At 38.3% G+C, this 72,089-nt stretch overlaps 3 protein-coding genes and 1 long non-coding RNA gene across 4 annotated transcripts; 3 read left to right on the forward strand and 1 right to left on the reverse strand.

Moving 5' to 3' along the window:
- The first annotated feature begins 15,879 nt into the window (after positions 1–15,879).
- LOC104121660 (protein EXORDIUM-like 2) lies at positions 15,880–17,881 on the forward strand. Its single transcript, XM_009633703.4, has 2 exons — positions 15,880–16,512; positions 17,295–17,881. The coding sequence occupies exons 1-2, from the start codon at positions 16,013–16,015 to the stop codon at positions 17,737–17,739; spliced, it is 945 nt and encodes a 314-aa protein (XP_009631998.1). The 5' UTR covers positions 15,880–16,012; the 3' UTR covers positions 17,740–17,881.
- Positions 17,882–20,869: 2,988 nt separating this feature from the next.
- LOC138902995 (uncharacterized) lies at positions 20,870–21,376 on the forward strand. The gene is made up of 2 exons (XM_070190904.1): positions 20,870–21,046; positions 21,149–21,376. Exons 1-2 carry the CDS (start codon positions 20,870–20,872, stop codon positions 21,374–21,376), a joined length of 405 nt encoding a protein of 134 aa, XP_070047005.1.
- Positions 21,377–22,020: 644 nt separating this feature from the next.
- Positions 22,021–28,038, reverse strand: LOC108943057 (uncharacterized). The gene is made up of 4 exons (XR_001966960.3): positions 28,005–28,038; positions 27,509–27,576; positions 25,977–26,306; positions 22,021–22,208 (listed from the first exon to the last, which is right to left on the reverse strand). It is a non-coding gene; the product is annotated as an uncharacterized lncRNA (long non-coding RNA).
- A 15,489-nt stretch (positions 28,039–43,527) lies between these two features.
- LOC138902996 (uncharacterized) lies at positions 43,528–43,990 on the forward strand. Its single transcript, XM_070190905.1, has 3 exons — positions 43,528–43,589; positions 43,675–43,746; positions 43,813–43,990. Exons 1-3 carry the CDS (start codon positions 43,528–43,530, stop codon positions 43,988–43,990), a joined length of 312 nt encoding a protein of 103 aa, XP_070047006.1.
- Positions 43,991–72,089: the final 28,099 nt, after the last annotated feature.

Genomic DNA, 72,089 nt, shown 5'->3' on the forward strand with positions numbered 1-72,089 from the left:
ACATAAATGACATATTAAAATTTTCAGAATCGGATTTCGACCCCGATATCAAAAAGTCAACCCCCCGATAAAACTTTCCAAAAATTCGACTTTCGCCATTTCAGGCCTAACTCCACTATGGACCTCCAAATAATTTTACGGATATGCTCCTAAGTCCAAAATCACCATACGGAGCTATTGAAATCATCAAAATTAAATTTTGAGGTCGTTTACATATAAGTCAATATCTGGTCAACTTTTTCAACTTAAGTTTTCAATTATGAGACTAAGTATCTCATTTTACTCTGAAATCCTCTCGGGCCCGAACCAACTAGAACGGTAAGTTATAAAGCAACTGTAAAGCATAACGTGAGTAATAAATGGGGGAATGGTGTTATAATACTCAAAATAATTGGCCAGGTCGTTATAATAGGGCGTTGTTTTTATCTTACCGGAGGTATGTTGGGATCCAAACTCAGCTTATACACGGCTAATTCCATCGGGATACATGCCATAACCTCGTGCGACCATGCAAAAAATCGGCATTAAATTTAAGGAATGCAATAAAACTAGACCTGAGCTCTGGGTGCAGTCTTGTCCCCAAATGGAATTTTCTTTCTAGGAATTCTTCAAACAATGCGACTTGCTCCAGTTCTTCCGTCGTGGACTTCGTTGCGTCCTTCTCTTCTAGAACTTGAAAATATCTCGGCACCTGATAATGTTTTGACGACTCTAATCCCGGGCTAACTTCTTCTAACTCGGGAGTAGGTATCGGTTCCTGTAATTTTTATGTCGTGTGCTCCTTCCCTTTTCTACTGGAAACCGAAATTGCATTCATCTCCCTTGCTGTCGGTTGATCACCTCTTATCTTCTTGATTCCTTTGGGCGTTAGAAACTCCAGCAATTGGTGATATGTTGAGGGTACAACTTTCATCTCGTGTAACCATGGCCTTCCCAGGATGATATTGTATCCCATGTCACCATCTACTACTTCGAAGAGGGTTGTTTTTATTACTCCTTCAGCATTCGTGAGTAGCAAAATCTCCCCCCAGGTCATCATGCTCGCAAGGTTGAATCCAACGAGGAGCTTTGTTGCCGGAATAATGCTCCCAGTGAGTTTAGCTTGATCCAATACTCTCCATTATATGATATTAGCCAAACTTCCTGGATCCACTAAAACACGTTTAATCTTAAAATTCAACACATTTAAAGAAATTACTAGTGCATCATTGTATGGTAACAGCAATCCATCTACGTCCTCCTCCGTGAAAGTAATATCATCTTCCTGGAGTCTTATACTATGAGTTATTGATACTTTCGTCTTCTTCGCTGCCGAAAGGGTGACCCAGTTAATCTCATTCCCTCCAAAGATCATATTGATCGTTTGGCGCGGGGAGTTCTTCTCCTGCTTTCGAAGGTTCCATGTTGTCTCTGTTACGACCATAATTGTTCTTAACTCGGTCACTCAAGAATTCTATGAGGTGATCATTCTTCAATAGTGTTGCCACCTCTTCCCAGAGGTGTCGGCAGTCCCCTGTTCAGTGGCCGTTCATCCCATGGTATTCACACCATAAGTTGGGATCCCTCTGGTTAGAATCGAATCTCATAGGTCTCGGGAATCATGCCTCTTTAATGTTTCTCATTGTTGACACCAGCTCCATTATACTAACGTTGAAGTTATATTCCGATAACTTGGGGTAAGAAGGATCCCGAGACCCTGACGTCTCTTTATCCTGAAGTGATATATTGTTTCGACCATGATCGGTCCCTCTGTCAACGGTGAACTAGTTTGCTGCCATGAAGTTTCTGCCACGACCTTTGGTCCGCTCGTAAGGCAAAAGTCGGCCCCTCAAAGTTTGTCTATCCACGTCGTAGTCATCCTTTAATTCTTTTCTACTCTTCTTCTGTCCTTTGACCGATGATTAGAATCGACCTGGTCATCTTTGATACTTATCTCTGACTCATACTGGTTGTGGACATCTGCCCAAGTTGTTGCTTGAAACTCAAGCAGGCTCTCCTTCAGCCTCCGGGAAGCATCTGAGCTTCTCGGATTCAATCATTTGGTGAATGCTTTAGCTGCCCATTTATTTGGGATAGCCGGGAGCAACATTCTTTCTTTCTGGAATTGGGTAACGAACTCTCGTAATAATTCGGATTCTCCCTATGCGATCCTGAATATGTCGGCCTTCCGGGCTTGTACTTTTTTGGCCCCGGCATAAGCCTTGATGAAATAATCCAGGAGCATCTGAAAGGAATCTATAAAATCCTCGGGTAATAATGAATACCACGTTAGAGTTTCCCTCGTGAGAGTTTCTCCAAATTTCTTTAGCAACACAGATTCAATTTTGTGAGGAGCTAAATCATTTCCTTTTACCACCATTGTGTAGGAGGTAATATGCTCATATGGGTCCGAAGTCCCGTCATACTTTGGCACTTCAGGCATTTTGAACCACTTTGGGATTAGTTCTGGTGCCACGCTCGGCTTATACGGCAATTGAGTATACTTCTTCGAGTCCGGGCCTTTCAATATTGGTGGCGCGCCCGGGATATGATCCATGCGGGCGTTTACTTCCCTCATAAATTGTAGAAGTTCATTCTTGAGCGGGTCGTTCTCGTTATTGAGACCGGATCCTCTCCACGCTACCCCGTCGGAGCCAACTTCACCCCTGGGAGTGTTGTTGTCGGCTCTCTACGTTGTTTGGTTTGTAGGAAAATCGGGAAGAATTGGATCTCGTCTTTTGCATTATTCGAAGCCTACGATAGCGCCTGCTTTAGCTCTATCATAACCTTATCCTGCGGCGTGAGATGGCCTAGAATGATCGCTTGTTGCTCTTGCAGGACCCTCACCGCATCCATGACATGCTCCTCATTAGCATCATCGGGAGTTGTTTCACGTACCTGTTGAGGGTTCTGCCTGTCATGCAACGGCGTGGCGTCATTTCCCTCATTGCGGGTGTCACTGATTGAATCCTCGAAATGAGGTCAATCCCCTCGAATTCCAGGGTTGTGTGTTGTTAACATGGGGTTATCTTCCATTTTTTGTTATTTTTTCTAAGACAAAATAATCATATCACATTAGTAAAAAAGGCAAGGATCAATTTAATTGCACGTCTGTCTAGGCCTCACGGTGGGCGCCAAACTGTTTACCCATAAATGGTATAGTTGAATTTATACGTGATTTCTAGACAAGTGAACTAATTTGATCCTGAAATCATGCAATAATTGAAAAAATATACAATACTTAACCTTAAAAATGTAGATGAAACAACAGAGATGACAGTTCCGGGAACAAAATTTTCGGGCACATCAATGATGATATCAAAAAGAAGAAAAGTAAGATTGTATTAAGCTTTGTATAGAATATCGTGTAAGTTTAGCCAGAAAATCTGTATCCTTTACAATGATAACTGGGCTCATTATTTATAGCTGTGTCTAGGGAAGGAGTTCCTAGGATCGTGCCCTCCTTTAATGTCAATTATGAGGGTCATTGATGAAGATGTAAGGGTGAACATAAATAGCAAATTCTCTGTAACAGGCCGTCGCTTTTAATGCTGCAAAATATTTCTTATTAAATGCTACCGGGCGCAGAGCATCTAATACATCTTTATGAACATTATCACTTCATGTAACAAGCGGAATGGACACATGTCTTTCCTTTAGATGACCACGTGTCATATCATATTTCACCCTATACATCATCATAAGTTAATTACACATAAATTTTATAATAAGTATTTATCTATAGTCTGTTAACACGGTAATTAATCAACTTGTTATCACAATTAAACTGTAGTAATAGTGTAAAAGATATCTTTTACTGTTAGCGCATATATTCAGTTAAAGGTGTGTGAATATGTGGGTGATGAACTCTTAATAGGTCGATGTATACAATGATGGACGCACCCATACTTCCTTTATTAGTTTCTTGTGTTTTTTTTTGTTTTTGCGGGGGTGGGGCGTGGGGGGGTGGGGGGGCACACTTACTTAAATTCATTTTGACCACTTTATTAATTACAATACATATAAAATATAGAAGTGTAGACGTAGACAGTATCAAAATGGGCATGCATCGAGAAGGCAGGACCCCTTCCCCTAGTCGAGTGGGTGGGGGTGTTTAGCTTCTTGTTTGACATCTTCTAAGGTTTATGACTACTAGGGTTGATTAGGATGGTGACTTCATTAGTGGGGTTATTCACTAATTGTAGATTAATGAATGCACGCACCGAAAGTGGTTAACATGACCACCTACTTCTCTTTGCTTCAACCATCATTAATGGGTTTCTCTTCAAATTGAAGAGTAACAAACTAAAAAGAACGTAAATCACTACCACATAATGCAAAGAAACTCTAGTGCATGTCGTGGAATGTCCATAGTTTCATTATTTTTTAGTAGTCTGTGAAAGAAAATGTTACCTTTTTATATTTAAAAATAATTTAATTTTAATTTTAATAATATATTAGTGTCACATGAATCTTATAGTATATTTAAGATCACATAATTATAAAATAAAATAAAAATTGCTTTTTGTGTCTAATCAAATTGCGATACATAAATAATATACCTGCTAGAGCAAGTGAATGTGATGAACAAGTATATATTATGCGGCATAAAGTAAACTTTATAATTAGAAAGAATATTGGTGTTCTACTATGGTGTTCCTGTAGTCATGAAAGTGCAGCAGAGAACCTGTTCCATTTGCAAGTTCTGTCTAATTCATGCTTGACCTTACTTAGATCCTCCTTTAGGATTCTTACCTGCTCCTCCCTTTTATACAACTCATCTTTTATTTTTTCTATATTTTCTTTTAGAGTGAGTTGTGTGTGATCAACTGTCTTTTTACCTGTTCCTAATTTCAGTTTTAGATTTTCAGATTTAAGCTCTAGGACAGTTGAGTCAAGTGCATGAACCTGGTTTACATAGTATTTTCACTTACAATTTCACTAACCCTAAGTTCTAGGTTTTTACGCTTAGCCTTCAAAATCACACATTCTTTAGACAACTGTTCCTTTTCACTGTTTACATCCTCGGATTCATCAATTAGTTCTAGGAGTAACTCAAACAACCTTTCTCTAGACAACAATTTAATTTTGTCTTTGAGATGAATTATACTTACCTCAGTTTCTTCATCAGATTCCCCGATGGCCATAAGTACTTGTTCATCCTCATCATCGTCTGAGCTTTCATCTGAGCTTTCTCCCCAAGCAGTGACCATAGCCTTGGTTGATCCTTTATTGTTGCTTTTCTTGGGTTGAACCTGTTCCTTCTTCCTCTTCCTTCGTTCAGCTATTTTCTTCTTCCATTTAATTTCCCATAAAGGACAGTTCTTAATGTGGCGATTAGTCTTTTCACACTTGTAGCATCCATCATTGGTTTGCTTCTCGGGAGCTTTTGACTTGCTATAGTTTTTACTTCTTGAAGAGCATTTTCCTCTCCTCAGGTACTTCTTGAAGTCCTTTGTGCTCATAGCCATTTCATCTTCTAGATCAGAACCTTCAGTGATTTTGAGTGCGAAGCTCCTTTCCTTCTTAGGTATATCCATTTTCATGGTTTGTCTCCTAAGTTCATAGGCAGTGAGATTTTCAATTAATTCATCCAATGGGAGAGTGGCAATATTTTTTATTCCTGAATGGTAGTGATTTTTCTCTCCCAAGAGATAGGTGAAACCCTAGTCAGTATCTTCTCGACTCTATCTTCTTCAGGAATAATCCTTCTAAGAGACTTTAGTTTATTTGTCAGTGTAGTGAACCTTGTATACATCTCTTGAATTGATTCTCCTTCCTTAATAGCAAAGTTCTCATATTGAGAATACAGTAGAGTTCCTCTGGATCACTTTACCTGAGGTATTCCTTCATGAGCCACTTGCAATGTGTCCCAAATTTGTTTAGCAATAGTACAGCTTTGGATTCTGTTATAGGACCAAGTCCACAAACAAGTCATTTCTTGGCTTTAGCATTCTTCTCCCATTTCTTCAAGTCCTCAGCAGTGCAATCTGCTCTTGTCTTTGGTACCTCTACTCCTTCAGCATTTATCTTCGAGGTAGCCAGTGGACCATCGGTGACAATGTCCTATAGCTCATAGTCTTCTCCTATAATATGATCTCTCATCCTGTTTTTCCACCAAGAATAGTACTGGACGTTAAGGAGTGATGGCCTAGCAGTGGATTGCCCTTCCCAGTTTTCAGGTGGTGCACTCATGTTGATCTTCTCCTAAGGTGTAAGCCTTTTCAAGGAGAACCCGCTCTGATACCAATTGATGTTTCATACTTCAATGCCACACAATAGGGGGGTGATTTGTGTGGTGTTCAATTTTCGCGTGCACTAATTATAGAAAGACCTGGTTCTCCTATGTGTTCCTTATACTACTGTTGAAATAGTAAAAGCGAAAAGTAAAGAACACAAGTATTTTTACGTGGAAAACACTCAGCTCAAAAGGTAAAAAAAACCATGACCTACTACTCAGTAGGATTTTTCCCAACACATCACTAAATCACTGAGCCAAAATAGCATTTACAAAACTCTTTGTAAATCTAAGGATTACCTCTAATCCCATTGTAGAAATCAACCTCTAACTATTGCGATAACTTCAAGTTAACTCTAACTTGAATACTCAGAGTACCTAATACAATTGCCTCTAGATAAAGCTGAAAGGTACAATTTGAAAAGCCCTACTACAATTGAACTAGAATAAAAGACAGACACTTGGAACAGATTCTTCTATCTGGTTCATGTAGCTTCTGGTTCGCACACTTGAATCTCACAATAATTGTTTGTAAAATGTCTTGCTATTTTGCTCTCAACTCACGTTTAACTTCAGCGTTTGTGCATCCCTGTAGAATGAGAACATCTTGCAATATATAGAGTTAGTAGAATGGGAAATAACTATAGTTCTAATGCTACTCTTACTTGGTGGAAGAGTTCTAGTTATCTTCAACTTCTAACTCCTCCCTTATCTTGGATAAAGTTCTCTTCGAGTAAGGAGTCTTTCTCCTTATCATTTATGCAACCTTTTCGATTAGGAGATATTAGATATAACAACTTAAGCTTATCTCCTTCACGTGCATCCCTTATGCTCGAGTCTGCCCGTGTCTGTGCACACTGTTTATGGACCTAGTTCATGCTCGAGTTCCTTTATCAATCATCAAAACAAACTTTACTTGAGCCAACAACGTGTAAACCACTCAGCCTAGAACCGGGGAAGTGGAGAGATTATTAACGGGGGGAGCCAGGTCCCTCAAAGGTTCAAGTTCAATGTATTAATAGTGTAAAAAGTATTAATATGATCTAATCATCATAAGTTAATTACACATAAATTTTATAATAAGTATTTATCAATAACCTGATAACACGGTAATTAATCAACTTGTTATCTGTCACGACCCGAAATTCTCACCTTCGGGCCGTAATGGTGCCTAACATGTCACTTGCTAGGCAAGCCAACGTTAGAATATAATTTGTCATTTTAACAAAATTTTAAATTAATTAATAACAAAGAAACAAATGCGAAAATAAAGTCTAAAATAAAGTAAATAATCCATAATAATCGCGATGTCTACATACCATCCTAGAACTGGAGTCACAAGTGCACAAGCTTCTAGAATAATACAAATAAGGGTCTAAATAAAATAAAGATGTCTAAAAGAAAGCACACAGCTAAAATAAAGTAGACGGGGAATTCAGAACTGCGGACGCTGTGCAGTTATACCTCAAGTCTCCTCTAGGTAGCTGGAATCCGAGCAAGTCTATAGTAAGCCGCTAGTACCAACTCCGAAATCTGCACAAGAAGTGCAGAGTGTAGTATGCGTGCAACCGACCCCATGTACTTTGTAAGTGTCGAGTCTAACCTCGACGAAGTAGTGACGAGGCTAAGGCAGGTCGCTTACATTAACCTATACACATTAATAATAATAATAATAATAATAATAATAATAATAATAATAATAATAATAATAATAATAATAATAATAATAATAATAATAATAATAATAACAACAGGAATAGTAGTTAGACCGATAAATAATATCAAAAATTGAAGTCAATTCAGCAGTCATAATCCCTCAATTTATTTCTATTGCGGCATGCAACCTGCTCCAACAATATAAACTTAGAATAAACTCCGTTGCGGCGTGCAACCCGATCCAACAATATAACCTTTCAATTAAATTTTGTTGCGGCGTGCAACCTGCTCCAACACTATAAACTTTAAATAAATCTGTTGCGGCGTGAAACCCGATCCCCCAATATATTTATTTTTATTTCCGTTGCGGCGTGCAACCCGATCCCCCAATATTTTTAATAACTCTTAAATATAAATTAAAAAAAATACTTCAATAAATACCACGTTCAATGAGAAACTATTAATCATCAAGTCATACAATAATTATAATTTATGTATGAAACAAATAATGACAAGTAGCAATTAATTGTGAAAATAAGAGAGAAAATAGACAGTTTGATATTTAATATGCTAAATGTCAAGTAGCAATTAAGACACATAAATCAAATAAACATGCAACAATTATTGCAGGAATTTAAGAATTAATATTTGAAAAGGACTATAAGAGAAACAATGATTATAACAATTAATTCGTGTCTTAAAACAATTTAAGATATCAAATAATTAAGCAAACAATTAATTTGGCAAAGTATAAGCACTTGCCACCTTGCCTATACATCGTTACACATGAAATTCACGTAGCAAATAATTCAAGGGTTCTATTCCCTCAAGTCAAGGTTAACCATGACACTTACCTCGATTTGCAACCAACTCAAGATTCTAATAAACCTTTGCCTCGCGAATTATTGTCCAAAATCCTCAAATCTAGTCATAAACAATTCAATATACTCAATACAAATCGTAAAAAATGATTCCATATGAATTTACTAATTTTTTGAATTTAAATCCAAAATTTATTTCAAAACTCAACAGTGGGACACACATCTCGAATCCCAAAACAACGACACAAAATCCGAACACCCGTTCCGATACGAGTTCAACCATACAAAAATTATCGAATTCCGACATCGGATTGGCTTTCAAATCTTCATTTTACATTTTTGGATGATTTTATAAAAATCTGATTTTTCTTCCATAAATTCACGGATTCATGATGTAAATGAATATGGAATCATGAAACATAATCAACATAGGATAAGGAACACTTACCCCAATGTTTTCCCTTAAAACTCGCCCAAAAATCGTCTTATCCGAGCTCAAAATCGAAAATGGTAGAAAATGGGTCGAAATCCCATTTACAGAACTTAAGTTCTGTTTGTCCAGGTTTTTACTTTATGCGATCGCAGAAATTCCTTCGCGATCACGTAGCACGCCTTTGCCCAGCTCCATTTTACTCTTCGCGATCACGGATGATTCTTTGCGATCGCGAAGCATATTTTGGCTGCCCGTATTTTTAACTATACGTGATTGTGTAAATGGCCATGCTATCGCGGAGAATATTTTTTCAGCCTTACGTGATCACATACTGCCTTGTGTGATCGCGTAGCATAATTGGCGTGCCCAGCTTATGCCTTCATTCCTTCTACGTGGACGCGATCAACTCTACGTGTTTGCGATGCACTAGGAGCTAACCTTCCGCGATCGTGTGCCTATCTTCGCGAACACGAAGGGTAAAAATCACGGCTCACAATTTTCTCTTCGTGATCGCGGGAATGGCTTCGCGATCGCGAAGCACCATGCACCAGATGACAGTTGAAGCTCAAAACCCAGATTTTTCCAAAGTTCAAAAGGTCCGTAGGCTATCCGAAACTCACCCGAGCCCTCGGGGCTCTAAACCATATGTGTACACCAATCGAAAAACTTAATACAAACTTGCTCGCATAATCAAAACACCAAAATAACACTTAAAATTACGAATCAGATACCAAATAAAATGAAGGTTTTAAGAAAACTTTAGAATTTCTATTTTAACAACCGGACGTCCGAATCACGTCAAACCAGCTCCGTTTCTTACCAAATTTAATAGAGAAGTCATAAATATAGTAATGGAGCTATACCGAATTCCGGAACCAAAATACGGACCTAGTATCAATAAAGTCAAACATTAGTCAAATCTCTTAAGTCATTAAACCTTTAAACTTAAAAATTTCGACAACATGCGATAACTCGAGCTAGAGACCTCCGAATTCGATTCCGGGCATACGCTAAAGTCCCAAATCACGATACGGACCTACCGGAACTATCAAAATACTGATCATGGTCTGTTTGTTTAAAATATTAACCAAAGTCAACCCAATTGAGTTTTAAAGCTTTATTTCACATTTTAATCGATTTTTCACATAAAACCTTTTCGGAAAAATTTACGAACTGCGTACGCAATTTGAGGAATAATGAATAGTGCTATTTGAGGTCTCAAAACACAGAAATAATTTATTAAATTTAAATATGACCTTTTGGGTCATCACATTCTCCACCTCTAAAACAAACGTTCGCCCTCGAACGGAATTAGAAAAGTACCTGAGCTGGTGAAAAGGTGTGGATTTTTACTCTGCATGCCTGACTCGGACTCCTAGGTAGCTGTCTTAATTGATTGACCTCTCCATTGCACCCGAACTGAAGGATAACTCTTAGACCTCAACTGTCGGACCTGTCTGGCTAGAATAGCTACCGGCTCATCTTCGTAAGTGAAATCCTTGTCCAATTGGACTGAGCTGAAATATAACACACGGGATGGATGACCATGATATTTCTGAAGCATAGACACATGGAACACCGGATGAATCGCTGATAAACTAGGTAGTAATGCAAGCATGTAGGCTACTTTACCCACCCTTTCAAGAATTTCGAAGGGTCCTATATACCTAGGGCTCAACTTGCCCTTCTTTCCGAACCTCATTACACCCTTCATAGGTGAAACCAGGAGAAATACTCTTTCTCTAACCATGAATGCAATAACACTAACCTTAAGGTTGGCATAACTCCTTTGCCTAGACTGAGCTGTGAGAAGTCGATCCTGAATAATATTGACCTTCTCCAAGGCATCCTGAACTAAATCGGTACCCAACAACCGAGCCTCTCCCGGTTCAAACCAGCCAACAGGCGAACGACACCGCCTCCCGTATAATGCTTCATATGGAGCCATATAAATGCTCGACTGATAGCTGTTATTATAGGCAAACTCCGCAAGTGGCAAGAATTAATCCTAAGAACCTCCAAAGTCTATAACACAAGAGCGAAGCATATCTTCCAATATCTAAATAGTGCGTTCTAACTGTCCATCTGTATGTAGATGAAATATTGTACTCAACTCAACTAGCATGCCTAATTCACATTGTACATCCCTCCAGAAGTGTGAGGTAAATTGTGTACCTCGATCTAATACAATAGACACGGGCACATCGTGAAGGCAGACAATCTCACTAATGTAAATTTCAGCTAACTGCTCTGAAGAATAGGTAACTGTCACTGGAATGAAATGTGCCAACTTCGTCAACTTGTCCACAATAACCCATACTGCATCGAATTTCCTTTGAGTCTGTGGGAGTCCAACAATAAATCCATAGTGATACACTCCCACTTCCACTCAGAAATTTCTAACTTCTGAAGCAAACCATCAGGTCTCTGATGCGCGTACTTGACTTGCTGACAATTTAGATACCGAGCTACATATGTAACTATATCCTTCTTCATTCTCCTCCGCCAATAATGTTGTCGTAAATCTTGATACATTTTGGCGGCATCTGGATGAATAGAATACCTAGAACTGTGTGCCTCATTAAGAATTAATTCACGAAGCCCATCCACATTAGGCACACAAATACGACCTTGCATCCGGAGAACTCCATCTTCCCCCACAGCAACCTGTTTGGCATTACCGTGCCGCACCGTGTCCTTAAGGACAAGCAAATCAGAATCATCATACTATGGCTCTCTGATGCGCTCATATAAAGAAGACCGAATGGCTGTGCAGGCTAGAACCCGACTGGATTCTGAAACATCTAACCTCACGAACTGATTGGCCAAAGTATGAACATATGCAGCTAATGGTCTCTCACCAACCGGAATATACGCAAGACTGCCCATACTCACAGCCTTTCTACTCAAAGCATCGGCCACCACATTGGCCTTTCCGGGATGATACAAAATGGTGATACATAATCTTTTAACAACTCCAACCATCTTCTCTGCCTCAAATTTAGATCTTTTTTCCTGAACAGATATTGTAGGCTACGATGATTAGTGAATACCTCACACGAGACACCATAAAGGTAATGCCGCCAAATCTTCAGCGCATGAACAATGGCTGCCAATTCTAACTCATGAACAGGATAATTCTTCTCGTGAACTTTCAACTGCCGCGACGCATATGCAATCACTATGTCATCTTTGATCAATACTTCACCAAGTCCAACGTGAGATGCATCACAATATATCGTATATGATCCTGAACCTGTGGGTAATACCAACACTGGCGTCGTAGTCAAGGCAGTCTTGAGATTCTTAAAGCTCAACTCACACTCGTCTGACCATCCGAATGGAACACCTTTCTGGGTCAGTCTGGTCAATGGGATTGCCATAGATGAAAACCCTTCCACGAACCGGCGATAATAACCTGCCAAACCCAGGAAACTCCATATCTCCGTAACTGAAGTAGGTCTAGGCCAATTCTGAACTGCCTCAATCTTCTTAGGATCCACTTTTATGCCTTCAGCCGATACTACATGCCCCAAAAAGGCAACCGAGTCTAACCAAAATTCACATTTTGAAAATTTGGAATATAACTGATTATTTTTCAAAGCCTGAAGCACACTCCAACGATGCTGTTCATGCTCCTCTCAACTGCTGGAGTAAATCAAGATATCATCAATGAATACAACTACAAAAAAATCAAAATAGGGCTCGATTCATCAAATCCATAAATATTGTTGGGGCATTTGTCAGCCTAAATGACATCACTAGGAATTCGTAATGCGCATACCGAGTCCGAAAAGCTATCCTAAGGACATCAGATACCCTAATCTTAAACTGATGGTAACCAGACCTCAAGTCGATCTTTGAAAATACCTTGGCACCCTGAAGCTGATCGAATAAGTCATCAATTCTTGGCAACAGATATTTGATTTTGATAGTGGCCTTATTCAACTGCCGATAGTCTATACACATCCGCATAGAACCATCTTTCTTCTTTATAAATAATACTGGTACACCCCAGGGCGAGACACTAGGTGTAATGAATCCCTGATCAAGCAAGTCTTGTAATTGCTCCTTCAATTCTTTCAACTCCGGCGGGGCCATATGGTATGGTGCGATAGAAATGGGTTGAGTGCCCGGAGCTAAATCAATACAGAAGTCAAAATCTCTGTCGGGTGGCATCCCCGGTAGGTCTGCAGAGAATACATCTGAAAATTCACGGACAACTGGAACTGAATCCATAGAAGGAACATTCGCACTAGAATCGCGAATATGAGCCAAATAAGCTAGACAGCCCTTCTCGACCATACGGCGAGCCTTCACATAAGATATAACCCTGCTGGTGGAATGACCAGGAGTTCCTTTCCACTCTAACCAAGGTAACTCCGGTATGGCTAGGGTCACCGCCTTGGCATGACAATCCAATATAGAATGATAAGGTGACAACCAATCCATAAACAAGATGACATCAAAATCTACCATATCAAGAAGTAGAAGATCCACACTAGTCTCAATACTACCAATAGTAACCACACACGAATGATAGATATGATCGACCACGATAGAATCTCCTACCGGTATGGACACACACATAGAAGCACTCAGAGAATCACGAGGCACTACCAGATATGAAGCAAAATAGGTGGACACATAAGAATAGGTAGATCCTGGATCAAATAGAACTTAAGCATCTCTATGGCAAACTAGAACAATACCTGTAATCGTGACATCGGATGACTCGGCCTCAGACGTAGCTGGAAAAGCATAAAATCGAGGCTGGGCCCCACCACTCTGAATTGCGTCCCTAGGACGGCCTCTAACTGGCTGGCCCCCACCTCTCTAACTGGCTGGCCTCACCTCTCTAACGGCCTGACCTCCGCCTCTAATTGTCTGACCTCCACCTCTAGCTGCATGACCCCTACCTCTAACTGGCTGAGTAGGCGGTGAATCAACTGGTGCCGGTATGATGGCACGAGAATTCTACCGAGATCTGTTATCCGATAACCTACATTTTAATCGATTTTTCACATTAAACCTTTCCGAAAAAATTGACGGACGGCGCATGCAAGTCGAGGAATGATGAATAGTACTATTTGAGGTCTCAGAACACATAAATAATTTATTAAATTTAAAAATAACCTTTTGGGTTATCACATTATCACTAATTAAACTGTATTAATAGTGTAAAAGATCTTTTTTACTATATATATAAACTGTAGTAATAGTGTAAAAGATATCTTTTACTGTTAGCGCATATATTCAGTTAAAGGTGTGTGAATATGTGGGTGATGAACTCTTAATAGGTCGATGTATACAATGATGGACGCACCCATACTTCCTTTATTAGTTTCTTGTGTTTTTTTTTGTTTTTGCGGGGGTGGGGCGTGGGGGGGCATGCTTACTTAAATTCATTTTGACCACTTTATTAATTACAATACATATAAAATATAGAAGTGTGGACGTAGACAGTATCAAAGTTGGGATGCATCGAGCAGGCAGGACCCCTTCCCCTTGTCGAGTGGGTGGGGGTGTTTAGCTTCTTGTTTGACATCTGCTAAGGTTTATGACTACTAGGGTTGATTAGGATGGTGACTTCACTAATGGGGCTACTCACTAATTGTAGATTAATGAATGCACGCACCGATGGAAAGTGATTAACATGACCACCTACTTGTCTTTGCTTCAACCATCATTAATGGGTTTCTCTTCAAATTGAAGTGTAACAAACTAAAAAGAACGTAAATCACTACCACATAATGCAAAGAAACTCTAGTGCATGTCGTGGAATGTACATAGTTTCATTATTTTTTATTAGTCTGTTCTTAAAAAATAATTTACCTTTTTATATTTGGAGATCACAGTGTACTAAAAAAATTTATCTTTTTATATGAGGCGCGGATATCTCGCTCTCTTTAAGGAGATTCAAGTCACTCCAGTAAAATCTTCACTGGTCCAACTTTAATCTTTTTTGACTTGTCTCCCACCGGATACAACAATCCGATCACAGTGTATGAGTCATACAAATTCTGGACAAGTTGTTGAGTCCAAAGTTTCATCACTTGAAACATCTTACTTCAACAAAGTAAAACTCTCTTTTATTTTCTTTCACAAATTTAATCTTACTTTTTCATGCATTCGATAATATTTTTCACACACTACATTATAAAAGAAATACTCTATTTTAGGTGTAGAAATTCTTGTTAGATTAAATTGGAAGAAAATAAAATAACAAGTTACGAGACATCAGGAGGAATACGGGTTAATGGATGAATTAGTGTGTAATATGTGGTAGATTATGGGAGAATAGTTACAAAAGAATTAGGATCATTTTCTACGTCATGAAATAGTGGGTTAGTAAGAGTTATAACCACTTGTCAAACATGGGTTAATGGAGATTAATAAGAGATCTTGGCATAATATAATTTTAATATTAAAATGCCACGTAACAAAATACACCAACAAACGTCAAGAATAGAATAGGAAGTTTAGGTGACGCACGCAATCATATCCGACTTTGATGAGATGAAGATTGACATATTAAAACGGAAAGAAGAAAAATACAAAAGGAGTAAACTAAAGCAGAAATGTTGTCTTTTTCCCACAAAACACCTTCCCTGGTTATCCAATTCCCCTAATTAACTTCAATATCTTTTATAGGATAAAGTCCACAGTTCTAAGATAAAAGAGGAAGCTAATATTTAGTTCAATTTACTTGTCATTCCTACAAATGTCAAACAAACCTCGCAACATGTACATCACCAACAAATAAATAACTGAAACCCTGCTTTATTATCTCTCATAGTTTAATATTAATTTCTTGGCAGCTTCATTGCTGTTCTTCAAACAGTCACCTGCTTCATATATAGAGAGAGACCTCAAAAAATTTTCATGTTCACCATTTATCAAATGGCATATTTCAACAAGATCACAATTTCTGTCTTACTATTTTCACTCTTTCTTGTTCTTCCTATTCCTTGTTTAGCCAATTCAAGAATACTTGCTCTAGTTGAGCAACCCCCACTTGTTCTAAAATACCATAATGGTGCTCTATTAAAGGGACATGTCACCATTAACCTTATTTGGTATGGAAAATTCTCCTCTAATCAGCGCGCCATAATCATAGATTTTATCCAATCTCTCAGCCCCAACCACACCCGCCGTCAACCTCACCATTCCGCCGGTTCGTGGTGGCGCACCACGGAGGAGTATAAGGGAGGTCCATCTGTCATTTCTCTAGGCAAACAAATTTTTGATCAGAAGTACTCACAGGGAAAATTGTTGAAAGATCCTCAACTTGAAAGTTTGGCTTCTAAGGCAACTCAATCCAACTCTATTGCCGTTGTTTTAACAGCAGCCGACGTAGCAGTTGAGGATTTCTGCTTGAACAGGTACGATGATTATATTGACGGGCTAGCTAGTAACTTCAAGTGCATGATATATATGTTGGATAATTTTGTTAACTAAATTCTAAATCCCTCTTTATATATTAGAATTACATGAATTATCCTAGGAAGTTCTATTTTACGTTACACTATTTTTTTTATTAGCCTGCTTAAAAAGGAATAATGTATATCTTTATATTTGAAGATAATTTTATATCTTCGAACTTTCTATTTTAACAGTAATGGCTTGTGTTTATAGCCACAAAAATCTCGTGACATATTTAAAATCACAAGTCCGTGCCCAGTTAAACTACTTTACATAAATTGAAATTGTGAGAGTAATGTTTTTTATGGTAAATAAATTTTATTACCTAGCTGAAAGAATTACAGCATAATGTTGAGAGTGGAGTTACCCGAGGAACCAAGAAGTTAACTGTAGTTAGTATTAGTAGAGTTAATTATTTGTTAGAAGTTAGTCAAGTAGTTAAGTCTAGTAGTATATAGATAGATGTACACGTGACTTGTAAAGATATAGCGTTCAATATACCCTAAGTTTTTCTCTCTCAAAATGATAGTCGCCCCATTCTGCTGATCTACATCTGCTTTTCTCATCTTCAATATTGTGGATTCTATAGCTTAGATTCATACTTTTGACACATAAAACTTGGTTCTGGAGAATAGTCCAGGAACAACAGGCTCCTCTATGCTTCTAAACTATGCTCACCATTAGACAGTTTACGTACAGGATAGAAATTCAAACATTTAAGCTTCTGAATATTTCTGTGCAGGTGCGGCATGCACGAATGGACTCGAGGGAAGAAGGGAAGCAAGTATGCATACGCTTGGGTGGGTAACTCAGCAAGCCAATGTCCGGGTCAATGTGCATGGCCATTTTATAAGCCGATCGTCGGACCACAAACGCCGCCGTTGGTTGCTCCAAATGGCGACGTTGGAGTGGACGGCATGGTGATCAACCTAGCAACAGTATTAGCGGGTACTGTAACAAACCCGTTTGATGGCGGGTATTACCAAGGCCCAGCTAACGCACCCTTAGAAGCTGTGTCTGCTTGCACCGGGATATTCGGGTCGGGTGCTTTCCCCGGGTTCCCGGGTAACACTTTGGTTGATAAAACAACTGGTTCTAGCTACAATGCGGACGGAGTAAATGGTAGAAAATATTTGCTTCCGGCGATGTGGAATCCAAAGACCTCAACTTGCAAAACACTAGTGTGAATATTGATGAAAAAAAAATATATATTTTGATATGAAATTTCAAATTTTTGTTTGTTCGTTCGATTGAATTTGCGTGTATAGCCTGTATTCATGAAAGAACAGACCCTAAAGAGAAATAAAATGGATTCTATAAAATTCTTTATTGCGTGTATGTTGATTTAATAATAAAGTTGAAATTCTCCTTCTGAAAAATAATAAAGTTGATTTAAAGATCTCCTATGTTTTTCTATAACGTATTGTACACTACATACTGTCAAATTTTGTTACAATAATATGGTTGGCAAGATGATCTTTTCATATTCAAAGTACCAAACTCTTGACCGTCATGATTGGTTTCTGAAACACAATTAACTTAGACAAACTTGAAAAAAGTTATTGAATCCGTTATTACTATGATGCGAAACTGCTTGCCAACGCCCAACGGTAGCAAACGTATAGCCCATTTGTCCAAAAAAAATATATATATATATTTTGAGAAGTATTTTTTGTCAAAAGTATTTTTGGTGAGAAACAAGTTATTTGGCTAATTAATTTGAAAAGTATTTCTGAGCAATAATTAGTATTTGACCATTCTTTTAAAAACTGCTCATAAGTATATTTTTCTCAAAAGTGCTTTTCAAAAAGTACTTTTTTCTCTTTCCAAAAGTTTGGCCTAACACTTCAATTTTGAAAAATATATCTTTTTTTAAAAAAAAGTACTTCTAAGATAGGAAAAGCTTGGCCAAACATACTATTAGTTTCTCAACTGAGACTTTTCCCTCTTCCGTGTCTCTTTAATTTACTCTTTCTTTTTCACTTCTGTTTCTAATAGAAATTATCTTTGAATATTTTTTAAAAAAATAATTAATTCTAAACTTGTCATTTTACCTCCGTATGACTAAGAAAATGTAATTATAACATATTGAACATCATAATTGCTGTTGCTCTCGTAATCACACGTCAATGAAATTTTAATTAATTATACTCATAAAAAATAGCTTCCTGGAGCTTTATCTGTCTTGTCTTTCTTTCTTGAAACCCTTGCCTAGTCAAACGTTGATAGATTATTTATATACATTTATCTACTTTTAGATGGATAGAATTGATTGATATTTTTACTTCATATTTAATACATTTGTAATAATAGGCAGTATTATTGTTGGGGCTAGATACCTTAATAAGTTATGCGTCTTTTGTTTTGATGATTTGATAAATTTCATGAGAAAACTAGAAAAAAAATAATTAATTCTAAACTTGTCATTTTACCTCCGTATGACTAAGAAAATGTAATTATAACATATTGAACATCATAATTGCTGTTGCTCTCGTAATCACACGTCAATGAAATTTTAATTAATTATACTCATAAAAAATAGCTTCCTGGAGCTTTATCTGTCTTGTCTTTCTTTCTTGAAACCCTTGCCTAGTCAAACGTTGATAGATTATTTATATACATTTATCTACTTTTAGATGGATAGAATTGATTGATATTTTTACTTCATATTTAATACATTTGTAATAATAGGCAGTATTATTGTTGGGGCTAGATACCTTAATAAGTTATGCGTCTTTTGTTTTGATGATTTGATAAATTTCATGAGAAAACTAAAAAAAAAATATTTAATTCTAAACTTGTCATTTTACCTCCGTATGACTAAGAAAATGTAATTATAACATATTGAACATCATAATTGCTGTTGCTCTCGTAATCACACGTCAATGAAATTTTAATTAATTATACTCATAAAAAATAGCTTCCTGGAGCTTTATCTGTCTTGTCTTTCTTTCTTGAAACCCTTGCCTAGTCAAACGTTGATAGATTATTTATATACATTTATCTACTTTTAGATGGATAGAATTGATTGATATTTTTACTTCATATTTAATACATTTGTAATAATAGGCAGTATTATTGTTGGGGCTAGATACCTTAATAAGTTATGCGTCTTTTGTTTTGATGATTTGATAAATTTCATGAGAAAACTAGAAAAAAAATCTGATACAATTAGTTCATTTGCATTGAGAGTAACTAGTCAGATGTCTGGTTCAATTCTCAATGAAATCAGATAAAGGAACAACCGAGGTAATAGGTAGAGATCAGTTCCCCTTGTCGCCGGGCATCAACTCTACAACTGTAAAAGTCGATGAATTGTACCGTCTGGTAAGTTGTTGCACTGTACCGTCTGGCAGCAGTACAGCAACACAACTGTAACTTGCTAAGACCAAACTAAATGATATTTTATTGCATCATCCTTGATGACATCACACACATATATTATCAACATGAGGCAAGGGATTTCATCTCTCTAACACTTGAAAATCAAAAGAAAATATTCACTCAAGTGCTAGCCACCATCTCTCTCAAGAACAAAGTTGTTGCAACCTCAAGGACCAGGACCAGATCCAAAGATTAAAGATATCTTAAGTCCTTAGGTTTGTTAAGTCTTTGTTATTTTGTTCTTCATTTGTATTCCTACACTACTTTCAAGAAGTGTCTTTGTAGGACATATTTAAACCACTGTTTGGTTTAGTTTCTTGACTAGAATTAATCAAGATTTGTTGCTTTTGTAATATTATTATTGCAAAGGGCTTACAATAGAGTTATTGTAAGGGGTGAGGGATTAAGAGTATAATTCCTAGATTGACTAGAGTTAGTCAATATTTGTTGCTTTGTAATAGAGTTATTACAAAGGGCTTACAATAGCGTTATTGTAAGGAGTAAAGGATTAAGAGTTTAATTCCTAGATTGCAATAGGTTGTAATCTGAAGTTTGCTCGGTTTAGTGGAATTGAAATCCTACTAGGGTAGGTCATGGTTTTTAATCCCTTGAGCAAGGAGTTTTTCACGTAAATATCGCGTATTCTTTATTTACTGTCGATTTACTGTGGGAACTAATAGAGAAGTTGGCTCCCTATACTATTTAGTTTTACGGTCTGTTGCTTACCGTGGGAACTGATAGAGAACCAGGTTCTCTATACAGTTTGGTGGACTCCTACTTTCTATCAATTGGTATCTGAGCAAGTTCTTTCTAAAAAGTTAACACCTAGAAATTATCTTTATCATGGTTGCTCCACCAAACTTCGAGGAAGGACAATCAACCTATTGACCCCCAAGATTCAACGGCCAATATTATGGTTGGTGAAAAATAAAAATGCATGACTTCATCATGGATGAGGTCTCAGAGTTGTGGGATGTAATATGTGATGGACCTTTTGTTCCTATGACAACTATTGGTGAGGGAACAATTACAGTCCCAAAAACAAGAAAAGAGTACAACGATACTGAAAGAAAGGCTATTGAGAAGAATTTCAGGGCAAAGAAGATTCTTGTTTGTGGCATCTGACCAGATGAATACAACCGCAACTCATCTTGTCAGTTTGCTAAGGAGATCTGGGAAGCTCTTTAAACTGCCCATGAGGGAACTACTCAGGTTAAGCAGTCCAAAATTAATATGCTTACTACTGAGTATGAGCTTTTCAAGATGAAGAAGGATGAGTCTATTCAAGATATGCACACACATTTCACCTCCATTATCAATAAGCTTCACTCCCTTGGAGAAGTCATCCCAAGAAACAAGTTGGTCCAGAAAATACTCAGTGTTCTACCAGGTTCCTGGAAAAGAAAGGTTAATGCTATCACTGAAGCCAAAGACCTATAGAAGCTGACTATTGACGAGCTTATTGGAAATCTCAAAACTTATGAGATGAAAAGAAAGGAAGGATCTTGAAAGAAGAGAACCCAAGAAGGAGAAGAACCTGGTTCTCAAGGTTGCCAACAATGACTCAAGTAGTGATGGATCTGACATGGAGTATCTCACTCGAAGTTCCAAAAGATGATTCGAAAAAATGGTGGGATTCCAAAGAAAGAAAATTCCAACAGAAATTTCAAAGGAAATGCACTACAAGAATATGGAGTTATTACGACGGTTATTTTAACATATAATGGTGGTTTACAACCATCGTAATACACACTAATGGTGGGTTTTGAAAACGCCACAATCTCGTCCGCCAAAATTATATTATGGAGGTTCTGGCAAAACCGTCATAATTACGTTTGAAAACTGCCGTATTTTAATCTGGTTAATGCGGCTTGTTGGTTTGATTATTGTGGCAATTTTAAACCGCCGTGGTTGCAAAAAAGAATTGCTACTATAATGCCAGTATCCTTTCACAATTTATTTGTTCACATTTACAATCCTATTTATTGAATGTCATGCTTTGAAACTTCCATAACACTTCATAATCTTTTTAACCAGATATATAAGATTAAATAAGAAAAATATTTATTATATAAATAACACAATTATACCAAAATCACATCATCAAAATATTAATGCTTTAAAGTGTATTTCAATAGTAATATCCAAAAGATTCATAGTTGATCCTATAAAATAATCACTAATTCACACTTGGACGATCATCATTGTTACTTTCATCTAAAGATATTCTTAGTTCAGCTGTTGATGGTGCACCACTTCCTAAATTCGGTGCCTGAAAAAAGAGAAAAAATACAGTGAATAAGCAAATAACTAAAATTTTAACTAGCGAGCTGAAGTAGTGAGAACTCCCTAAGTGTTGAAAGAGTTCTGCAGCTATACATGTGAAAAACGACTTAGGACTTAAAATCCTTCTAGTCTTGCATTTTTTTATTACACTCAATATGCTTATCAGAACAATTTCAATCTTCCCAAATACATGTCATGACCCAATTCTATTTTAGGCAGTGATGGCGCTCAGCATCGTTGCTAGGCAAGCCAACCTAAATATTTCTAGGGATTTTAATTTTTAATAAATTTTTCCAAGTAATTAACCTTCCTTAATTTAAAAGATTGGATGGATAACAAAATTAAAATAATTAAAACAAAAGAAACTAAATGCAATCATAACCGTAGAAATAAAATCAAAACCACAAATCTAGTAGTGTGTGCCAAGACCTAGTGTCATAAGTGTAAGGACTACTAGTAGGATATACAAAAGAGTACAACACAATTGTCTGAAATAAAATAGACAGAAAATAAGGCAAAAGGAAGACTTCGGCTGCTGCAGAACGAGCTCGGAAGACAGCTCACCGCAAGTCTCGTAGTGTAAGATCAAGTGTGCGCGCCGGGCTGATATCCAGATATATCTGCCTCAGATCCTGCATATTTAAGTGCAGAAGTGTAGTGTGAGTACATAAACAACGTGCACCCAGTAAGTATCTAGTCTAACCTCGAAGAAGTAGTGACGAGGGGGTCGACTTTGACACTCACTACGGGTCAATAATATAACAATGTAAAGTTCTAATTTAAACATGAATTATACAATGATAATAGAAGTCAAAGCAGGAAATAAGAAAAACAATCCTTTCGTTCAAGTAAGAACCAAGTCATCTCTTTTATCTAAACCTTTCACTTTTCAACTCTGTGAATCAATATTAAATATAAAAGGGGATTTCAGTATCTTTGCGCACCAATTATGTCGAGGACGTACGGCCCGATCCAAATATACATAATAATATAATGTGCACTGCTGAGGGTTGAACGGCCCGAACCATATAATATATCAATAAATCCTGCCGAGGCGAACGTCCCGCTCCCATGAGAGTAATGAAAATTTATCCAGCTTGCGGAATATATTTGCGAAGCGGTTGAACGTAGATTTTCTCAATTTATCAAAGTATTTCTCACTTCCTTTTAAAAATAAGAAATTCAACTTGGAACCTTTAAAATATTGAAACCCTCAACTTACGCTTTAATCCAACAACTAGTAAGCATAAACAAGTAACGGTATCAATAAAGTATGGTGTAAGTCTAAATCTACCCGGGCATAAGCATGAATAGTAGCTACGCATGGATTCTCGTCACATCGCGTATACGTAGCCCCCACAAGTAGAAATACATATTGGTTTATGTGAACCTATGGGGTTAATTCCCTCTTACAAGGTTTTGTAAGGTTAGAAAACAGACTTACCTCGTCTCAATCCTACTTCCTGGTTCAAGAACGCGCTCACACCCTCAAGTCGGTGTCGAATCAATCCAAAACTAATCAAATAGTATATAACTAATTAATACATGTTCAAAAGTTCGTATTCCAGCTATTAAAGAGGTTACCCAACCTTAAATGTAAGATTCTAAAAATTCACCCCCGGGCCCACGTGCTCGGATTCCAGAAATATTTTGAAGAAAGTTGTTACCCATAACCACATGATCTCAAATATATAATTTTTACTAAATTTCATAATCAATTTCGTGGTTAAATCTCATTTTTATCAAAAATCTAGGTTTTTGCCTAAACCCCAAGAGTTTCACTAATTTACATGTTATAATCCACTCATAATCTATGTATTTAACTCATATTTGATAGGAAATACTTACCTCAATTAGTTGATAAAAATTCCCTCTCTAACCAGCTCCAAAATTGCCCCTAAGAAGTGTATAAATGAGCAAAAATGCTAGAACCCCGAAATAAACACCACTGCCTTCAGCGAATCTCGCACCTGCGGTGAGTTGGCCGCATTTGAGGTACCGCATCTGCGACGTTTTGGCCGCTTCTGCGGAGCTCCTCAAGCCAACGAAGGTCGCTTCTGCATAGGGGAGGGCCACACCTGCGGACTCTGCTTCTGCGTCAAGGGCACCGCTTCTGCGGAGATAGCCGCTTTTGCGGTCAAGGGCATCGCATCTGCGCTCTCACAGGTGCGCCAAATCTCCTTGCTCCTGCGAATTTTGGGCAGCCTTGGCTTGCTCACTTCTGCGACTCCTGGCTCGCACCTGTGAGCTCACACCTGTGGCTAGCCAAGTGCAAGTGCGATTATGACAGCAGCTAGGAGCTTCAGCTCTGGCTCCCAATTTCCAACTTGGTCTAAGCCTCGTCCGATTGACACTCGGACCCCCCGGGGCCCCGCCCGAACATATCCACAAGTTTGAAATCATAAAACGGACTCGATCGAACTCTCGGAATGCCCATAACAACAATGAAACTAAGGATCACACCCTGAAACCAATCGAATCAAACTTATGAACTTCAATTCTTCAATTTACTCCCAATGCGCCGAAACGTACGTAAACTACTCGGAATGGCGCCAAATTTTGAGTGCAAGTCTTAAATGACATTACGGAACTATTTCCGATCTCGAAATTTCATTTGGACCTGGATATCACCAAAACCCACTCCAAACCAAATTTAAAGAATTTCTAAACCTTCAAAGAATTAATTTTCACTATTAGGCGCCGAAATGCTCCCGGGTCTTCCAAAATCCGACCCGAGCATAAGCTCAAGTCCGAAATCACTATACAAACCTATTGGAATCGTCAAATCCCGATTCCGAGGTCATTTATTCAAAATGTTGACCGAAGTCAAACTTAGCCTTTTTAGCCAACCTTAAGGAACTAAGTGTTCCGATTTCAACCTGAACCCTTCCAAATCCCGAATTAACCATTCCCGCAAGTCATAAAATGGTAAAAGCACATACGAGGAGTCTTATTTAGGCAAAAAGGGTTCTAGAAATTAAATCGACCGGTCGGGTCGTTACAGTGCAGACCCTATGGAGGATACAAAATCTTTTGAATTATCAACCTGCTTTGAGTAGTTGGAACAATAACACAAATTTCTGTAACTCATCTTTTTCTCCCTCTACAGAGACATATATACACAAAAGCCAGATATATATATATATATATCTTCCAAGCATCTAAAACATATCATTCATGAATACCTGTTTAATCGTTTGAAAATGAGATGCAAGCCAGCAGCAGACAAACCAAAGAAAAAGCACAAGAAGGGATTGTGGTCTCCAGAAGAAGACCAGAAGCTCAAACACTACATATTTTGAGGGATAATATATAACAATATAAGAAAACTATGAAGTGCACGTTTTATCATTTTGGAGTCATCTTCTATATGTATCGACCAGAAGCACAAGAAGGGACTTTGTGGATTAGGCTTGTCAAATGTTTTTTATGCTTCTGGAAGAGAAGATTTAGCACCAGAATCCCTCTCCATATCTATGGGTTTATTTCAACAGGTACTGTATTGACCCTAACATGCATGCTTAGCAGTCCTCAAAAAATTTTGTTTAGTGATATAAAAGCATATTTGGAATTATATTTCAGAAAATAAGCACGTTAGAGATTATCTCAAATGCTTAAAAAGGAATAAACTAATCAGATTCAATTTCTAACAGCCTATTATAAATTAAAACCAGGAGAGAAACCACTTTATGTCAAAAAAGAACCATAAGAAAAGTAAATAACTAAAATTTTAATGTAGCAAGAGAACTTATACATGTGGAGGAGTGGAAAATAAGTGAGCAAACTCCTCAGGAATATTCCCAATGTTCCTTTCATATAAGCTAATTAGTGCATTTAATTTTGATTTCATATCTGTCATCTCTTGCTGCCACTGTGGAGTTGGAGCGGTAGAGCTAGTTAAACCCACATAACCACGACGATATCTCACAAATGTGTGTTTGAATGCTACAGTTGGAACAACACCCAAGCCTAAACCTCGAACACGGCCGGGGTGCTCGGGACCGAATACTATGTCAAGTGCATCATTTGGTGAAGGTTCATCAAGACTTTATGTTCTTTGACTTCAAATTTCTTCACTTCTTTCCTACAAAATTTGAATAAGCATAAATTAAGCAATAGATCAAATGACTGGTACATTTGAAAGACAGGTACTGAAAACATGTTATGGTCTTAGTTCAAAATTTACTTCTCAATTTAAAAGATCATATAGTGAACGCAGAATTATGTCTTCACTCTTCACAAGCAAAATATTTATTAGTAAGCTAGATTTGAGCAGCTGTGATTTCAAGTTCACTTTAATACTTGGTTCACATAAATCACATGGCTATTTCAGAAGATGGCCAGATGGAATAACGCAAGGGAAAGAAAAAGAAATAGCTGTGAAAACTTCATTTTATATTGAAACCAAACACAACTGAGAATATAAAAGAAAAACAAGAAAATAAGCTGCAATATTCATCTACTACTTGTTGCCTAGTAGCACAAGACATTATCCTTTTTATTTCGTGGATGTCTTCTATATACACATTGTCATAATAAGTTTATTGGTACTAGCAACAAGCAGTGAATCAAGACAAATAGTATTTTATTTCTAATTGAGAACTGAGATACTGCAGTAAATAGTGCAAATCTATTGATAAAGTAGGCTCTAATTCTTAGATAGAACCTATGAGAAAACCTTTAAGGCTGAAACTTAGCATCTGATCTTGATTTGATCAACTAGTTAAAGAAATTACCTAATAAGAAGCCTCTTAGTGATATAAAAGTGCAAATAGAAAATATTTACTTCTTCCATTAGAATTAAGACATAACTATCAGAAGCTCTACATGTAGCAGCCTGCAATAATTAGTGAATATTTTCACTTAATCTGAACTAAGTTCTTCTCTCAAAAATTTTGCTTATACATGTCAAACTGTTAACTTACTACTTCAGATCATTTGCCAACTTACTATAAAAAAAATATAATGTCCAATCATACATGACTTAAATTTCACTCCTACTCAAAAACTTAATAAAAAACAGAAGTCTACCAAAAACTTATTTTATGTCCTCATCATTCCGGTGCACTTTCATTAAGCCTTCTTAAAGTAAATACCTTTTATCGATATTAAAGAGAAATTGGAATAAGTTTTATCGATATTACAAATGTATATTATTGATTAACAAACTCTATGACTAATTTACACTGATAAGAGGTAACTCAACACTAAAAAATAATCAATTTACCTTTAAAATAATAAATCTGCTCAAAAGAAAGGACAAAACTAAACTGAAACGAGTTATACCTATCAAATGTCTAACTGTCGACGTTGATCCCAATAGCTTCACCAGCAGTTTTTGATCCCTCGGCTACCTATCAAGCACATATATTATATTTAGGTTAATATAGCAAGAACAACAACTTAAAATATCAAAATTAAGTGCATGCAATCGAAATACCAAACAAAGCAGGAAATATTTAAAGAAATACCAAACTAATTGAACAGAAAAATAACAAAAAAGAAAGATTACTATTTTGGATTAGTAAAAATAAAAGAAAGAAGTACATAAACCATTAGATTAGTAATATTTTCTAATAACAGCAATCGTAGTTCTGTTGTCTTTTTTTCTAGTAATAGATTACTATTTTGGATGTTATATATTCAATTGACTGAATGAATCATAGATTATCGGATTGAGGGGAAACAATTATAACAGAATAGGGAAAAATCACTACACTTCCAAACATGCATGACCCTAATAATTAGAAAAGAACTTTTGGTACTAAATATGCATCATTACCTGAAGATTATTGAAGTTGCTAAATGGTGTCGCCCAAACTCACACCACTAATTGGGATTGTGAGGCGGTCGATGCAATTATAAATACCTAACGCAAGTCGGGGTCGATTCCACATAGAGCTTTATGTTGGATTAGGTATATACCTAGTCTAAGTATATGACATGCCCAAGATTGCACTCCCACATATTCGATTGTTTCTTTTCTACTTTAATTTTTATGCTAATGCATGTAATTGTAAAGCTAGGGGACAATATTTTTGGTATTGTTGCTTTTCAGGTTATAAACGATCTAGGATTGTAACTTCCTCCTAGTTGGTTACCTAACGATTTGAAAGCTTTAGGGCATGTTTGGTTAGTCGGGATACAATATAGCAATCACACGCGATTACTCACTCTATACCTCTAGGTAATTTGAATGATTTTTTCCATCTTGGCTTTCTCAAGTCCAAATGGGTATCTCATGAAACAAGTGATAGATGTTCAAGTCGGGTCTTACTATCTCTAGATTCGACCCTTTAATTGGGGCTATCAATTTCTCGAGTTCACCCCAATTTCTTGTTAGCCAAGTTTTCCTAGACTTAGTCTCTCTTTCTCAAGTAGAGACTAAGTCGATTAGGCATGAATTAATGTTTGCAACCATCAATTCTTAAATTCAAGCAAGAACTAGGCTAAATATCATATACCCAACCATAAATAAACCCTAAATCAATCACCCATTAGATACCCATACTAGGGTTGAGTCACAACCCTAGCTAAGAGTTTTAGCTACACATAGGAAATGAAGAAATTAAAGAAAAAACTAAGATAAAACTCATAATAGATGATTAAGGGAAGAAAATCTAATCTTAAAATGATAAACTATTACAAAGTTGCCCAAAACAGTAAAGAAAAACAACTATCTATTTTCTGGAGTTCAAACCTTGACCTAAAAATGACAAAAAGATCTATTTATACCCAGCTAAAATTATCGGATAAAATTGCTCCTACGGAGGTTGTGCGGCCGCATAATTCTGTGTGCGGTCCGTACAATTCTGCGTGCGGTCCGCACTTTGAAGCTGACTTGACATCGTGGTCTTTTGCGACCGCATAAATCTGTTGTGCGGCCGCACTTCCTCTGATTGTGCGGACCGCACATTTTTGAGTGCGTCAGCACTCTTGATCTTGGGTTGGGCATGGGAAATTTCTGCGGACCGCACATTTATGAGTGCGGCTGCACTTTTGCATTTTGCTGCAGCACAATAATAGTGTAGTCCACACATCTTCAGGTCCCCAAAACACATCTCTCTAAACCTTATCTTCTGCGGCCGCAGAATAATTATGCGGTCCGTACTTTGTGAAGGAATTCTGATAGTGGCTCTTCAGAGTCTGTGGCCGCACACAGTATTATGCGGTCCGCACTTTGGTCCCTTTTGCCTTATTTTGGTTCTTGTCCAATTTTTACTCCTTCTTAGTTGATTTTCATTTCTTTGGCTTGTTTCCCTATATTTTGCAAGAAAGCACATTTCATTAGTTCTTGGAAATACCTTTAAGCATTTTTTAGTAAAAACGTAAGTAAAAGAGAGCAAATAAGCAGTCAAAATCCCTACTTATCAACTCTCCCAAACTTAAGCTTTTTCTTGTCCTCAAGCAATTAAGGCAATTTCCACCTCCACTAGAAAAGTGTTAGTTCAACTAGTCTAAGTTGAATCAAACACACATCAATTGGGACCAACAATTACCCACACACTCATGAATCATTAACAAGCCTATGATTTGAATGTTAAAGCACATATAGCTCTAATGTGACTCTTGAGCATCAAGAGTTGACTTAATTCCTCCAGGAAGTACGCACTTTCATATAGGTCGTTGTGGATCCCAAATTCCTCCTCTTATACTCTCCGAAAGCTCATCTCACTTAAGAATATAGCACTCAATGCAATGAATCGAGAAAGGTTCACTCATCACTTTCAAAAGAATGTCACAAGCCCCGCTCTAAGTACCATATGCTTGCCCCTCATGTAGATCACCACTAATGTAAGTTTACCCGGCTTGAAATCACGTAGGCCTTTTCGACATGTAATGAAGGCTTTTGGACTAAGGAGGGAAATATTGAAATGGAATTGGTTCATTTTTCCTTTAGCACTCCATTTCTCTTTGTGGCTCATATTTTGCCGACTCTTTGAGTCATTTTCTTTTTTCTTAGGGGAACTAGAGAGACTTGACATCACTCTTTCTTGGTCATGATATTCATATTCTCCTTCTTTGTTGTCTCCATACTTTGCACTTTTGCTTTCTTTTGAATCTTTTCAACCCTTTCACATTATTCACTTTCTTTTCGTGTTTTTCTTTTGTTCTTTCTTTTTTTTTCCCTTTCCTCTTAGTTTTTTTCTTTTTATGCCTTGATACCATCTTTAAACTCGTCTCTCCCCCCCCCCCCCCAAACTTATGTTTTTACATTTATTTCTCATGAGTGCTAAAGAAAACTTGGGTGCCAAGAGAGGGTCACTACAAAACGGGTAGAGGCTTGCAACGTGGTTATCGAATAAAAGATGCTTTAGGCTCAATAGGGTTGAATAAGGATGATATCATTTTTGGTCCATAGAAGGTTTCAAAATGGGTCAAGAAGAGCCTATAATCACTTCTTAAGCCAAGCTAACTTAGAATTTTGTCTAGAAACACATTCGGGGCAAGTTCTAGACCATTCGCACGGGTACTTGAACTTGTAACAAAATACCTCACTTCTCACACAACCGGATTGTTAAAGAGAATAGAGTCGATGGCCCACAACAACCGCATTCAGGATTGAAAATCGCGAATAGTTCAACTAAACCACCCGATGATTGCCTAAGTCAACACAAGAGTCACAAGGTCACTAACTAGAGCCATTTCTTTCCAAAACCTTATTTTTAACCATAAGTGTGTAGTTAAGTGTGTTGGTACCAAGTGAAGCATGCTTGACCCTTATTTATTCATTAATACTACTGTTTCTACCTAAACATCAAGAACGGACTCGATCCCTTAAGAAGGTTGTCACGCCATTCATCATTGAAAAAAGCCACTCACACAAAATTCACCTTTGGAAAGAACCATGGCATAAAGAAAACCAAAGGATTATTGTTCACTTAAACATAAAAAGAAGCTAACAAATTAAAAAGGAGCTAATATACTATTAAGAAAATAAAATGAAGAAGTTATGAAATAAACTACTGAAAGTAAGGCAAATGAATATACTGACCGAGAGAAATAGAATATATATAAGAGGGATGAATATATACATAATGAGGGAGAAAATAAATATAAAAGAAAAAGAGTATTAAAATTATTACAGGCCAATGTCATCAAATGTCATCAAATCAAACCAAAATAGACCACTACCCCTGAATAAGAACAAGCATTGTCCTCAATGCTTAGCAAAATCAAAATAAGGGAGGGTAGAGAGTAGAGAAAACTCCCTATGAGGTATCAGGGTGACTGTCAGCATCACCACCCCCGGGCTCCTCCAACTGTATCTCATCATCATCTGGCTGGGGAAAAACAGGGTTGGCGAGCATCTGAAGCATCTCCTCAGCAGTGTGGGTAGCAAGATCTGGCTCATCAGACTGGCCAGCTGGTGCCTCTACTGATGGTGATGTTGGGTCTGCTAGTACTGATGGTGCTGTTGGGTCTGCTAGTACTGATGGATCTATCTCCATCAGTAGGTCAAATGGAAAATCATCTATGGCTGCGATCTTCGTCACTTCCTTCCTCAATCTATCCACTGATTTCTTTGAAGCTTAGGATTTCCTCTTCTTCTTTGCCTGCTTTCCCAACTCCTCAATAGCTCCCCCATGAGCCACCAGTGTATCCATAATGGTCTTCTGGTTCTCCAAAATCTTCTTTAATATTTCCTCCACTGACAGAGGGACCTGTGGTGCTGCTGGGGTAGAAGACTATTCTGCAATAGCACTGGATATGTCAGACAGCTTAGAAGTAGTTGTCTGCATCCAGTTGTTGAGACTCACCAATGTCTGGAAGACTCGCAGTACAGTGAGTAGATAAGTGGATGAAGCTGGTACTGGTACTGAAGCTGATGGTCTAAAAGATGAATGTAGTGGCATGTCATCTATCCCGGTGGAAGGATCGACTGTTGAAGAAGGTATGGGAGTTGTAGATGGCTCAGCAGCAGACTCTATACCACCGCTGATGGCTCATCAGACTGACCAACGGTGGTAGTGGCCTTACCCTTGAACATTGGGTTGTCTGCACCCTGCATGTGGTACCATGAGAAGGGCTTCTTGGCCTTCACTTTTGTATCAAATGTCCTTGGCTCCACCTTTGCATCGTTGAAATATTCTGTGACGGTGTTGGGATATGGGTAGGAGTTTTAACCTTTTCGGACAGCTATTGTCATGTTGGCCAACATGATAGCACCCACATTGATTGGGTACCTACCATAATCGAAGCAACCAAAACTGCTCGGGGAAGAGAAAGATTGTTCTCATTTCTGCTCGGGTCTATACGGCTGCACACAAAGGCCTGCCACTCTTTTGCTTCAAACTTTATGGTGGACCAGAGGATAGTAACCCATGTTGTGATCCATGTTGGTGGTGGTCCTGGTGCTGCCAACATCTCTGCTAGCCAAGGGCGAGATGCATCACCCAAAGCAAGCTTATCCAACTACCAGATTGCCTCTACCTCTTCGAGTCCCAGGTAAGTGTTGAGAGTGATTGGGTCGAATCTGACTTTCAAATTTCTCACTTTGGTCACTTTGGTACCCTTCATGATGTGTGCCACATTGGCATAAAACTCTCATACCAAGTGCTCATTTGCATCGATGACACTTTTGGGTGAACCCCATCCACCCTTTTTTCTCCCGGAACTATCGAAGGACATTTGGATTGAATTTATCCAAATTCTTCATTAAGAATTGTCGCTCAAGTATGAGCGATCTCTGGGGCAACCACTCTCTGAACCTTGTGAATTCTGTTAAACTCACAAACTCCTCCCATGCTTCCTTCTTCTTCGACCTCTCTAGGCCGCCCACTAGAGTGTCACCTCCCCTACCATCATCATCATCATCTATTGCCAGTGGTGCCAGAGGGGTAGTTATAGAGAAGGGATCTGAACCTTGGCTACCGGTATCAGAACCCTCAGAAGAACTTGTTGTGGTTGAGGGTTAGTCGCGCAATTGATATCTCATAGTGGGTTATGGTGGTTGGGACTGGGCCTCAGGTTGAACCTCCATTGACTGACCCTCGGAGGCTTCCCTAGACGGAGCATAGGAACTAGATTCAGAGGGATTTGTGGCCCTACCTCTCCCAGTGGTCGGATTTTTTGTGATTACTTTAGATTGCACTCCTACTGAGTTAGTGCCCTTTTTTCTACCTCAGGTTCTACCTCGTGAACGAACCATTGTCTGCAATGCGAGTCACATAAGTCAGTTGAAGTTCAAGACAAGTTAAACATTTGCAGTACAGTTGCAGGACAACAGGTTACAGAAGAGACAGTGTGGACCGCATAATTTTGAGTGCGGCCGCAGACTGTCATGTGCGGACCGCGCAATTTTATAGTGCGATCGCACACCCTAAAGTGCGGACCGCACAATTTTGAGTGCCTCCGCACATGCTGAAGTGCGGACTGCATAAGTTTGAGTGCGGCCACATAATTCTAAGCTGAGACACTAGTTCTCTGAAGTTCCAATGTGCGGTCGCAAACGTTTTTCTGCGGCCGCACAATTTTTTCTGCGGACCGCACAATTTTGAGTGCGGTCCGCACTTTTCAAGCACATGTTTACCCTAACCGACAGATCTGTGGACCACACAATTTTGTGTGCGGTCGCAAAATTTGAAAATATACGGCAATGACTTTAGGTTTCTTGAAATTATTTCACAAATTAGACATGGTATTTGCAAATAAACATGATCAATGGTCTACCCAGTCCCCAATGAACATACATGAAATTACTTACATGGTTTTAAGCACATATGAAGAATATTTGACATTTTTAGGCTTAAAAATAACTAAACTAATCAACAACAAAAATTAATAAAAATGGCAAAAGTCTAACATGGATTGAACATACCACTGATGAAGGAATGCAGGTGAGAATCTAGACTTGATGAATTGATTATGAAGTGTGAACTATTTTGTGATGCACAGTGTTTGCTTAGGGCTCAAGAGTTCAGAGAGTGTAAAGTGTGAATAGTGTTCAAAAGCCTTATTTATAGTTTGACCAAGTCGGTCACAAAGTGAGCTGAGTGCGGCAACATAATTTTGAGTGTCGTCCGCACTCTTTAGCTTGACTTGTGCTGAGATTCTGCGGTTCGCACAAAAGTGAGTAATCATAATTGTGTGGTCCACAATTTTTCAACACTTGGCCTATTTTTCAATCACAATACCTACAATGCACACTCATTCCTGTAAATCACTTCAAAACTAGTTAGCTCAATACAAAACCTATCTAAAAAGGAAGATAATGTAAAATGAAAAGAAACATGGGTTGCCTCCCAAGAAGCGCCTGATTTATGGTCGCGGCACGACGCAGGTTACCATCAATCACTTGAAATGAATTAACGCCACAACGTGGCCATCATCAACTTTGCCAAGATAATGTTTCACCTGGTGACCATAGACTCTAAACACTTCATCATTCTTGTTCTTCAAGTCTAGTGCACCAAAGGGTGTTACATGCACAACCTCAAATAGACCACTCCACTTGGACTTCAACTTTCCCGTAAACATCTGCAACTGAGAATTGAACAATAGTACAAGATCACATTCTTTGAACTCCTTGTTTCGGATGTACTTGTCATGGAGGTACTTCATCTTGTCCTTGTATAAGGACAAACTTGAATATGCATGGTACCAAAATTCATCAAGCTCATTCAATTGTGCCACCCTTAAGTTGGCGACGATATCCCATTCAAGATTAATCTTCTTCAATGCCCACACAGCCTTGTGCTCAAGTTCCACCGGTAGGTGACAAGCTTTCCCGAACACTAACCGATATGGATACATACCAATCGGTGTTTTGTAACCCGTCCTATAAGCCCAAAGAGCATCATCAAGTTTCTTCAACCAATTCGTCCGGTTGGCATTCACAATCTTTGACAAAATACTCTTGATCTCCCGGTTGGAGACTTCGAATTGCCCACTTGCTTGAAGATGTTGACACTTTGTGAGTGACACCATACTTTATGAGTAAGGTATCAAAATGTTTGTTACAAAAGTGCGATCCCCCATCACTAATAATGGACCTTGGAGTACCAAATCTCGTGAAGATGTTCTTTTTCAAAAATGCCACCACACTTTGAGCTTCATTGTTGGGTAAAGCCACAGCTTCAACCCACTTTGACACATAATCCACAGCTACCAATATGTAAGTGTTCCCACAAGAGCTCACGAACATATCCATGAAAGCAATACCCTATACATCAAAAATGTCAATCTCCAAGATGGTGGTGAGGGGCATTTCATTTTTCTTTGAAATCCCACCGGCCCTTTGATATTCATCACAATGCTTGACGAGATCGCCAGCGTCCTTGTAAAGAGTAGGCCAATAGAATCCACAACTCAACACTTTTGTTGTCGTTCTAGCTCCCCCATGGTGACCACCATATGGTGAAGAGTGACAAGCCTCAAGAATTTACATTAGTTCCTCCTCCGGAACACATCGTCGAAGGACACCATCAGTACAAATCCGAAAGAGATACGGCTCATCCCAATAATAGTCAAGGCAATCCCGTTTGAGCTTCTTTCTTTGGTTTGAAGAGAACTCATTTGGTACAATACCACACACATTATAATTGGCTAAATCGGCGAACCATGGCATCCCAGTCATTGAAATGGCTAAAAGCTGTTGGTCGGGGAAGTAATCATTTATCTCAAGGCCGTCATGTGGCCTCCCCTCCTCCTCCAAACGAGACAAGTGGTCCGCCACTTGGATTTCACTACCTTTGCGGTCTTGAATATCTAGATAAAACTCTTGCAATAGAAGCACCTACCGCATTAATCTTGCTTTAGAATCTTTCTTGCTCATCAAAAATCGAAGCGCCACATGGTCGGTGTGGACAATCACCTTTGTACCCATCAAGTATGGGCGAAACTTCTCCATAGCAAAGACAATAGCAAGGAGCTCTTTTTCGGTCACTGTGTAGTTGACTTGGGCATCATTCATGGGCTTACTAGCATAGTAGACCGGGTGGAAGATTTTATTGATATGTTGCCCCAACACTGCTCCAACCTCCATGTTACTTGCATCACACATGAGCTGGAAAGGCAAGCTCCAATCTGGTACGGTGATAATAGGAGTAGTAGTCAACTTGAACTTGTGCAATTCGAAAGCCTTCATACAATCCTCATTGAAATGTAACTTGGCATCATTATCCAAAGGTTTACACAAGGGGTTCACCACCTTAGAAAATTCTTTGATGAATCGGCGATAGAACCCTGCATGACCCAAGAAGCTCCTCACTCCCTTCACGGATGTAGGGGGGAGTTTGGAGATCACCTCGATTTTGGCCTTGTTGACCTCAATACCATGCTTTGAAATTTTGTGGCCAAGGATTATGCCTTCCTCGACCATAAAGTGACATTTCTCCCAATTTAAAACCAAGTTTGTTTCCTCACATCTTGCCAAAACTTTATTCAAGTTGTCCAAGCACTAATCAAAAGAATTCCCCACCTCGAAAAAGTCATCCATGAAGACCTCAAGAAAATCCTCCACCATGTCGGTGAAGATGGCCATCATACACCATTGAAACATCACTGGTGTATTGCATAACCCAAATGGCATTCGCGAGAATGCGAAAGTACCATAGGGACAAGTGAAAGTATTCTTATCTTGATCCTCAGGAGCAATAATAACTTGATTATAGCCAGGATATCCATCGAGGAAACGATAAAAAGCTCGTCTGACCAACCTATCAAGCATTTGATCAAGAAATGGAAGTAAAAAAATGATCTTTCCGAGTGGCTTTGTTGAGCTTCCTATAGTCCATGCAAACTCTCCACCCGGTGACTGTTTTGGTCGGGATCAACTCGTTTTTGTCATTTGTTACCACAATCATGCCACTTTTCTTTGGGACACATTGCACTGGAGAGATCCACGAGCTATCAAAAATACGGTAAACAACCCCGGAATCCAATCATTTTATGATCTCCTTCTTCACCACCTCTTGCATTGCTTCATTTTATATTCTTTGATGTTCAATGGAGGGTTTGGAATCCTCCTTCAAAATAATCTTGTTCATGCAAAAAGCCGGACTTATACCCCGAATATCCGCCAGTGTCCATCCTATAGCTTTCTTCCTCTTTTGAAGCACCCCCAAAGTAGAATCTACCTTCACGTTAGTCAAGCAAGAGGAAAGAATAATAGGTAAAGTAGAACATGGGCCAAGAAACTCATACCTGAGATGTGAAGGCAATGGATTTAACTCCAAAATGGGAGGCTCCTCGATTGAGGGATTTGTTGGAGGAGTCTTCCGGTTCTCAAGATCTAAGGACAATTTTCGGGGTTCATAAGTGTACGAGCCCATTCCTTGTAATGCATTTACACATTCCACAAAGCCTTCCTTCTCGTCATCATCATGATTAAGCAATACGGCCTCCAAAGTATCATCAACATTCATCATGGCACTAGCATTATCAACAATCACCTCGGTCACTAAGTTTACAAACGAACAAACTTCGTTGCTATTTGGTTGCCTCATAGATTTGCATACATGGAAAATCACCTTTTCATCACCCACCCGAAAGGTGAGCTCACCGACTTTCACATCAACAAGAGCCTTCCCCGTAGCAAGGAAAGGTCTACCCAAGATAATAGGTACCTCATAGTCCACTTCGCAATCAAGAATCACAAAGTCAGCCGGGAGGATGAACTTATCAACACGAACCAACACATCATCAATAATAGCCAATGGTCTCTTTATAGTACGATCTGCCATTTGTAACCTCATATATGTGGGTCTTGGTTGCCCATTTCCCAAAGTTTTGAACACCGAGTAGGGCATCAAGTTGATACTCGCCCCTAGATCTCATAGAGCTTTGGCAAAGTCGGCGCTTCCAATAGTTTAAGGGATTGTGAAAGCGCCGGGATCTTCCAATTTCAGAGCCATTGAGTGCACAATAACACTCACTTAATGTGTCATATTGATAGTCTCACAGTTCATTGATCTTTTCTTTGTCACCAAATCCTTCATGAACTTTGCATAGCTGGGAATTTATTCCAACGCCTCAACCAATGGCACATTAATGGATAAGCTCTTCATCATGTAAATAAACTTCTTGAATTGGTTCTCTCTATTTTGCTTGGCGAGCCTTTGAGGGTATGGAGGAGGAGAACTGGGCATTGGTGCCTTGTCCTTTAGCACTACCTATTCTGGTATATCAATCACGTGTTCCCTAGACGGGTTCACTTCTTCTTGCGTCTACTCCACATTTTCATCAATATCAATTCTCACTTCTTTATTAACTTTAACCACATTGCTTGGAATTTCATCTTCGTGAATCACTACATCACCATCCACAATTCTTCTTTGGTTTGATGTTGTTGCCTCCCCACTTTTTCCACTCCTTGTGGTTACGGCCATGTCATGTTCCGTGTTGTTCCCACCCTTCGGGTTCACCATCGTATCACTAGGTAGTGCCCCCTTAGGACGAGTGTTTAAAGCTTGCAAGATTTTCCCCAATTGAACTTCTAAATTTCGGATTGAAGTGTTGTGAGAGGCTAATTGAGCATCAGAGTCGGCATTTTTCTCCATCATTTGTTTGAACATATTTTCAATTTGTCCCATCTCATTGTTGGAAGAACTAGAACCTTGATACGGATAAGAAGGCAGGTTGTTTGGTTGTTGATGCATCGGGGGCCTTTGAAGCCCGACCCCCGATTCCCTTGGTTATTGTTCCAACCCCCTTGGTTGTTGCCTCCCCAATATCCTTGATTGTTGCTACCCCGATTGCATTGGTTACCTTGATTATTCCAATTGCCTTGATTATTATTATTGTTCCAATTACCTTGATTGTTGGTACCACTGCTCCAATTGCCTTGGTGGTTTTGATAGTTCCAATTTCATTGATTTCCTTGAGATCGCCATTGTTGTTGATTCGGGCCTTGAGAGTTGTTTCTTTGCCCTTGGTAGTTATTCACATATTGCACTTCTTCCTCTTGCTCATTGTTTAATTCGTCTTGGTCAAACCCAATATCATCTTGCATAAATTGTTCCACATGGTTTTGCACTTGTTGACCCTTTTTCCTTCGCTTGTTCACCATCATATTGACACCTTCCATTTATTTACTTGCTTAGGACCTTGAACCTGTTGAAGTTGATCTTTGGCCAATTGATTCATTGTAGTGGTCAACTCGGCAATTGCTTGCACATGATCATGCAATTTTTTGTGTAGGTGAATCATATTTGGATCACCTTGAGGAATATTTGCTCTACTTTGCCATGCCGATGAAGTATCCGCCATTTCATCCAAGATTTCACAAGCTTCGACATATGGTGTTGTCATGAAATTTTCAACGGCAAGTTGATTGACCACGCATTGATTGGTAGTATTGATCCCCCTGTAGAAAGTTTATTGAATCATAGCCTCAGTCATGTCATTATTCGGGCACTCTTTCACCATAGTGCGGTACCTCTCCCATATCTCGTGCAAAGGCTCATTGGATTCTTGTTTGAATGCTAGAATCTCGTCTCTAAGAGTAGACATATGCCCGGGAGAAAAGAACTTGGCAATGAAGTTTTTCGCCAACCAAGATTGCACTTCCACATATTCGGTTGTTTCTATTCTACTTCTAATTTTTATGCTAATGCTTGTAATTGTAAATCTAAGGGACAATGTTTTTGGTATTGTTGTTTTTCAGGTTATAAAATATCTAGGGCTATAAATTCGCCTAGTTGGTTACCTAATGGATTGAGAGCTTTAGGGCATGTTTGGTTGGTCGGGATACAATATAGCAATCACACACGATTACTCACTCTATACCTCTCGGTAGTTTGAGTGATTTTTTCCAACTTGGCTTTCTCAAGTCCAAATGGGTATCTCACGAAACAAATGATAGATGCTCAAGTCGGGTTTTACTATCTCTATATTCGACCCTTTAATTGGGGCCATCAATTTCTCGAGTTCACCCCAATTTCTTGTTAGCCAAGTTTTTCTAGACTTAGTGTCTCTTTCTCAAGTAGAGACTAAGTCAATTAGGCATGAATCAATGTTTGCAACAATCAATTCTTAAATTCAAGCAAGAACTAGGCTAAATATCATATACCCAACCATAAATAAGCCCTAAATCAATCACCCATTAGATACCCATACTAGGGTTGGGTCACAACCCTAGCTAAGGGTTTAGCTACTTATAGAAAATGAAGAAATTAAAGAAGAAACTAAGATAAAACTTATAATAGATGATTAATGGAAGAAAATCTAATGTTAAAATGATAAACTATTACAAAGTTTCCCAAAACAGTAAAGAAAAATGGCTAGAATTATCGGACAAAATTGCCCCTACGGAGGTTGTGCGATCGCACATTTTTGGGTGCGGTCTGCACTTTGAAGCTGACATGACAGTGTGGTCTTCTGCGGCTGTATAAATCTATGGTGCGGACGCATTTCCTATGATTGTGCGGACCGCACATTTCTGAGTGCGGTCGCACTATTGCATTCTGCGGTTGCACAATAATAGTGTGGTCCACACATCTTCAGGTCCCAAAACACATCTCTCTGAACCTTGTATTTCGCGGCCGTACAATAATTATACAATCCGCACTTTGTGAAGGAATTCTTACAATGGCTCTTCAGAGTCTGCGGCCGCACACAGTATTGTGGGGTCCGCACTTTGGTCCTTTTTACCTTATTTTGGTTCTTGTCCAATTTTTACTCCTTCTTAGTTGATTTTCATTTCTTTGGCTTGTTTTCCAATATTCCTGCAAGAAAGCACATTTCATTAGTTATCGGAAATACCTTTATGCATTTTTGAGCTAAAACGTAAGTAAAAGAAAGCAAAAACGCAGTCAAAATCCCTACTTATCACTAAACGGATTTCATGTACTTTTTCTAATTTAAATCTCGATTCTTCTAGCTAGAGAAATAGAAGAATCTGTAGTTAGAAAATAGAACGAATCGGGGGAATTGGGGGAATAGGATGAACGGGGGAAGGAATTGGGGGAAAGAGAAACGAGAGACCTATTGAGGGAAGGAGTTGGAGGAATTCCAGACTTAGCAAATTCTAGAGGGAGTCTCAAATTGTGAGGGGGAAATACTAAAACCTATTGAGGGAAAATAATTAAAATGTTGTTATTAAAACATTACCGGCAGTTCTAACCGCTACAATATGAAAAAACTGCCATTATAAAATAACATTAAATCGGCGGCTTCTAAAACATCATTTTATATTAGATTTTGTGGCGGTTATTTGGAACCGCAGTAATATAACCACCATAATAATTCTGATTTTTTGTAGTGATGATTGTTGTGTTAAGTGTGGAAAGTCTGTACACTTCATTAAAGATCGTCCTCTTCATAAGCATGATCATTACAAAACTAACACTGATAAGGTGGCTAAGAGGAACTAGGTCCCTGACAGGAAGTTCAAAAGAAGAGATGTTGCTGATGGTGAAGCAAACTTTGGCTGACTGGGAAGATTCCTCCAGTGAGTCTGAAGGTGAAGATGACCAAGGAGATATATCTACGATGGTTGCTGATAATGGATCTTTAGAATATGCGTCATTCTTTGCACTCATGGCCAAATCTGATCATGATGAGGACAAGGAGGAAGATGAGGTAAGTTTTCTTGATGTTCAAAGAAATTTGAAAACTTACTCCAAGAAAAAATTGATGTCCTTAGCAAATGTGTTGATTAATGCCTATCATAGCCTCATTAATGAGAAAAATGCTTTAATAGAAGAAATTGGTGATATAGGATAAGAGAGGGATGGTATGGTAATTTTTATTGTAGACTTGAAGGAACAAGTGAGAGATGTAACTAGAGAAAATAACTTGTTGAAAAAACAAACGAAAAAATAGATGGACAACACTAAGGGTAAAGAAGTGGCTAGTGAGGCTCAACTTGAGCTTGAGAATGAGCTTAAGAAAGTTAAAGCAAGTCTTGTTGTTGAGCTTAAAAAGAATAGACAACTTCAAGAGGAATTGAAAAGGGTTAAAAATGATCTTGATAAGTCACTTAAATGTACCTGATCCTCTGATGTAATAACGTCTATGTACAAGAATAATGGTGGAAACAAGCAAGGAATCGGGTTTCAAAAGGCTAAAACCTCATATAATCCCCATAGCAAGTATGTAATTGTGGCTGATAATTGGTTGTGTACTCATTGTGATCAAACGGGTCATTACAAAGACTCTTGTAAAACTAAAATTCAGACTTTGCAGAAAAATAAAGTATTTGTTGAAAAGAGGCCTACTGTTGAGGAACATGGTTCCCTGAAAAGAAAATATGTGTTGCTTGCATGGATAAAAAGAAGTTTGATTTTGCCCGTTCTATCATTATAAGGGACCCAAGCTTGCTTGGGTTCCTAAGTCTAATAAGTAATCTCGTGTGCAAACTAGAGTGATAGGTAACAGTAAAAAAATGGTATATGGATAGCGGCTGCTCTAAGCATATGACTGGAAGAATGGATGATTTCCTCTCTCTAGGCTTTCCAATATGGGAGTGATCTTTGGAAACGGCAAGAAGGGCTATATTCTTGGTATTGGCAAAACACTCTCCCATGCAATTGAAAATATATGTACCATGTGAGTGGCTTGAAATAGAGCTTGTTGAGTGTGTCTCAAATCTGTGATAAGGGAAAATGAAGTGAAGTTCTTGTCCAAATCTTGCACTGTCACCAATCTCAAAACTCGTGAAGTGGTGTTGATAGCCAAAAGGTTCAAGAACATCTATGTTGCAGACCTTGATTCACTGAATGGTGGTAATCTAACATGCCTAAGTGTCATTGATGATGATGCTGAGTTATGGCGTAGACGATTGGGGCATGCGAGTTTTTGTTTGGTGAACAAGTTGGTTATGGAGAACCTGGTTTGTAGGCTAAAGTGGTCAACACCGTATGCTACTTGATTAACAAGTGCATGATCAGGTCCCTTCTCAAGAAGTCTCTCTGTGAACTGCTCAATGGGAGAAAACCCAAGCTGACTTACCTGAGAGCATTTGGATGCAAAATATTTTGTTCTAAACAATGGTGGCAAAGGGTCAAATGCTCCTGGTGAAGCTATATATATTGCAAATAGAAAGACTGATTTGATGTGTCAAGTCAAGCAGAGCGATGAAGAAGATGCAGCAAAATCTCCAAAAGGTGTAGAGGAACCTGGTCCCTCTATCACCTCGACTGAAGCTGAATATAGGGTTTCTGATGTTGCATCATGAGTACCTGATGCAGAACAAAGAAGTGAAAGTCATAATTCTGTTGATGTCAATGATGTTTTAAATATGGAGGAACCTGGTCCTTTCAATTTAGAAGTTTAAGTACTTCAAGGAGCTGCTGAAAAGATTTGAGATGGAGAATGTTAAAACCATTGATACACCTATTACCACTACTACTCATTTATAAATGGATGAACCTGGTTCTCCTGTCAATGAAACTATGTATAGGGGTATCATTGGATCTCTTCTGTACTCTTGTCAATGAAAATATGTATAGGTGTATCATTGGATCTCTTCTGTACTTGACTGTTAACAAACCTAATATTATTTTTAGTGTTGGGTTGTGTTGTGGGTTCCAATCAAGTCCAAACGAATCTCGCTTGAAGGCTGCCAAAAGAATTTTGAGGTATCCTAAGGTAACGTAGGACCTAGTCCTCTTCTATCCTTCACGAGATAATTTTGAGTTGGTTAGATATGCCGATGCTGATCATGTTGGATATTTGGTGGATCAAAAAGAGAACATCTGGAATGGCACATTTTCTGGGGTCATGCTTTATCTCATAGGGTACAAAGAAACAAAATTGTGTGGCTCTTCTACTATTGAAGCTGAATATGTGAATGTTGCCACTTGTTGTGCTCAACTGTTGTAGATCAAGCAACAACTAGAAACATTGGGTATGTTTACATATTGTATTCTATTGTTGTATGATAATACAAGTGCTCTAAACATTACAAAGAACCCGGTATAACACAAGGAGACAAAGCATATTGATGTGCGATATTACTTTTTAAGGGACAATGTAAAAAATGGCTTATTTGTATGAAGGTTTGCAAAATGGAGGATCAGGTAGCCGATATCTTCACCAAAGAACTGAGCAGAGAACACTTTGAAAGAGGCTGTTTCTAGAGTTAGGGTTAATCAAGCTCAACTAAGGACCTGATCCCTCGATGATTGGCTATGTAAAGAAGGAAAGGTACAGTGTTAAAAAATATTTTTCTAGTGGAATCTAACTCAATTCTATACCGTTACAAGTGTACACACATAGCAGTTTCAGGAGAAAACAAGTATGAGTGACATTGCAATTCTAGGAGTTTTTGATCAAATTTTCAAAATTCGTCAAGGAACTTAGTTCCTGTTACTCAGGTTAGTAGTCTCTTCAATACTTATATGCCTTTTTAAATTGCTGAAGTTTTATGTCATTAATTTATTCCCACCTCTCTCTTAATTTTTGAAGTCCTAAATGTTCAACCTTTCTGAACAAATCTGTTGCCCCAAAGAAAAAAAAACCATTTCCTTCTCTGACACCCAACCAAAACCAATTCTTTTCTTCAAAACCAAATCAACCTTATCTCAAAAAGAATCCTTCTCTCCAAATATGCCAGAAGTGAATCCAACTCTGTCACAATCCACTAGGCAATGTGCCTAGAACTAGTTTTTATATATATATATATATATATATATATATATATATATATATATATATATATATATATATATATATATATATATATAATAAAATAAAATAAGGTAGCATGGTGTCTAGTATATGTGCACTACATACATCCTATTATCAACTTTGAGCTTGTGTAGCTAAAAATTGATATTACAATATGATCTACTAAAATTATGCAAAATAAAGTTTAAAAACGTATAAAAAACTAGCCTATTACACATATAGCCAATTACTGCATTGTCGCGCCTTTGTTGTCCAATCTTTCCAGCTCTGTTATGATTATCCACTGTGTTGTGATTCCATGATCTGCATTCTTTGATCTTTGCATCTTCAGAGTTCCAAAATTGGTTACCTGCTGCAAGCACTGCCCAGTACATGTTTCCTGTAATGTTCGTGCATTTTAACTCCCATAATTTGATTTCATTCCTTGACTGAACTTGTGATCGTCCTCCCAGTTAGTGTTCCCTGAATGTCCTAGTAGCTGTAACTGGAATTTTGACTTTTTCAAATTTGTACATAGCTTCCTTAAATCCATGTGATAAGTGCTGCCTCGACAATGAAAAACTGATCATTGTGTGACCTTTATATCTCTGTCTAGTTCTTGAAAAGTCCATTATCATGCTTGTGCTTTCCCTAGCTTGCCCCCCAGTGGATTGAGTACATAGTACTAATACCACCACTTGGAAGTTGGGCCATGTAAAGGGCATGATTACAGTAATGTTTCCTGCTATGCATATTGTCCAGTGCTAAACTTCTGTGCTGATCTTGGCTTTTCTCGTCCTCAATTCAAGTGTTATCCATGAACGAAACTGTGATCTTCCTCTCCTATTTTGTTCATCATATATCTTACTAGTTGTATGTGATACATTTTTTTATATATCATACTGCTCAACCTCCTTGAAACCTGTTGTAAAGTGCTGCCTCGACATTGAAAAGCTGGGCACCTTCTGACTGTGTCTAGCGGAATGAGTATATAGTACTAATACCACCACTAGGAAGTTGGGCCAAGAGAATGACATAATTACAATAATGATTACTGCATCTGTGTACCATCTGTGAGCATATGTGTAACAGTCCCTTTTGTAACTATATAAGTGTGGTTGTTGCACATTTAACTCGATTACTTCTTGTGTATATGAGGTGTTAACCTCCTCTTGCGCATCTTGTCCAAGGCCTTCATATGTTGCTGATGTATGTTGCCAATAGTACCTGCTAATGAAGAAAAATTTGGGCAGCAGAGTACCCTTCTTTGCTTCTATGTTTATGCATACCCGTGACTTCCTCTCAGTGGAATGGGTGCATAGCACTAATATCACCAGCTGAGGTTCCATCATAGGGTATGGCATAAACACAGAAAAATAACCTGCAAAAAGGAAACAAGGTTAGTATAAAACAAGATCAGCATAGCCATCTCCCAAGGGATTAGACTATACGGATCTGCAGATCCATATGCTTCCTCTAATTCTTTCACTTTGTGGCAAATTTGCCTTAGTCTTAGGTGCATGATCCCACACTAGGTTTGTTGAGTCTTTGTTATTTTGTTTTTAATTTGTATTCCTACACTACTTTCGAGAAGTGTTTTGTAGGACAGATTTAAATCATTATTTGGTTTAGTTTCTTGACTAGAGTTAGTCAAGGTTTGTTGCTTTGTAATAGAGTTATTGCAAAGGGCTTATGATAGAGTTATTGTAAGGGGTGATAGATTAAAAGTTTAATTCCAAGATTTACTAGAGTTAGTCAATGTTTGTTACTTTGTAATAGAGTTATTACAAATGGCTTACAATAGAGTTATTGTAAGGAGTGGAGGATTAAAAGTTTAATTCCTAGATTGCAATAGGTTATAATATGAAGTTTGCTCGGTTTAGTGGAGTTGAAATCCTACTAGGGTAGGTCGTGGTTTATAATCCCTTGAGCAAGGAGTTTTTCATGTAAATATCGCGTGTTCTTTATTTACTGTCGATTTACTGTGAGAACAGATAGAGAAACTGGTTCCCTATACTGTTTGATTTTACAGTCTTGTCGCTTACCATGAGAACTTCTAAACAGTTTGGTGGTTTACTAGTTTCTATCACACCTACTGCAAGTATTTTTCGCTTTTAAATCCTCTATCTCTAAAGCTTTGTTCCTTGGTGCGTGTAGAACAAAAACTTGTGGTCTGAACTCTGAAGGGCATGAGGAATGTAATCAGATGGTAAAGCGAGAAATCTTCTCAATCAATTTATCTCTTAACTGGAATAGCTAGTTTAATTATTTATTTTGTTTTGGTATTGTACCTGGTAAAAATATCAAGAGGTTTATTAAAGAAAAGAAAGAACCTCTATCCGTGCAAAGCCTAATTTCTTTTTTATATCTTTCCCCCTCCCCCAAAAAAGAAAAGAAAAACAACTTAACATACATTAATTAACCAGGGTAAGATATAAAATATACGTAGAAGACACGTCTCATATATTTATAAGATATAAAATATATGTAAAAGATACGTCTCATATATTTATTGATTTGGTGAAATTATAGAATGTTGGTAAGTTGTTTTTAGAAAGATAATGGGGTTCAGAATTAACTGTAGTATTATTCGACCTCTTTTAATTTACTGTAAAATTATTATGTTATCCGAGAGCCATTGTGTTGGTAGAAATGACATCAGGTACTCACTCTAAAAAGCTGTTATTTAGGAATTAGTTAATGTATTTTGAATTTTAATTTTTTAATTTTTTGTAAAGTTATGATTTTTAAGTTTAGAATTAGAACAAAATAAATACTGATTAATCTCTAAATATTCTCGCTGAAAAATAAATACTGACTATGCACTTACCCCAATGTGTTGAGCTAGGGTGTGAACAACGAGGAGCTTAAACCTCGAGTCCAGAGAAAGTCAAGCACAACTTAGACCTGGTGCGTCTCACCTCATGAAGTTGAGGGATAATGAGCCAATTCTTGGAACTTGCAACTGAGAAGTTCTTATTTTGGACCCAAATCTTATTTTGAGATGATGGACCATTCAAAGAGTTAACCAGGCCCAATACACAGTAATACAATTCCGAAGGAAAAACTACCGATTTTGACCTTTTTAGAGCAAAAATGTTATCAATATTAGCCAATTCATAATATACTATCAAAATACCAAATGCTATCAATACTAGCCCTAAATCCTTTTTCTATTAGTAATCTTCCTTCAGTTTCGAAGCCTTCAATGATCCAACTGTTTGGCAGTTGAGAAGTAGCAATATTAATCATTTATTTCTAGTTCACTCATCGCGATTTGAATTGAGTGACATAGAAATATTTCTAGTTCACTAATTTTCCTCAAAGTTTCACATATTGATTTTGATAATAATAAGACAACATATTTATTAATCAAAGAACATTTACACGTGGTAATCTTATTCTTGTACATGTTTGTTCAAGGAAGAAGATGTTGGTAAAGAACCAAAGAAATATGAGAAGGAGTATATCATGTGAAGAATTTATGAGCAAAAATATTATCAAGGAAGATTATTTTCAGAGATTTAATCTCCAAGCGTCATGGAAGGAATAATATTTGAAAGTCATATTTTAAATATGGAATGATTTACTATAATATCATAAGAATACTCTACGAAAATTATAGAAGGAAAGTTCTTAAATATCTTGCAAGGAAGGTTGCTAAAATCCTATAGAAGATCTATTATTTTGTGAAAGGAAGAAAGATACTCTATGGAAGAGATACTACAAGGCAAAGGAAGAATACATGTTCTATGGAAAGAAAAATATATTATGGGTGAAGTACAATCTATATTGCACATCAAGCACATCAAGCTTACTGGATACTTTATAAGATATAAATGAGTGGTCCAAGTCCAAGAAGAATTTGGCAAGAAAATATTTACTACAGATTGTGATGGAAGTAAGAATATTCTTATTACAACTTATATGTTGGAAAGTATTTGAATTTGAGGAAATGATATCGTTTGGAGATCCAGGCAGTAAAAAGTCCAAGTTCAAGATGGCGCACGCGACTAGATTCAAAGTAATACAAATCAAGATCCAATAGAAAGAAGAGGAGTGTCATTATTCGTTACTTTGGTGAGCGAGTAAAAGCCAAAGAGTCGTTGTTGGTGAGCGAGTAAAAACGAACATTTTGCGTTGTTGGGGAGCGAGTTAAAACCAACCTTTGTTCGTTGTTGGTGAGCGAGTAAAAACGAACATTTTGCGTTGTTGGGGAGCGAGTTAAAACCAACCTTTGTTCGTTGTTGGTGTGAGCACCTAATTTTTGACCATGCTTGAATTTTTTCCAACTCCCTTACGTCACTTAACACACATCTTACCACCAACACAATTATTCCCTCACAACTCACACTCCCACTCTTCCTCTTTAACAACTCACACTCCACTCTTCCTCTTTAGCAACTCACACAAGCACTTCCTCCACATGATCCCTCCAAAAACACACATGGCACTCACAAAAGAAATGAGCTTCATCTCCACTCTAAAGACCAACAAAACCCTCTATATAATTGCTGCAAAAATCAGCAATGAAGGAAGGAGAAACTAACAAAAAACGAGCTGAAAACAGCCCAAAGAACGAGCTGAAAACTAGTCCACCCACAGCTGCCGATAACCACACAAAACAACCACTTTTCTCCAGTTAAACACCCCCAAAAATGAGCTGGAAATCCACCCCCAAAACCCACCTGAAAACAGCCTTGAAACAGCCACGAAAACCAACTGAAACTTCACTCGAACCCACACCTGAAACCAGCCGTGAAACCACCAAACTTCAGCCACTAAACAACTCCAAAAACAATTATAAACTACCTAAAGCTGTTCCCGTGTTCATCGGTCAGGCAAGGCTTCTATGTCGAGGTTCCGCTTCGCAATTTCAGCGTTTTCGTCCAACGATTGTTGATTTGTTATTTCGATTGAGTTGCAAATTTTCAGCTTTATTCATCAATATAAAGGTCCATTCGAATCCATTTTTCTCAGTATTTGTTTACATTTTTAGTATATACTTGCTTTGATATATTAGTGTTTCTATCTGCTCGTGATGAATTTCATTTACTTTATGGAAATTATTTGATCTCTTTCGTATTGTTTGTGTTCAAATTGCATATTATTTGGTTTATATATTGGTTTTAAAGATTAATTCGTTTGAGTACATGTAAGTTTGTTTTGGACGATTTCTGTTAAATATGATATGAACTTTGATTTAGTTTTCTTACTTATATGGTCATGTTACATTTCTTTTGTTTTAGCATGTTGAAATGGTGATTTAAGTGAGTTTGTTAAATTGGATAGATGGATAATTAAAGTTGTTTCTTTCTTGGCAAGGAATTAGAATAGGCCATGAGTGGTGTTAAGTGAGAAGAATGTATAACTCTTAAGCATCACAATAATCTCAAACTTAGGAAAATAATTTTTGATTATGTTAGAGTGCTTTAAGCGCTCCCTAAATTAATCAAATCATCATATATTATGTATACGTTCGCGTGACATAATTACGATTTCAAAAATTAAAATCGAAGTACGTGTTCGCGTAACTTTGGTCAAAACAATCTTAATATAATAAAATGCTATTAATTGTGTACACGTACGCATGACATAATTTTGGCACAATAAAAAACGGATTCACACACATGATTCGTTTCAAAGATAATTACATATTTGAATAATTAAAAGTGGATAGATAAAACATGGAAACCAATAAATCACAATTTATCCAAAATTAATTCAAGCCAAATTGTAGTCAATAAAGCGACCATGCTAGAACTACGAGACTCGGGGAATGCCTTACACCTTTTCCCCAGTCAACAGAATTCCTTACCCGAACTTTGTTTTCGTAGACCAATAGAGTCAAACCTTCCTTTGACTAGGAATTCAAACAAAAGGTGACTTGGAACACCCCAAAACTCAATTCCAAGTGGCAACTCTGTAAGTAAAATAATCCCTACTCAAGTTTGTCACTTTAATTAGAAAAGCTCTTTAACCCACCACATACCACACACACATATCTTCTGGGGTAGAAAAGGGGTGTGACAGTTGATGAGCGAGTGAAAACTAAGGTGAACGTTGAAAATCACACAAACTGTACACAACTCATATTGCAAAGAGTTCAAGAGATAACATTCTTGCAACCTAAGGAGATTAGAGTAGGATACCATTTTGGTTCCGAACCAGTACAAAATTCCTGGTGCCATATACCTTACTGTTTTTATATTTTATTATAAGCAATTATTATTTGTTGAGATTAGTATTTGATTGAATCGAAGTACTAACAGTATTGTGCATTGTACTTTCACAGATAATTCTATCCCCTTTTTTTAGTTTCTACTTTTTTACCATTTTTCCACTAGTATTAATTTATTTGGGTCAGAACAAAGATAAAATACCTATGTATAAGAGTGCACTTTAAAACTGACAAAATTAACATATGAATTGGAGATTAGGAAACTGTTCGGTTGCTTGAAAAGTGAAAAAGAAGAGCCAAACCTTTTTTGAAAAGATATTGAAACTCGCTTAAATTTGGGTTTGAAATTAGTATTTGTTTCAAGGGGATGCTATTGGAATAGACTGCGGAATTGGCACATGTTGTCCCCCAGCCGTTTGGTATTTAATATATTTTCCCATTTTATAGTCTTTTTGCTAAAGTATGCTCCTTTTATTTCACTAATTTTACCATACACGCATGAACCTTATATCAAGAAGTATGTATTTATTTTAAAATCACATAATAATTATTACTAAAAAAAATTCTAGTTACTTAAAATTTACTTCAAAAATATTTTAAAAAGACCATCCAAACACCATCTAGGCCTTTTCATAATTATATAAATATTTATTCCGTATAAGTACTCTTTCATACTTGGTCATTTATTTCTGAAAAGTATAGTGCACTATCAAATTTTTCTTATTGTAATTAAGAATATTTTAGTAAACTTATTAGTTATTGTACAATATGGTGCAGTCAAATCAAATATAAATGTGTTATTAGACCATAACAAATGATACAATATAGGCCAACATTATATTCACAAATAATATAATATAATATAATACGATATAATACAAATTAATAAATTATGAAACGAGTAACAACCATCCAAACAAAGTATAGTCCGCTTTGTCAAGTTTAGCTCTCGACCAACTTCTATTATGTACTAGCGCTAAAAGACTTTTAAGTTGTCCACCCTAATGGTGTAAAAAACCATACATCATTTATACAGTTTTATCAACAAACTATTGACGTACAAAATATAACACAGATGCACTTTTTTGAATCCCAAGCAAGTAAATGTACAATAGTTAAGAAATAAGAATCGTTGATGAAGATGAATTTGTATTGGTTTATGCATTCTTTTTTGAGTACTTACATTCTCTGTATTTCTTCATTATGACTATTTTCTTGTACAAACATGTTATAGCTCCAATGAAGAACAATCATACTCTTTCTTACATTGTATTAGAAGAACCTATGTACACTTTTGATGTACCTTAGCTAGTATATATAGAATATTGTGATGTAAGGGAGTCTCCCTCATTTACTTTAGTAGCTAGGACCAACTGTAAAGAGAGGAGTACGTCCTCCTATCTTAGGGGTATGGTAGTTATCTATCCTACTAACCCACCTCTACAGCTCTACTAGTGAAACAAACTGAATATTACACCCAAACCAACTGACTATATTAATCACTAAACATAATTACAATAACCAAATATTACACCCAAACCAACTGACTATATTAATCACTAAACATAATTACAATAACCAAATATTAATAGAACAGTAGAAAACAACACTAGCGAAAATAGAGAGTAGATGAGAAAAGAAATTGCAACCTAAAGATAAGAAGAAAGGGGATGAGAGACAAATTCAGTAGAGGAGATGGGAAGAACAGACTGAGCCGAGGCTTCAACATAATTCGCATCCTTGTATCTCCCCCTGGATTCCAAATATAACATCCTACCAATCCATTCGAGTGTTTAGTCATTGGCCTTCTTCTCACTTTAACTTCTAGCCTAAATGTCCCAATTGGATCAACCTTATTCGACATTTCTGGCCCATAATTCCTTTCCTACTCAACTTGGTTCACAACAACTAGCACTTTGGTTGATTTATTAAATATAATCATCTTTATTGGCAAGAATGCCAGCAAGTGTAATTGTAAAACTGTCACGCCCCAAACTCGGGGAGCGCGACCGGCGCTCAACCGAGTGAACTCGGCCGAGCAAGCCTACTAGATACTTTCTACCCCAAACTCACTCATGGAAAAAGAGGTGACATATATTCATTAATTAGACAATAGGGAGATCATGAATACAATACCAAAACCTTTCTATTAGTTTCTTCATCTTTAATATCTCAAAATACACATTTTTTTATAGGCTAAAGTGGAACAAGTGATTCATTCACATATAAACATGAATTGTTTGACTTCCCCCAACACCGACATACAACCCCTATAATATCTACAGAGCCTCTAAAAGATACAAAATGGTACCATGATAGTGCCGGTATTAAGACTCCGGCTATACCTCCAAATATGATAACAAAATATACAAAAGATACATGACCCCGGAATGAGGTGGGGCTCACCAAGTCTGCTAGGAGGAAGGTGTACTGCTATCGCTGGTCGATGCTACCTGCTGTGGAACCACCTGCATCCATTAAAGATGCAGCACCCCCGGCAAAAGGGACGTTAGTATTGTCGAATCGTACTAGTATGTATAACCAAACACCATTTCAATAGAATGAACAATAATACACGAGAGAAAATCATGATATCAATAGAAGCCTCAAACAATACCAAAACATCAAGTTAAGAACCACATAAGTTTTCAAGTCACTTTCCATGTTTTTAGGTGGGAGCTCTTTAATTCTAGTATACCATTATTCACAATACCACCGTACTTTTATACGGAGTCCGATCATGGCCCGATCGGCTAGGCCGCCTTATTTGTGACATTAACCACAATCATAATTTCCAGCACAATCACCATCATGAGTGCGACATGGCGTCCGATCACGGTCCGATCGGCTAGGCCGTCTCACCCGAGACATTACATTTTCTATCAATCATCTCACGTCATACTTTCTTCATATCTATTCAATTCATCGGCACTTATGTCCACAATTATAATATCGTTCTTGGTACTTGGCCGAATTTCATATTCCATGCTCCCCTTTTCATTTTCACACACCATTACCATTATCGACAACAAGACTCATCAATTCAAGGCTTTTAGGTACACATGAGGGCAACTAAGAGTCTTAGACATATAGAGATTTTGTTCACATAATTTGGCATGATAACCTTCACTCAAGTATAACTTGAAATCGTAACAATTATAACACACACAGCCACACTTTGAATATATACTCAAAAGATAACATAGCTTGAATAAATACATTTGAAACACATATTGAGCATGTATCTCTCAACACAAGATTACTCGGGATAACCGATTTCATAATGATCAACTAGGGTCTTACAAAACTTACATGAACGCCATGGAATTCGATTCTAAGAGAGGGGTTTATCCAACATACCTCAATTGAGCTTCCTTATACTTTTAAAATATTCCGGAATTCTTAGCAACTTCAATCTATTTTAGAAATATAACAAATTGAACTAAAATTAGGAAGATGATCATGATTCTAGCTCATTTGAGCATATTATCAAGCACTAGGTGTGCATTAAGGTTTTAAGACCTTTTACGAAAGATTCCATCATCCCTCAACCCATTCTTTATCATTTTTAGCTCACAACCTTCCTACATTATTTGATAACACATGCATGCAAGATAACAACTCTCACGCCCAAAAATTATCTTGCTAATTACTCTATTTTTAGTAGATTTTCGAAACTAAGAGCTAGGACATAGACGCTTACCTTTAGGATGAAGACTTTCCTTGTTAATCTTCAATGATTGAGTAAGAATTGATGGATAATAGGTTGAAGGTTACTCCCCTAATCTAAGTACTCTTTCTCACTCTAAAAGTAATAGAAATTTTGTTCAAAATGGACTATGGCATATGTTTTAACAAAGTAGGGTCGGGTTATAAAAACCCAAAAATAAAGCCCCGGGACAGGATCTGTGATCGCATATGCGACCGCATAATGATTCTGCGGTCATCGAAAAATGGCCTCCGGAACTGGGCTAGCCTGCTTTACTTTGCGGCCGTTATGCGGCCCGCAAACCTGTTCTGCAGTAACATAATGCGCCGCAGAACCTCCCTTCGCAAAATTTGAAGGTTGATTATGCGATCAAAGTGTGCCCCGCAAAATGGTTGTGCGGTCGCATAACTGGCCACGAAATTGACATAAAAAATAGCCCAAATAGCTGCTTCACTCTGCAGCCATTTTGCAGCCCGCAGAGTGATTATGCGGCCGCATAATGGGTCGCAGAAATGCCCAACCCTGCAAATTATTTTCCTTCAACTCCCCAGCGCACAGTTCAATCCAAAAAGTCTGAACCGCGTCTCGCAAATCTGTCGCAAAGAATTTCTACTATTATTAACCTTTATGCCTACCCCAGCATCACTGATCCCCGATTTTTAGGAAAAACAATTCACGGGGTGATGTTTTAACTGCAATACCACACAAGAGGAGGGGTGATTTGTGTGGTGTCTAACTTTTCGCGTGCACAGATTATAGAAGGAACTGGTTCTTCTATGCGTTCCTTGTACTACTGTTGCGGAATAATAAATACAGAAATTAAAGAACACAAGTATTTTACATGGAAAACACCCGGCTCAAAAGGTGAAAAAATCACGACCTACTTCCCAGTAGGATTTTCCCAAACTCTCCACTAAATCACTAAGCAAAAAACTGCATTTACAAAATATTTTTGTAAACTTAGGATTAACTCTAATCCCGTTGTGGCAACCAGCCTCTAACTGCTGCGACAACTTCAAGTTAACTCTAACTTGAATACTCTAAGTACCTATTACAATTTCCTTTAGATAAAGCTGAAAGGTACAATATGAAAATACATACTACAATTGAACTAGAATAAAACACAGACACTTGAAACTGGTTCTTCTATGTGGTTCATGTAGTTTCAGCTTCGCATACTTGAATCACACACGAACTGCTTGCAAAATGCCTTGCTATTTTGCCCTCAATTTACGTTTAACTTCTGCTTTTATGCGTCCCTTGTAGAATGAGAACATCCTGCGATTTATAGAGTTAGTAGAGTAGAAAATAACTAGAGTTCTAATGCTACTCTTCCTTGGTAGAAAAGTTCTAGTTAATCTCAACTCCTAACTCCTTCCTTATCTTGGATAATATTCTCGTTGAGTAAGGAGTCCTTCTCGTTATTAATTATGCAATCTTTTCGATCAGGAGACATCTATTATTATGCCAAATTTCGTTTATCTCCTGCATGTGCATCTCACGTGCTTTGAATCTGCCCGTGTCTATGTCTACCAGTGATGGACCTGGTTCATCTCTGAGTTCCTTTGTCAATCTTCAAAACTATTCTTTACTTGGGCCAACAAATTCCCCCTTTTTGATGATGACAAACTCTGTGCTTCTATAAGTTTAGGCCATGTTTCAACTTAGCTCAACATCAACACAATGTTAGAAATATTTTTCCTTTTTATCACTTATCATCAAGGACCGGGTTCATTAGGTTATAAACATCATTGTTCAAAGTGTAAGGCACAACCTTTTTCTCCCTTTTGGCATCATCGAAAAGTTGCATAACAAATATAAGATAACCAGATTTTAAAACTTACTCATGGCCACTGGGGCTACTTCAAATGCAATCATGGATTAATCATCATAGATCAACTAAAAATTTTAACCATCAAAGAAATATAAACAAAACATTAGAGCAAAAATAGTGAATTTCATTGATGATTCATAAGATTCTACCACAAAGCATAAGAAGAAATAAAAATACTGGAAACATGAGTAAAACAAATCCCGAACTGGGTCACTGGTTAATCTACACTAGGCTAGGAGCTTAAGGTTTGGAAGAACTAGGTGCTTGGTTTTTTTTTCTTGGAGGAGTTTCAGCATATCCTGAAGAATGCCATCATTCTTCTCTTTTTCTCTTGCCAGCTCAGTTCTGAGAGCAACTCTCTCTATCTCCACCTCAGCCAACCTTTTCTTCAGCCTCTCAATCTCAGCATCCTTAGCCTCACTTTCTTGCACCAAGGCTCGCACCTTGCTATTCACTGGTACCTTCTTAGATGAACCAGGTTTTTAGGAGTGACATGGACTTCATATTCACAAGCAGGCAGCATATTTGCCCTAAAATGGTCCTTGTTTGTACCAACCTCCATTTATTCTTTGGATTATAACTTTCAGTCTTTTTCTTCAGTAGGTCTGCGAGAGTTTCTTGTTCAGATGAAACAGGTTCATCTATATTTTTCCAAGTTGAACCAGCCCTTCAGCGGTTTCGCCAGACCCATTTCCCCCTATTGTCTTTACACTATCCTCTACTCCAGCAGATTTTTCTCCCTAAACAACCATTGCACATATGTCTTTGGTTAAACTCATAGGAGTGGGTGAAGAATAAACCACTCTTTTACCCTTTCCCATCACAGCACTTCGAACACCCTTGCTATCTTTTTTTTTCTTTTTTCTTTTTCATTTTTACCACCAATTCCTCTAGACTCTGTAGTTTCAACACCTGCTATAGACCCTACCAGCACAAACCTATTCTCCAAATTTGTTCTCTCCCTTGCGAGCAAGCATCTTTACTCTTTTCTTAGAGGTTTGGGGTGGTGGAAGGGATGATAGTGGGTGTGGAAGTCTAATCAAACTGAATTTTAATTTTGAAAAGACTTTGGAGTATATCCCTAGAATCTCAGTACTTCAATTCGGTTGGGATGCTTTTGAATAGAATTGGTTCAATTGTAACGAATAAGTCCAAAAGGAGTTTGGAATTAAGTAGGACTCTGCTCATGATCCAAATATTATTATTTCAAATTATGCAGAGTGTAGAAAACATACCGTGTTATCTTGATGAACCAGGTTCTTCACTGAGAATACTCTTGTGTAAGTCTAAATTTGCCAAAATACAGAAAATATCATTAGAGATTAATGAGTCATTTTAAAACATGGCACATGAGTATACTATTGAAAGTATGATACTGAGCAAAAATTAATCTAATTATGTACACAATTTTCAGATTTTCTAACCAAATTGTTTTTGTTTTTGTGTACTCTGAACTGGTCCTTTTAGGTGATCGTAATCATCCCTAATTCTAACATATTTCTTTCAAAGTGATCTCTACTTAGGACTTTTGTAAAGATGTCAGCTATTTGCTTGTCAGTAGCACAAAATTCCACAGTGATCAAACCCCTTTTCATAGTTATCCCTCAAAAAGTGATGCCTAACATCTATGTGCTTAGTTCTCTTGTGGTGAACCGGGTTCTTGGTCATACTAATAGCACTAGTGTTCACAAAAAATGGGAATACAACCACCATCAATTCCAAAGTCCTTTAATTGTTGTTTGATCCACAACAATTGAGCACAACATGAAGTAGCAGCAACATACTCAGCTTCAGCAGTAGATAATGCCACTGAATTTTGCTTTTTGGTGGCCCAAGACACAAGGCATGAGCCAAGAAAGTGTGCCATACATAAGGTGCTCTTTCTATCCACAAGAAAACCTGCATAATCAGCATCAGTATATCCCACAAGATTGAAATTACTACCTTTTGGATACCAAAGATAAAGATCAGTGGTGCCTTTTAGATATCTCAAAATTCTTTTGATAGTAGTCAAGTGAGACTCCTTCGAATTTGCCTGAAATCTTGCACAAAGGCCTACACTGAAAACAATGTCAGGTCTACTAGCAGTGAGATACAACAATGAGCCAATCATTCCCCTATACAACTTCTGATCGACAGATGAACCCGGTTCATCCATATCCAACTTTGTAGTTGTTGCAATAAGAGTGTCAATTTCTTTGGAATCTTCTATTTTAAACCTTTTAAGCAACTCTTTTACATACTTCTGTTGATGGATCATAGTTCCATTTGAATTTTGTTTAATTTTTAAGCCTAAAAAGAAATTAAGCTCACCCATCATGCTCATTTCAAATTCACTCCCCATTAGTTTAGCAAAATCTTTACTTAACTTATCAGTAGTTACTCCAAAGATTATATTATCAATGTATATCTGAACTACCAAAAGCTCTTTACCTTTTTCTTTCAAGAACAAAGTATTGTCAATTTTACCTCTCTTGTAGTCATGCTCAAGCAAAAACTTTGATAATCTTTCATACCATGCTCTTGGCGCCTGCTTGAGCCCATAAAGTGATTTGTCAAGTTTGTACACATGATCAGGACTCTCCTTGCTTTCGAACCCTGAAGGTTGTTTGACAAACACTTCTTTCTTTAGATAGCCATTGAGGAATGCACTCTTGACATCCATCTAGTGGAGGGTGAATTCCATATAAGCAGCAAAGGCTATGAGGAGTCTTATTGCTTCCAACCTTGCAACTGGAGAAAAAGTTTCATCATAGTCTATGCCCTCCTTTTGGCTATATTCTTGAACTACCAATCTTGCCTTGTTCCTTGTAACCGTTCCATCTTCATTAAGTTTGTTTCTGAAGACCCATTTTGTGCCAATTACTGGTCTGTCCAAGGGTCTTGGCACCAGATGCCAAACTCGACTCCTTTCAAATTGGTTGAGTTCATCTTGCATTGCATTTACTCAGTCTGCATCCTGCAAAGCCTCAGTAACATTTTTAGGTTCAATAAGAGATAAGAAAGTATCAAAAGCACAAATATTCTTTAATGAAGATCTGGTTTGATTCCTGAGGTTGGATCATCAATTATGTTCTCAATGGGATGAGAACTTTGATACTTGTAAGGTTTCATAACCAAATGGTTTCTCCTTGATGTTCCTTCAATGCTTTGTTGTTGTGGAACAGGTTCATGGACAGGTTCCCTTGAGGTTTGAGAATCATTTCCTCTTTGTTCTATTCCCCCTGCCAGGTTGCCCTGGGTAGAATGACCTGTTCCATCACCTGTTCCTTCTTCCAGTGCAGCTTCAGTCTGGGCTGTGATTTCATTTAAGTTTCTTACCAGCCCAATTGCTTCATCATCATGTTCCTGTCTCTCAGAAAGAATGTTAGTTTCATAAAAAAAAATCACATGAACACTTTCTTCAACACACCTAGTTCTTTTGTTATATACCTTATATGCTTTACTATGTGAAGAATATCCCAAGAATACTCCCTCATCACTTCTGGGATCAAACTTGCCTAGCGAGTCTTTACCATTATTGTGCATAAAGCACTTGCATCCAAATTCCCTAAGATGGGATATATTTGATTTTCTTCCTTTAAGTAACTCATAGAGAGTCTTCTCTACAAGAGGTATAGTCATACACCTATTTATGATGTAGCATGCAGTATTTACATCTTCTGCCCAGAAGCTATGAGACAGTTTACTAGAAAGAAGCATAGTCCTAGCCATATCTTCAAGTGTCCTATTCTTTCTTTCAACTACTCCATTTTTTTGTGCAATACTAGGACCAGAAAAATTATGATCTATGCCATGCTCATCACAAAATACTGCAAATTTAGCATTTTCAAATTCAATGCCATTATCAGACCTAATTGATGCAAGTTGATTACCTAGTTGTTTTTGAGTTTTTCTAACAAAAGAAGAGAACATGTCAAATGCTTCATATTTAGAGGTTAAAAATAATGTCCAAGTAAACCTAGAGTAATCATCAACAAGCACCATCACATATCTTTTACCACCTCTGCTTAATGTTCTCATTGGACCACAGAGATCCATATGGACCAGTTTCATCGTCCTGGTGGTGCTTACCACTTTCTTGCATTTAAAAGAGGATCTTACATGCTTCCCCCTTGCACAAGCCTCACAAACTTTGTCTTCCTTGAACTTGATGTTAGGTAGCCCTATCACTAGGTCCTTGGAGACTAATTTGTTGAGCTGACTCAGACTTGCATGTCCAAGTCTCTTGTGCCAAAGGAGGGGATCATTGTCCAACACACTTAAGCAAGTGAGGTCATTTTCTGACAGTGTGGATAGATCTACAATATATATGTTGTTCACTCTTTTTTCCTGCAAAACAATCTTGTCAGTGGTAAGATTAATCACAAAGCATTTTGTAGAGGTGAATGCTACCAAGTTACCTCTATCACACAGTTGTGATACAGTAATTAGACTGTATTTTAGGCCATCTATCAAATAGACATTCTCAATCGAGTGAGAGTCAGTATTACCTACCTTACCAACCCCAATGATCTCACCTTTCTTCCTATTTCCAAAGGAGACATTACCTCCTTTGAGGTCCTCAAGTGAAAGGAATTGGTTCTTGCTTCCTGTCATATACTTTAAGCAACCACTATCCATGTACCATATTTGGCTATTCCCCTTCACTTGGACCTGAAAAAGGAAATCAGGGGTTAGTCTTAAGAACCCAAACTAGTTTGGGTCCCTTTCTATAGGCAAAAGGATGAATCAAATACTTTTTAGCCCAACCTGATAACCTATTTTTCCCCTGAACAAACTTTTATTCTTTTGACTAGCCTTTTCTTTTGCAGTGCATTCACTTTTATAGTGACCAGTCTTACCACACTGTGTGCAAATTCTGTTCTCAGGAAGTGTGAGATACTTGCTTTTGGGATCCCATTTACGTGGCAGATTCCCAAAGCCAATTCCTCTTCTATTGCTACTGTGATGTTCTTGTAGCCATGACAGTGCATCAGAGGACCTGTTCCATTTACAAGTTCTATCTAGTTCATGCTTGACCTTGCCTAGATCCTCTGTCAGAATTCTTACCTGCTCATCCTTCTTATACAACTCATCTTTTAGCTTACCTACATTTTCTTCTAGAGTGAGTTGTGTGCAATCAACTGTCTTCTTACTTGTTCCTAATTTCAGTTTTAGGTTTTCAGATCTAAGTTGTAGGACATTTGATTCAAATGCATGAACTTGGTTCTTTAGTGCAGTATTTTCACTTACAGTCTCACTAAACCTAAGTTCCATGTTCTTACACTTTACTTTTAAAATCACACATTCCTTAGACAACTGTTTCTTTTCCTTGTTTATATCCTCAGTTTCATCAATGAAATCCAGAATTAACTCAGATAGCCTTTCTTTAGACAAAAACGTAATCTTGTCTTTTAGATGGATTATACTTGCTTTAGATTCCTCATCGGATTCTCTAATTGTCGTAAGTGCCTGTTCATCTTCATCATCTGAGTCCTCATCTGAGCTTTCTCCCCAAGAAACAACCATAGCCTTTATTGATCCTTTGTTCTTCTTGGGATGAACATGTTTCTTCTTTCTGTTTCTTCGTCCAGCTCTTTCCTTCTTCCATTCACTTTCCCATTGAGGGCAGTTTTTGATGTGGTGATCAGTCTTCCCACACTTGTAGCAGCCCTCATTGGTCTGTTTTTCAGGAACCCTTGGTTTGTTGTAGCCTCCACTTCTTGAAGAACCCTTTCCTCTCATTAGGTACTTCTTGAAGTCCTTTGTGATCAAAACCATTTCATCATCTTCTAGATCAGAACCTTCAGTGATTCTGAGTGCCAGGCTCCTTTTCTTTTTGGGTACATCCATCTTCATAGTTTGCCTTCTAAATTCATAAGCAGTGAGATTTCCAATTAGCTCATCCAACCTAAGAGTGGGAATGTTCTTTGATTCCTGAATAGCAGTGATTTTGCTCTCCCATGAGACTGGCAGAACCCTTGTCAAAATCTTCTCAACTTTGTATTCTTCAAGAATAACCCTTCCAAGAGACTTAAGTTCATTTGTTAGTGTGGTGAACCTTGTATACATATCTTGGATGGTTTCCCCTTCCTTCATGGTGAAATTCTCATATTGAGAATATAGTAGTGTTCCTCTAGACCTCTTCACTTGAGGTGTTCCTGCATAGGCCACTTGCAAAGTGTCCCAGATTTCCTTGGCAGTGGTTTAGCTTTGTATTCTACTATACTCATCTGGACTGAGTCCACAAACAAGCCATTTTTTGGCTTTAGCATTCTTCTCCCATTTCCTCAAGTCGTCAGCAGTGCAGTCAGCAGTGCAGTCAGCTCTTGTTTTTGGAACCTCTTCTCCTTCGGCATTTATCTTCATGGTAGCCAGTGGACCATCTGTGACAATGTCCCATAGCTCATAGTCTTCTCCTATGATGTGATCTCTCATCCTATTTTTCCATCAAGAGTAATACTGGTCGTTGAATAGTGGTGGCCTAGCAGTGGATTGCCCTTCCCAGTTTCCAGGTGGTGCACTCATCTTGATCTTCTCCTAAGGTGTTAAACTCTTCAAGGATAACCTACTCTGATAGCAATTGATGTTTTAACTTCAATACCGCACAAGGGGGGGGGGTGATTTATGTGGTGTCCAATTCTTCACATGCACAGATTATAGAAGGACCTGGTTCTTCTATGTGTTCCTTATACTACTGTTGCGGAATAATAAATGCAGAAATTAAAGAATACAAGTATTTTACGTGGAAAATACCTGGCTCAAAAGGTGAAAAAACCACGACCTACTTCCCAGTAGGATTTTCCCAAACTCACTACTAAATCACTGAGCCAAAAACTACATTTACAAAATACTTTTGTAAACCTAGGATTAACTCTAATCCTGTTGTGGCAACCAGCCTCTAACTGTTGCGACAACTTCAAGTTAACTCTAACTTGAATACTCTAAGTACCTATTACAATTGTCTCTAGATAAAGCTGAAAGGTACAATATGAAAATACATACTACAATTGAACTAGAATAAAAGATAGACACTTGGAACTTGTTCTTCTATTTGGTTCATGAAGCTTCAGGTTCGTACACTTGAATCACACACGAACTGCTCGCAAAATGCCTTGCTATTTTGCTCTCAATTCACGTTTAACTTCTGCTTTTGTGTGTCCCTTGTTGAATGAGAACATCCTGCGATTTATAGAGTTAGTAGAGTAGAAAATAACTAGAGTTCTAATGCTACTCGTTATTAATTATGCAATCTTTTCGATCAGGAGATATCTATTATTATGCCAGATTTCGTTTATCTCCTGCATGTGCATCTCACGTGCTTTGAATCTGCCCGTGTCTATGCCTACCAGTGATGGACCTCGTTCATCTCTGAGTTCCTTTGTCAATCTTCAAAACTATTCTTTACTTGGTCCAACACGGGTCCTTACATCCTCCCCCACTTAAGATCATTCATCCTCGAATGAGGGTCAAGGTTCACTATTAGCATCTTATGCAACTCAGTTTTCATACCACATACCAGCAGCCCCAAATTTGACTAACTCCCTAAATTTCCAAAACTTTCGCTAGAGTTTCTCGTATAACAAGGCCTATCCACCTGTCAGAGAGCCCCAGAAACGCATCCTTAAAACATATACATAAACCAATGACATAACATAACTCATAACTACACCAACCGTGGCCTTATATATATATATATATATATATATATATATATATATATATATATATATATATATATATATATATATATATAAAGAAGCACCTTTACATTAACTGAACAAGTGATACAAAAGAAATTCATAGGCGACAGTTTTATAAAAAGGTTACATAGCTTATACAAACAAGTAACGATACTTCTTTTTCATCTTTTCCTCGGCCTCCCAAGTAGCCTCTTCAACTTGCTGGTTTCGCCATAACACCTTCACGGAGGAAGTTTCTTTATTCCTCAACTTTCGGACTTGCCTATCAAGAATGACAACTGGAATTTTTTCATATGACAGTTCTTCATTAACCTCAATGGTCTTAACCGGTATAATAGCTGACGGATCTCCAACTACCTTCTTCATCATAGACACATAGAATACTGGATGCACTAACGACATCTCGGGTGGTAGCTCAAGCTTATACGCCACCTAACCAATCCTTTGAATGATTTTGTACAGTCCGACATACCTTGGACTCAATTTACCTTTCCTTCTAAGCCGCATTATACCCTTTATGGGGGAAACCTTCAAGAATACCCAATCATCTTCTTTGAACTCTAAGTCTCTGTGACGAACATCCAGATAGGATTTTTGAAAACTTTGAGCAGTTTTCAACTGCTCCTTAATGATTTTAACCTTTTCCATAGCCTGATGCACAAGGTCTGGTCCTATTAGCTCAGCTTCTCCAATATCGAACTACCGAATGAGAGATCTACATCTCCTACCATATAACGCCTCAAATGGTGCCATCTGAATACTAGCATGGAAGATATTGTTGTAAGCAAATTCTATGAGTGGAAAATGATCATCCCAGCTACCCTTGAAGTCAATAATACAAGAACGCAACATATTCTCAAGCGTCTGAATAGTCCGCTCTGCCTGCCCGTCGGTCTGTGGATGGAAGGCTGTTTTAAGATTCACATGAGTACCCAAACCTTACTGAATTTTCTTCCAAACATTGGTCATGAACTGAGCTCCTAAATCCGAGATGATAGAAATCGGAGTGCCATGCAGCCTGGCTATTTCCTTGATATACAACTAAGCATACTGTGCCGCTGTGTCGGTAGATTTAACTGGCAAGAAGTGTGCTGATTCCGTGAGTCGATCCACAATCACCCACGTTGAGTCAAACTTACGCGGAGTACGCGATAGTCCTACCACAAAATCCATATTAATCATTTCTCATTTCCACATTGGAATTTCTATGTTCTATGCCAACCCACCAGGTCGTTGGTGTTCGGCCTTTACTTGCTGACAATTCAGACACCTTGCCACAAAGTCCGCCACATTTGTTTTCATGTCATTACACCAATAGACTTCCTTGAGATCATGATACATCTTTGTAGATCCCGGGTGCACGGAATACCTGGAAGTGTGAGCCTCGGTCATGATTCTTTCCCGGAGACCATCTATATTCGGAACACATAGCTACCCTTGGTACCTTAGTGTACCATCATCCTCGCCAAGAGTAAAATCCATAGTTTTATGTTTGTAAATCCCTTCCTTCAATTGTACCAACAATGGATCGTCGTATTGCTTCTCTTTGACTTCCACAACGAGCAATGATTCGGCCTTATTCTGCACAATTACCCCTCCTTCACTAGAGTCCGCAAGACGAACTCCCAAACTAGATAACTGGTGAACCTCCCTGGCCAATAGCCTCTGACATGCCTCCAGGTGAGCCAAACTACCCATATATTTCTAGCTAAGAGCATCCGCCACCACATTGGCCTTCCCCGAGTGAAATAGGATATCGATGTCGTAATCTTTGAGTAACTCAAGCCATCTTCTCTGCCTCCGATTCAGCTACTTCTGTTTGAAAATATATTGAAGGCTCTTGTGGTCCGTGAATACATCCACATAGACCCCATACAAATAATGACACCAAATCTTCAATGCAAAAACCACTGCCGCAAGTTCTAAGTCATGTGTTGGATAGTTCTTTTCATGATTCTTGAGTTGCCTAGAAACATAAACTATAACCTTGTTGTGTTGCATTAATACACACCTAAGCCTGATCCTTGAAGCATGGCAATATACCACAAACCCATCTGTACCCCCTAGCAGGGTCAACACCAGCGCCGTAGTCAATCTTGATTTCAACGGAGTCAATTTAATACGGAGTACACATACCACAAACCCATCTGTACCCCCTAGAAGCTCCTTTCATAACTATCGGACCTTTGGAACTTAACCGCTTTCTGAGTCAATTTAGTCAATGGATAGACAAGAGTAGAGAACCCCTCTACAAACTTCCTGTAATGCCCTGCTAAGCCCAAGAAACTGTGAATCTCGGTTGATGTTGTAGGTCTAGGATAATTCTTCACCGCTGCAATCTTTTGAGGATCAACCTTAATTCCTTCTCTGGAGACAACATGACCCAAGAATGTGATAGATTCCAGCCAAAATTCACATTTTGAAAATTTTGCGTACATTTGGTGCTGATGAAAAGTCTACAAAACTGCCCTACAATGATCGGCATGGTCCTCTCGACCTTGTGAATACACAAGAATATCGTCAATGAACACTATCACAAAGGAATCGAGAAAAGGCTTGAAAACCCAATTCATAAGATCCATGAAAGTTGTCGGGGCATTTGTTAGCCTAAAAGACATTACCGGAAATTCAAAGTACCCATACCGGGTCCTGAAAGCTGTTTTCGAAATATTCTACTCCCTGATCTTCAATTGGTGGTACCCGGACCATAAATCAATTTTGGAGAAGTACCTAGCACCCTGTAACTAATCAAACAAATCATCTATCCTGGGTAATGGGTATTTGTTTTTGATTGTGACTTTGTTGAGCTACCGGTAGCCAATACACATCCTCAGTGATCCATCTTTCTTCCTCACAAAGAGAACTAGTGCGCCCCATGGTGACACACTTGGTCAGATGAAACCCTTCTCTAACAAATCCTTCAATTGTTCCTTTAGCTCCTTTAATTTTGTTGGTGCCATTATGTATGGCAGAATAAATATAGGTTGCGTATCTGGCATCACATCAATGGAGGAATCCCATGGAGCTCATCAAGAAAGACCTCCGGAAATTCATTCACCACTGGCACAGACTCGAGTGTAGGTGCCTCAGCATCGGTGTCCGTAACCCAGATCAAATGATAGATTCACCCCTTGTTAATCATCTTCGTGGCCTTAAGGTAAGAAATAAACCTACCTTTTGGCATCACATTATCTCCCTTCCATTCAACAACAGGCTAATTTGGAAATTCAAACCTCACAGCTCTAGTTCGGTAATCGAGCTTGGCAAAGCATGAATAAAGCCAATCCATTCCCATAATTACATCAAAATCGACCATTCCCAATTCAATGAGATCGGCCACGATGTCCCGACCACGTACCGTGAAAACACAACCCCTATAAACTCGTGCGGCTACAATAGACTTGCCAACCGGAGTAGATACAGAGAACGGCTCAAGAAGTTGTTCCGGTTCTATCCTAAATTCAATAGAAATATAAGGGGTAATATAGGACAAAGTAGAATCGGGATCAATAAGAGCATGTACATCATGAGATTGGACAGTCAATATACCTGTGACAACATCTGGAGATGCCTCTGCACTCTGGTGACCACTCATAGCATAGAAACGACTGGGTCCTCCCGAACTCTGCACACCATCCCTAGATGCACCACATCATGCGGGTGCTGGAGTGCCTCGAGCTGGAGGGGGAGCTGAAGATGTAGTAGTTGTAGAACTGGATGGTTGTGTTGTGCCCCTGCCCGCACCCTGGCGGGATGATTGACACTCCCTTTGAATATGACCACTCAATATGCACCCGTAACATATAGGTAGGTCCATGTAACATATCCCCAAGTGCATCTTCCCACACCTGGGTCATGGGCACCTCCATTGTTGCTGGAATCTCCCTCCTGATCGGCCCTGCTGGTGGGGTCCCCTGCTGCCCTGATTGGGCTTGAAATGACTCCCCTGCTGCTGACTGGGCCCAGCTGGTAGTGCACTGGCTGAAGACTAAGCAAAATACTGGGATGGCCCTGATGACCCTCCCCTAAAAGTTAATCTTCCCCCACCAAATGACTCCGCAAAGTTGCCTGCAGACCGGGCCTTGCTGCTACCTTTCCGCTCCATTCTATTCTTCAACTTACGGTTCTCTGTAGCTTGAGTAAATGCTACAATCTTCCCATAGTTCATATCAGAATACAAGGCAGCTTTAGCGGCCTCATTGATAATCAAGGGGCTAAGGCCATGCACAAACCGACGCACTCTAGCCTCCATAGTAGGAAACATGAGAATGGCATATTTAGACAGGCGCACGAACTCTATGTGGGACTCCCACACACTCTTACTACCTTGTTTAAGGTCTCAAACTTTGCGGTACGGGCTGCCCTAGTCTCAGCAGCTAAGAAATGGTCCATGAAAGTGTCAACAAACTCACTCTACCTCGCTGGAGGGCTCCCCTCCTCCCGAGAGTCCTCCCAATGCTCAAACCAAGAATAGGCCACCCCTTTCAGGCGGTAGGCGGTAGGTGGCCAACTCCACTCCCTCCATCTTAGTAGTGTGCATAACCTAGAGATCTCGTTTGCATCTCATCAATGAAGTCCTGTGGGTCCTCCTCGGGATTAGCACTCGTGAACACCGGAGGATCCAGCTGAAGAAACATGTTCATCCTGGAACCACTAGAATCCCCTTGTTGGCTAGAAGAAGTGGGTGCAACATTTGATATCTGGGCCTGATAAGCCACTATCTGTGTCAGCATCTAGATGGCTCCCCTAACATCCCCATCGGAAATACCAGAACCAGAAGCTGGGGATGGAGGTGGAATCGAAATATCAGTTAGAGGAATCGCTGCACCCTCAGTAGGTGCAGGAACTAGTATGGCCTAGTCAGGTGTAGTTGAATCATGCAGTATAGCAGTCGGGGGATTATCCCCACCCCTCGGGTATTCACCCACATCATCAAATAAAGGGTCAACTGTCACTCCTTCGGCGGCATTAGCTCCTTGGCCAGTTCTTGCTCTCTTCTTAGGTGTCATGTACTGAAAGTTAAAGGAATGCACGAGTTAGAGGAGGATCAGTTTCACAATCTGTTTCATCGCACGATCCAGAATATCAAAGAAGGGTATTAATCCTAAATGTCCAAGAAGCCTCCAACTTATAGATGTGGTCGACAATACACCGATAAGGAGGACTCTACTAGGAACGGCTTTGAGACATCCTAGGACACTTTAAAACCTTAAGCTCTGATACCAAATTTGTCATGTCCCAAACTCGGGGAGCGCGATTCGTGCTCAATCGAGTGAACCCGGCCGAGCAATCCTGCTAGATACTTTCTACCCCAAACTCACTCATGGAAAAATAGGTGACATATATTCATTAAATAGACAATAGGGAGATCATGAATACAATACCAAAACCTTTCTATTAGTTTCTTCATCTTTAATATCTCAAAATAAACACATTTTATAGGCTAAAGTAGAACAAGTGATTCATTCAAATATAAACATGAATTGTTTGACTTTCCCCAACACCGACATACAACCCCCACAATGTCTACGGAGCCTCTAAAAGATACAAAGGAGTACCATGATAGTGCCGACAACAAGGCTTCGGCTATACCTCCAAACATGATAACAAAATATACAAAAGATACATGACCCCGGAATGAGGTAGGGCTCACCAAGTCTGCTTGGAGGAAGGGGTACTGCTATCGCTGGTCAATGCTACCTGCTATGGAACCACCTGCATCCATTATTGATGCAGTTCCCCCGGCAAAAGGGATGGTAGTACTGTCGAATCGTACTAATATGTATAACCAAACACCATTTCAATAGAATGAACAATAATACAATGGAGAAAATCATGATATTAGTAGAAGCCTCAAACAATACCAAAACATCAAGTTAAGAACCACAAAAGTTTTCAAGTCACTTTCCATATTTTTAGGTGGGGAGCTCTTTAATTCCAGTATACCATTAGTCACGAAACCACCGTACCTTTACACGGAGTCCAATCATGGCCCGATCGTCTTGGCCGCCTCATTTGAGACATTAACCACAATCACAATTTCCAGCACAATCACCACCATTCGTGCGGCATGGCGTCCGATCATGGCCCGATCGGCTAGGCTGTCTCACCCGAGACATTACCTTTTCTATCAATCATCTCACGTCATACTTTCTTCACATCTATTCAATTCATCGGCACTTATGGCCACAATTATAATATCATTCTTGGCACTTGGCCGAATTTCCTATTTCATGCTCCCCTTTTCATTTTCACACACCATTACCATTATCGACAACAAGACTCTTTAATTCAATGCTTTTAGGTACACATGAGGGCAAATTAAGAGTCTTAGACATATAGAGATTTTGTTCACATAATTTGGCATGATAACCTTCACTCAAGCATAACTTGAAATCGTTACAATTATAACACACACAACCACACTTTGAATATATACTCAAAAGATAACATAGAATGAATAAATGCATTTGAAACATATATTGAATATGTATATCTCAACACAAGATTACTCGGGATAACCGATTTCATAATGACCAACTAGGGTCTTACGTAACTTACATGAACACCGTGGAATTCGATTCTAAGAGAGGGGTTTAGCCAACATACCTCAATTGAGCTTCCTTAAACTTTTAAAACGTTTCGGAATTCTTAGCAACTTCAATCTATTTTAGAAATATAACAAGTTGAACCAAAATTAGGAAGATGATCATGATTCTAGCTCATTTGAGCATATTATCAAGCACTAGGTGTGCATTAAAGTTTTTAAGGCCCTTTACGAAAGATTCCATCATCCCTTAACCCATTCTCTACCATTTTTAGCTCACAACCTTCCTACATTACTTGATAACACATGCATGTAAGATAACAACTCCCACACCCAAAGGATGAATATTTCCTTGTTAATCTTTAATGATTGGGCAAGAATTGATGGATAATAGGTTGAAGTTTACTCCCCCACTCTAAGCACTCTAAGCACTCTTTCTCACTCTAAAAGTATCAGAATATTTTCTCAAAATGGACTATGGCATATGTTTAAACGAAGTAGGGTCGGGTTATAAAAATCTAAAACTGAAGCCCTGAGACAGGATCTGACATAATGATTCTGCGGTCCGCGAAATGGCCGCGAAAAACGGCCTCCGGAACTGGGCTAGCTTGCTTCACTCTGCGGTCGTTATGCGGCCCCGAAGACCTGTTGTGCGGTCGCATAATGCGCCGCATAACCTCCCTCCACAAAATTCCAAGGCTGATTATGCGATTAAAGCGCGGCCCGCGAAATGGTTGTACGGTCGCATAACTAGCCGCGAAATTGATATAAAAAATGGCCCAAATAGCTGCTTCACTCTGCCGCATAATGGGCCGCAGAAATACCCAACCCTGCAAAATATTTTCCTTCAACTCCCAGCGCACTGTTCAATCCAAAAAGTCTGAATCGCGGCTCGCAAGCCTGTCGCAAATAATTTCTACTATTATTAACCTCTACGTCTACCTCGGCATCACGGAACCCCGATTTCTAGAAAAATATTTCACGGGGCCTTACAATAACCACCATTAGAATTGGATGTTATACGTTTATGCATCTATCCCTCTTTGTTGTTTTTGGTTAATATACGGGATATGAGTCATGTCAAACTTCTACAGCTAGCTAGGAGAGGAAAGCCAAGATGGATGGATTTAACTAAAAAAATCACGGGTTCATGTGCCAATGATTGGGGCTATAAATCCGTCCTTGCTAATGGTGTAAAAAAATCATACATCATTTATATAGTTTTATCAACAAACTATTGACGTAATAAAATATAACACATGCACTTTTTTGAGTCCCAAGCAAGTAAATGCACAATAGTTAAGAAATAAGAATCGTTGATGAAGATGAATTTGTATTGGTTTATGCATTCTTTTTT

This window comes from Nicotiana tomentosiformis, chromosome 12 (genome assembly GCF_000390325.3).
Source record: "Nicotiana tomentosiformis chromosome 12, ASM39032v3, whole genome shotgun sequence".
In the NCBI taxonomy this organism is placed as follows: Eukaryota; Viridiplantae; Streptophyta; class Magnoliopsida; order Solanales; family Solanaceae; genus Nicotiana; species Nicotiana tomentosiformis.

Coding starts and splice junctions, on each gene's coding strand:
- LOC104121660 (XM_009633703.4), top strand. CDS start 16,013: ATGTTCACCATTTATCAAATGGCATATTTCAACAAGATCACAATTTCT. Junction 16,513..17,294: donor GAGGATTTCTGCTTGAACAG/GTACGATGATTA, acceptor ATTTCTGTGCAG/GTGCGGCATGCACGAATGGA.
- LOC138902995 (XM_070190904.1), top strand. CDS start 20,870: ATGCATGACTTCATCATGGATGAGGTCTCAGAGTTGTGGGATGTAATA. Junction 21,047..21,148: donor TCAGGGCAAAGAAGATTCTT/GTTTGTGGCATC, acceptor GGAACTACTCAG/GTTAAGCAGTCCAAAATTAA.
- LOC138902996 (XM_070190905.1), top strand. CDS start 43,528: ATGGATGAACCTGGTTCTCCTGTCAATGAAACTATGTATAGGGGTATC. Junction 43,590..43,674: donor GGTATCATTGGATCTCTTCT/GTACTCTTGTCA, acceptor TATTATTTTTAG/TGTTGGGTTGTGTTGTGGGT. Junction 43,747..43,812: donor GCTGCCAAAAGAATTTTGAG/GTATCCTAAGGT, acceptor TGAGTTGGTTAG/ATATGCCGATGCTGATCATG.